We start from the raw sequence: 72089 nt of genomic DNA, 5'->3' as shown, positions 1-72089 counted from the left end.
AACTTCCTTGGAAAAAGCTGGCACTTTTCAAACTACCCAAAGTAGACTCCAGCTGGCTTAAAGTTTACTTATAAAGGATTAAGTAATTAAAATGAAGGGTGATATTTCCAAATGCTCTGTTATGCACCCAATTCCAACTTCCATACTTTCGGGGTGTGATAGTGGAATTGAGGAATGCATGACACTCCTTTATGGATGAACATTATAAAAAACACAGAACCTTTGGCTCACGAGCTTCAGCTTGTTAGTGAATTCTCAACTGTGTGAGGTGGTTCTTTTTACGGAATTGGTAGGTAGTTTTGTGATCTGTAGATGTTAAATCAGTCATATTGGGAGCTAATATTGGCCTGGTGGCTTCTCTATTGCAAAGGATCCTTGGGACTGGATAAAAGACCTAGGCTTTCAAGATGAACACAGGTCTGGAACACTGGTAGAGTAAAAGGAGTGTTGGGGTAGTTTCAGGGGGAAGGTGACCAGAAATGTAGGGGTTATGTGCCTCCTTTCTCTACCTTCTCTGATGCAAAGAACCTCCTACCACTGTAGGTTAATATTAGATGGTGGTTGTTGGTTAACATTGGGAAACCCAGCCAGATAGGTGGGGTATAAATAAATTATTTGTTTATTTGTTATTCACTTGCCATGGCTAACAGTCAGAACTCATGGAAAATGTAGTCCAAACTACCTTGAAAGCATCTGGTTCTGGATGGCTGCTTCAAAATATGCACTTCCTGCCCTCACTCCAGAGCTCTCATCACACCGTGATGTGAACCACACAAGCTCTAGTGATTTGCTCCAATAAAAGCAGGCTTCCCATTCACTTCAATGGAAGGGGTAGTACCACACACATTCCTTTGTATGAACTGAGCCTTTCCTCCAGTGATATGAACAATGGTACTTTGCATAGTGGGGAAGTTGAGAAACTCCATATACATTTTGGAGCTCTCACACTCATGTAAACCAGCCAAGGTGCTATTATTATTACTACTACAGTATTATTATTATTATTATTATTATTATTATTATTATTGACCTGGCCTTCACACTAAGGTTCCAGGGCATGTTACAACTATTTAAAATGCAGCTTAAAACAGTTTAAAAACTTACAATTAAAAAAATGCAGTGACCAAGAATAGGTGAGCTCTGAAAAAAATACTGTATTTTTCTGTCTATAAGACACCCCCATGTATAAGACGCCCCCTATTTTTGGGGACTCCGATTTAAGAAAATGGGGGAAGATTTATCCGTGTATAAGACACCACCAAATTTTGGACATTATTTTTCGGGGGGGAGGGATCTAGTCTTATACATGGAAAAATACGGTGCATCTCAGGTGTCAAAGGCCAGGGTAAAGAGGTGCTAGGCCAAGATAAATTGCTCCAGAACTGTCTGTTGGGTTCCTCATTGTTTAACGGTTGCATCTGGCACACCCAGTGAATTTCATGCTATAATTAGATGATATAACTGTCTCATGAACTCTGTGCAATTGACCTCACCTCTGTATTGTTTTTGCAGTAACCCTGTTTTTGTTGAATGATGTGGGCACAGATCCAGTTTATATTGCAGTCCATAAGTTACGCTCGCTTATTGCTTGATGGCTCCAAATGAATAACTGACATCAACAGAAGTAATTAAGTGATTTTCCTTTTTAAACACAGTAGGCACTTTGCACTCAGATACAGAATTTATTTCCACGATGAACCATTTCCTACCAGTATATCGATTTTTTTAAATTCTTTGGTTAACTTTGTGAGCTTGTGTTTATAATGTGTCATTTGGGATTCAGCCATTAGTTTACATTTTTTGTCCTTTGCCTGAAAATGCAGCATCCCTTTCTCTCGAAAACCTTCTGTTGTATTTATACGAAATTTGATGACTTTCCATCCCTACTGTGATATTCTATTGGTTGTGCATATAATTCTTTTATTTTATTATCTTTGTTGTTTTTGTTTAGTCATGTCTGACTCTTCGTGACCCCGTGGACCAGAGCACGCCGGGCACTGTGCATATAATTGTTTTATTTTATTGTCTTAGATTACATAAAGAAAAAGGCAACAATAGCAGCTGCTGTCCATAATGACCAAAGCAGTCAGAGACTGACAGATACAATCAATGTTTTCCTGTGTCTTGTAGGCAGATCTTTGTCTATGGTTTATACAAGGATTTAGGGCATGGCCTATATTGGTAAGAGTGTTAAATTAAGACCAAAGAGACATAAGATCTCATCTCCACTTGCTGATGAATTCCACAGGTGACACTGGGCCAGTTAAAATGTGGCAGCCTAGCATACTTCATCAGGATATTGTGAAGAGAAGAAGAAGAAGAAGAAGAAGAAGAAGAAGAAGAAGAAGAAGAAGAAGAAGAAGAAGAAGAAGAAGAAGAAAAAGAAGAAGAAGAAGAAGTTTGCACTTGATATCCACAACAACAACAACAACAATGAAGTTTGGACTTGATATCCTGCCTTTCACTCCCTTTAAGGAGTCTCAAAGCAGCTAACAATCTCCTTTCCCTTCCTCCCCCACAACAAACACTCAGTGAGGTGAATGAGGCTGAGAGACTTCAAAGAAATGTGACTAGCCCAAGGTCACTCAGCAGCTGCATGTGGAGGAGCGGGGACATGAACCCGGTTCACCAGATTATGAGTCCACCGCTCTTAACCACTACATTGTAAGCCACCTCAATATAAGGCAGATTCCAATGTTGTTATGACCTTCGTGCCTGTTTAGAGTTGTCAGGGGAGCCAGTCATGGATCCTGCACATCTCATCTGTTCTCGAGCTACCTTTGCATTGCAATATTATTGAGCCAGGAACCTGTCTTTTTGGTTACCCTAAGCCTATGAGCATCCTATACAATGTACATTGAAGGCCCTGTTTAAATAATTTTCAATATATTTCTGACATTTCCCACACCAACAACACTTCCTCTAAGCCGTATAAGCTAGTAGCAGTATAGAAGCAACAAATCTTTATTCACTATGACTGTTGTTCTACAGCGGCTAAAAACCGAAACAGAAATCACGCCCGGAACGAGTTATACCATGATTCCATTACATGAAGCAGATTGTTACTTGCAATATTTATTTAGGAATTAGCATGCAGGGGGGTTTTTTGGTCATAGTTTTGAAGCCTTGCTAGCCTGTAGACTCACAGTCTAACAGGCACAACACAAAAGGGGGAAAGAAATGGAGATGAAAGAGGGAAGTAAGCATTGGAACCAGAGCAGGATTTAGGTTTGTTGAGACCCTATACTACTGAAGGTAATGGGGCCTTTTATATGTCCAGCTGTCCTTTGTCAGCAACAAATTGTCACGGTTTTTTGTGTTGAATATATGCTATATGGTACTAATAGGTAACTTATGGACCTAATAGGTATCTAAAGCCGTTTGCACATAACAAAATATGTATTTTATCCAAGTAACTGTTGAACGGAAATACAATTAAGAAGAAGTATATTACTAACTGCGGGAGGCAGTGGAAGACAGGAGTGCCTGGCGTGCTCTGGTCCATGGGGTCACGAAGAGTTGGACACGACTAAACAACTAAACAACAACAACAAAACTGTTGAACGGAAAAACAATTAAGAAGAAGTATATTACTAGTGAAATACAATTCAGAATTTTTGGGGGGGCCCCAAGAGAGTGGGGCCCTAAGCTATAGCTTGTTTAGCTTATACGTAAATCTGGCACTGATTGGAACAGCTTGACCTTCACCGGTCAATGGATGGGGTCAGGTTGGTCTCTCTATTGCCACGAAGTTCTTCCTGGGAGGCTTCCTAGATCACCTGGCTGTACTTTCAGCCCCATGGGTCTCTGCTAATAGGCACTTATAGCCTAGTATCCTTCTTTTCTATGCTATAACCTCTCTGCTATCTATTGTTTACAGATGGATGATCCACCCATGAAGTCGCTTGGGCTCCACTCACGGTTCAAAGCAGCTGGGAATGACTGTTTGACACCAAACTCAAGAAATAGGCTCCATTCCCACCAAACCTCCTTGCAGCTGCAGAGATTTCCCAACGCAGCAACAACTAGCTCTGCCAAAGGCATCGCATTCATTCATACCTTTGAATATATTGCTCTCTTCATGAGTTGGAATAAATATGTCTCTGGCAATCACAGGAACTTTTAGAAGATGAACTTTGAATAGATGTCTTGGCTGATGCAGATGATAACCGAGTGGATGGAAACTACCTACCTACCTACCTTCTCGGTTTCCCCCCTTCCCAGGGCTTTGAGTTTATCTCCACCAGCTCCTCCTGGGAGGATTCCATCAGCCTTGATGCTGCTCAGGAGGCTTCCACACGGAGACCCTGTAAATCTCGGAGAGCTGGAAGCATTTGGGGTCTTGAACTTTATCAGGTTTGAATGTGCGATTGTGAAAGTAAAGAGCAGAGAAGTGACAGCACTCTGTAAATCAAGCCAGGAGGAGATCAGCGCTGTCAGAGGCAGGACTTTGTCAAAGGCAAATGCAGGAGGAAGAAGCTCAATGCAGGAGCCATTATTAATAAGAGAGAGAAAGAGAAGAGAAGAGGGGGATGTACTCTGAAATTTGGAGGGCTTTTCCCCCTACATCCTAGAGAAAAAATGGCTCCTTGCTTTCTGATAGCCTTCACAGATGAAGGTTTTCAGGCAGGGCACATTATCAATTTTACCTGGCGATACCAGGGATTAATGGGACACGGGTGGTGCTGTGGGTTAAACCACAGAGCCTAGGACTTGCCGATCAGAAGGTCGGCAGTTCAAATCCCTGCGACAGGGTGAGCTCCCGTTGCTCGGTCCCTGCTCCTGCCAACCTAGCAGTTTGAAAGCACATCAAAGTGCAAATAGATAAATAGGTACCACTCCGGCGGGAAGGTAAACGGCATTTCCGTGCGCTGCTCTGGTTTGCCAGAAGTGGCTTAGTCATGCTGGCCACATGACCCAGAAGCTGTACGCCGGCTCCCTCGGCCAATAAAGTGAGATGAGCGCCGCAATCCCAGAGTCGGTCACGACTGGACCTAATGGTCAGGGGTCGCTTTACCTTACCAGGGATTAAATCTGGGATCCTCTTCATAGCTGAACTGAGAAATTGCTGTACAGAATGCTGGTCTAAATGTTTTACTCACCAAAGCAACAATGCAACAATTATTTCATGGATCCTAGTGAGCATGAGATTATAGTATCTAATTTAACCTCGTTGTTTTGAGAAGAGGTTTAGAATAAGAATGCTGTTTAAATACTGGTCTTGTTTTTAAAGATGAAGAAAAATCTATGCCTGAGAGGAAACAAACTTCAAGGGGACCTGGCAGGAGAACATTTTAACTGTGTCAGCAACTTACATTAAGTTCCTTCAGAGAACAGATTTATTTTCCTCCATTGTTTTTTTCTCTCTACAGAGATTTAAAAATGCCAGTAGCTTTTGCAGGAGTGTTGCATGGGCAGGAACCATGAGATGTGAGCTTAAATCAACATGCCCCTTTTGTGATGATGGTATCTATAAGGTGCTTTTTTAATAAAATAAAAAGTAAACTTATGCTCCTCTATTGGTTTTGTTTTGGGGGGCTACCTCTAAAACTGTAACATATGAATGAGTCAAAGCTGTGTTTAGAAACAAATGTACTTATACAAGCACACTCTCCCTCTGATGGAATTGGCAGTCTTAATATTCAGGGGACTCTCCCCACCCCTGACTGTCATTTCCACAAGCTATGTTTTATTAAAGATTGACCACTAAGAATACTAACCAATACATTTTCTCTTTGACCGAAGAAACATCTATGACCACAAATGCACTGTAAACCACATTTCTCTAAATAATAATAATAATAATAATAATAATAATAATAATAATAATAATTTACTACTTATACCCCATCCATCTAGCTGGGCCTCCCAAGCCACTCTGGGCGGTTCCCAACAGAATATTTAAAAAACTATAATACAGCAAACATTAAAAACTTCCCTAAACAGGGCTGTTTTCAGATGTCTTCTAAAAGTCTGGTAGTTGTTTATTTCCTTGAGATCTGATGGGAGGGTGTGGATGCCACTACTGCGAAACCCCTCTGCCTGGTTCCCTGTAACCTCACTCCTCGCAGTGAGGGAACCACCAGAAGGCCCTCGGAGCTGGACCTCCGTGTCCTGGCTGAACGATGGGGGTAGAGACGCTCCTTCAGGTATACTGAAGTATCTTATAACTGGGATAGCTTGGGCCAGCTGTTTTAAGAATGCTTTTCAAAGGCATAGCAGAGGGTTTTCTGTTCTTTCAAGTGAGTGACAATTTCTTTCACTTTCTGTGGTGAGTCAAGAACCTCAACATTGCAGGTAAAGGGATTATAATGAAGAGTAAAAGGTTTATTGATCTCAAGAGCATATTTTTGGAGCTGAGACTTCATATCTAGAATGCTCTTCTACAAAATAGATGGTCTGGAAGGACTGGTCTTGATGAGGCTGGATGGCCATCACATCTGAGTTTGTATTGTGGCTTCTTTGACAAAGCATAAAAGCTCTTCAAAGGTCAGATTCATGTGCTTTTCCATATAGCAGCCAGAAAAGATGCACAGGCAGTTAAAACATTCCTTTGTAACAAAAGATAAAAGTTTCTAAACTATTGGTAGAGAAAAGTGTTGGTTTCAGACTCCATCCAGGTCTGAAACAAAAATAGCTGATTAAAGCCATGGTTATAACCATGCAGCTGGAGCAACCGGCTCAGAGCTCCTTACATACTGTATGGAGAGTGGGTCTGTAAGGTACTTTCAAGCCATCACCTTCCAAAATGTCTTTGCTAATCTTTAACACAGAACTAAAGCTCTAAATGACTTCTCAATTCCACCCCCTCTCCCTGGGGAATCCTTGAAATAAGTGTATTTACGTTAAGGCAGCATATGTCTATAAGATAATAAAATGTTATGTTTGTTTTCTATTACACATTATTTGATCTTTCATAGAGCACTCCCTCCAACCTTCCAAATATGTGTGGAAATCACCCAAAAGCACAGAGGGTTGGCGTTTCCTTTACAAGGATGAGATGTCATGTGGTTTCTGGGGTTAACCCACTCATCAAATAAAACTGCAAGACTGAGCCATACTATGATTGAACAAAACAATATTCCAACCACCTGTCTCCTGAGCTGCTTCCAGAGAGCCAGCAAAATAGCTCACCCACCACAATCTACTAATTTTTGTTGTTGCCACCCACTTAAAGAAACCTTGTTTAATTGTAGAGGATGAGTAGTTTGATCAATTCATTCATTCATTAAAGTTGCATAAAGTTGCCCATGTTGAGATTGGGAAAAGGAAAATTATATTCTCTAGCCTCCTCTGTCTGAAGTGCTCTCTGTTTAGCCTAGGCTTTATTTATTTTTTGGAGAGAAATATTGTACATTAACATTCTACCAAAACAACTAAAACAACAACAACAGCCCAGCACCACCATTGGTGATTCTCTTTCAGAGCAGTGATTTTCAAATTGTTCCATGGAACCTTGTGGAACCTCACATGTTTATTGGGATCCTCAAGGAGAGTGGATCAAGCAAACTGGATGAAATTTCCTCCAAGACAGTCCCACAAAAAGAACAATAAGAATAAAAAAAAAACGACTTCTAAAATGAAAAGGAGGGGGGAGCATAGAACACCAATCCAAAGTAAAACAACATTGGATACAGAATGAAAAACTCACATTAAGACATTCCACAAAACTAGGTGAAAAGGAGCACTTTGGCATGTCACCAAAATGTATACCTCTGGGCGGCACATGGAAGAGAGACGTTCCTGCATTGCAGGGGGTTGGACTAGACGCGGTCCATTCCAACTCTACAATTCTATGCTTCTATGATTCTTCGTATAACAACGTCATGTCAAAATGATATGCCACACTTTACAGCAGCTCTTTCCATTAGTTATCGCTGCTGCAGTGAGTGACATTCTGGATGAGAATGCTAATATTTTGCCATTCCATTCGTGACAGCTCTTGTCAAAATATGGTCCAGCGTGGAGTAGCTAAACAAGAAATGCATCTCACGGAAGTCAAGAGCCAAATCCCCATTTATTTATTGGCAGGCAATTACATCATGGTGACAGTCCATGCCCACAAGATTGCCAAATTCAGCAATAAAGATAAAGATGACATCAGCAGCATTGTTCCTAAAATGTGATTCACCGCAGATTCCAAATAACAACACCAGCTTCTCTCGTTGAGGGGGGGGGGACTCAAAGCATGCTGGGAGTAAGATGTCCCCTCTGGGTAAGATAACCAGAATAGCAAGTTGCATCAGGAGCCAGGGAGGCTAACCTGTGGGGAATGAGACTCATAATGTTACATCTGTTTGTCAAAACCAGTATCCCATTGACCTCAAAAGGGCTGATTCACAGCTAGAGATGATAACAAAACTTCCCCAGTCAGTCACATGCAGACTGCATCACATGCAGTCTCCATTTTGTCACGTGCTGCGTTTGGGGGTGGGAAAAGGACAATAGAAACCAAAAGGTGTGGAGCCAAGTTGCTTAGTGCCATGGGTGCTGATCTTGGAGCCACCAGACTGCAGCAGTGAGGAGAGACTGCACTGGCTGTGATGCTGCCGTAATACGTCACAGTGTGTGGAATCACACTGGCATCACTGTATGTCACTTGAGGTGTCACAGTACCTCCAAAGTGATGTGGGTGGTGTAAATGGCTCCCCCCCTTTCTTTAGCCTGGCAGCAACCATGTGAGATAGGTTAGGCCAAGAAATAGCAATTGAGCCAAGGTCAATACCAACACCTTGAATTGTGCTTGGAAACATACTGGGAGCCAGTGTATATCTTTTAGGACTGGTGTTATATCATCCTGGCAGCCACTCCCAGTCACCAGTCTTACCTGCCACATTCTGGATTAGTTGCATGCATTCTGGGCTTCCTCTTCAGGAATGAAAACCCTGGGAGATCAGGGTTTGCATTGCCATCTGTGTATAGGTCCCCTTCAGACTGATGCTGAACTGCACATGAGCTGGGGCATGGCCAATAGATTTGCTGGCATCTAGAGGGCAAGGCCTAGCAGAGCAGTTCCTTCATTTCTGTGGCAGCTAATCAACTGGTACTTAGCTCTGCATAAACTTACCATACTTAGGATTCTGCTGTATTTGTTTTCACTGACATACCTCTGTTTTTAACCATTTACAGATGTCACTTTTTGAAGCTATCAAGACAAATAACACCATGGTTTTGAGCACAATTGGCATGTTATACATGCATTTTAATGGATGTGTGGACATGACATTGGGCTAGATAGTACTGTTTTGATGGTGGTGCTGCACTGTCCAACAGGCTAGGCTTCATTGGTAATTTGGTCCCTTCAATAATTGTATACTGTGGTGCAGAAAATCAGGCTCGGCTGCACTGCTGCTATGCTCTAAGTGATCAGCTGGTTGCTCCATCACGCAGCCAGATCCATTTTCAGGCTGTGTTGAGGAGTGTGGGAAAAGGTTTACTAATCGCAGGTTGAAATTTGAACTAAAAATGAAAACAAGGCTGGAATAATGCCCTGCACTGCGGATAAGATAAGAAAAGCTAACATTACAGCCATTTCAAACCTATAAAGTTCAATGATTAAAATCACCAACTGCTCTGAGTTTGCGGCACGTTGTGGGATGGAGTGTCCAGGCCAGTCTGTGCTCCTCTCTCACGCAGCCCTGTCAAGGAACTGGCTTGCTTGGAAAGACATGCCACTGAAATGACAGAAGAGCACAAGAAGATTGTGCTGGATCAGGCCAATATCCCATCTATATTCTCACAGTGGCCAACCAGATGTCTTTGGCAAACCTGCAAGCAGGTTTCCTCTTGTGTTTTCCGGCAACTGGTGTTCAGAAGCTTTCCTTTCTCCATCTGCGGTTCCGGTCAACTGGAAAGATGTCTCACCCAAGGAATAGGCACATTACTGTTGTTGTACATGTTGCAGAGCCACATCAAAGTTGCTGCAGTGCCCACAGGGCATGCTGGCAGGCACTTCCCCTCTCTCCAGTCTCTTCCTATAAGCTTACTACTGTGCACCGATGCAGGAGGCCAGAGCTATGCATTTTATATTTATTTCCTGCATAGATGCCCCACCCAAAGGGCTTGGGGTTGGTACCCAGGGTCCTTTGCTTCCCAACTCATTCTATCTTCACAACAGTCCTGTGAGGTAGGTTGCACGACAAGGTCCCCAACTATGTGGCCAAATAGGGATTTTTTAATGCAGAGCTCCCCAGTTCCAAGCTGACTCCCTAATCAGAATACATCATGCCGCACATCTTCTGTGTCACTTCAGAAGTGAGACAATTATAATGCAAGAAAGCACAGTGTGTGGCCCACCAAGCGAAACACTGTGCCATATACAGCTATGGCACTTTTTCTTTCTTTCAGGGTGGCTGCTAGGTTGCATTTAGCTTGATGGGTCACATATTGTACAGACATGTTGTAGTGTGGAGACACATGAAGAGGAGCAGGAGTGGGAACTTTCAACTGTAAGTCAGGTCGTTGGGAATGACAGTCTGCGTGTAGGAAACCATGTCATGTCTGAAGGTTTTATGTTTTGATTTTATTCTGTGAACTGCCCTGAGACCTCCGGGTATAGGGCGGTATATAAATTCAATAATATTAATAAAACACACAGAAAGGATCAATCATTAAGATGACTACTTATTAGGTGTATTGCCTGTAGTATCAGAGGCAGTGTGTTTCTGAATACTAGTTGTTCAGGAGCACAAATGGAGAGCACAGGAGCCAACTCCTAGGGGCTGTGGTCCCTTCACCCTCTCCCCAATAAATATTTGAATGGGTCAGGACCCCCCCCCCAAAGTTGATAGACATCACCATTCAAATGGTGTGTGTGCCCCACATCATGTGGTTGATTATACGGGCCAGGGCTTATCTGCCCCATCCCCAATATTTTATTCAAGTTGGCACCCCTGGTGAAGAGAGTACTGTTGAGTTTATGAACTGCCATTGTGATAACAGGGTGCTGGATTAGATGGGCTAAGTTCTAATGTAGGGTTTGGATTCAGAAGACCTAAGAACCTATCTTTATTTCAGGGTGAGCTCCCGCTGCTCAGTCCCAGCTCCTGCCAACCTAGCAGTTCAAAAACATGTCAGAGTGCAAGTAGATAAATAGGTACTGCTCCGGTGGGAAGGTAAACGGCACTTCCATGCACTGCTCTGGTTCGCCAGAAGCGGCTTAGTCATGCTGGCCACATGACCCAGAAGCTGTACACCGGCTCCCTCAACCAATAAAGTGAGATGAGCGCCGCAACCCCAGAGTTGGTCATGACTGGACCAAATGGTCAGGGGTCCTTTACCTTTACATTTGCAGGGAAACCAAAATGCTTGTTTACAAAGCCATCGTACTACCAACCTTACTATATGCTTGTGAAACATGGACCACTTATAAATGCCATCTCCAACTCCTTGAAAGATTCCATCAACGGTGTCTCTGAAAAATTTTACACATCACTTTGGGAAGACAGGCAAACTAATGCCAGTGTACTGGAAAAAGCAAAGATCACCAGTGTCAAAGCAATGATTCTTTAACAGCATCAACTTGGTTGGACTGGTCATGTTGTGTGGATGCCTGATTGTCATTTTCCAAAGCAACTACTCTATTCCATACTTAAAAATGGAAAGCGTAATGCTGGTGGTCAACAAAAGAGTTAAAGACTCTCTCAAAGCAAATCTAAAACAATGTAGAATAAACACTGACAACTGGGAAACACTGGCCTGCGAGTGCTCCAATTGGAGAACAGCCTTTACCAAAGGTGTCATGGGCTTTGCTAAGAGGAAGGCACATTTGACAAATCCTCACCATGATCAACTCCCACCCAGAAACCTATGTCTCCACTGTGGAAGGATGTGCGGATCCAGAATTGGCCTCCAAAGTCACTTATGGACTCATTGTTAAAACCGTGTTCATGGAACACTCTCTTACTTGAGTGATCACCAAAAAGAAGAAGCTGAAGCTCTTGTCTTGGAATATACACTCAGCAGTAAAGCAACAATTTGAGAGGACTTTCAAGTCGTCGTCCCTCCTCCCTCTCTCTCCCTGTGTGTGTGGATTTACTTCCCAGAGTTTAAAGGACAGGTTTTTTAAAATGAAGGTAGCCTAGACAAAATATTTTCCGAATGTATCTTTTTCCTTTGAATGCATTTCTTGATTTGCTGTCTGGGGGAGAGTGGGACTCCTCGCATCCATTGGGTGGCCTTGATAACCCTGCCTTGGCAAGGAGTGCGGATAAGAGGAGGGGGAGGGGAAGCCCAGCCCAGAGCCTGGCTCTCTCCGTCAGGTCCGCTCTTATCAGCCTGCTCGGAGCTGAGCAGCAATTTATTAAGCACAGCGTGTTACATAAACACAGCTTGAAAAGAATGCGCGTCTCCCCTTTGATAGCTACCAAAGTGACCTTTCGTTCTCTACTTAATGCATAGGCCCAGCCTGGAGACACGTTGCCCACGGATCCCAGGGACTTGGCACCGCGCCCTGATCCTAAACGCCGCGCCCAGGTTCCTGGGGCGCATTTCAGTCTCACGGGCTTCCGAGGATAGAGAGATGCGCATCGCAGAGCAATCCAAGGCCGGATATCACCCGAGGCACACACACACGACTCCTCTCCAGCGCAAAAGGGTTACACATATTTAAACATTACTAAAATTACAGGGAGTTAGAATTTTAGCTCTTTTGTGCACTTCCAATAATTTGTTCGGTTTCTTTCTTTTTCTTTTTTTAAAATAAATTCTGTATTCAGGACCCCAGCAATAAAAGTAAGGTGAAGATGAGGATGATAAATTTTAAGGTGTCTCAATTATCGTTTTAACGAGTTTTTATTATATAATGTATTATATAATGATATTTTTAAATGTTGTGAACCGACTAGAATCCCAACTTGAGAGAAAGGTGGGATATAAATGCATAAAAATAAAGATGGTTATTGTGAAAATAGATAATTTATAAATGTAATAATGGTTTAGTTATTACAGTAACAGCAATAATGTGTTGATAAAAGCAATAGGAGGCTGACACGGTGCAACATCTCAGATGCATTATAGAAGCCCCACCCCCACCCTGAATTTATCCCATAGTTCAGTCGTAGGAATTTAGCAGCCTAAGGAAATGTCAGTCGCCTTTTCTTGACCGGGATCCCAACCGCCAACACCTCTTTGAAAGTAAACGCTGTTGAATTAGATGGGATTTGCCCAGTGGGGCGGGGGTGCACTGGGACCCATGCAACTCACGGGGGCTCCTGACACTCGGCAGAAGGACAAACTATGGGACCTCTATGGGAGCTCTCCAGTGTAGAATAAAACAATATGGGGCTTTCGCATTGTAAATTTACAAGCGGATCCCCAAGCCGGATTACACCAAAAAAAACAAACGTTAAAACTATCTTCTCGCCAGAATTACCAGACATTCTTGATACGTATGCTGCTAAAATAAGTCTGCAACCTGTATTTATTTATTTTTAAGAGAGAGGGAGAGAGCCATTAAATTTAGCGAATCCCAGGAAACACGCTTAGCTTCGAGCTGTGAAGTCTGCGTGCAGATTTAACTTGGGGCGGGTCCCCATTTGACAAGGACAATGCTGTGTGGAGCTGGTTGCCGCCCAAGAGATAAATCCAATGTGTGAACAAACGGTCACGTAAACTCTCCTGAATGAATCGGTACCAGCGATCAAAGGAGATTTAGGAATAAGATGTGCAAGGATATGTGAGGACAGCGGATCCCCCACCTCTACCGTTTATGTGCCGCCGGATCCCAGGCAGATTTGGGTCCCTGGACAATGCATTCAGCGGATCTTACTCCCAAGCTGTGTGTAAAGTTGTGTGGCAAGCTAAAGTAAGAGAAATGCTTATTTTAAACAGAAAAGAACAGAACAGTGTTTTTAGTACTGGATCGAATAACAGCTTAATATGCTGTAGTTAGCCTTATCTGGTGGAGTTGTGCAACTGGAATCCAGCAAATGAAAGCTACAAATTTATTTATTCTAAAAGCAAAAACACAGCTAACTCTCTTCTCTCTTCTAGCCTAGCCAAAGGCTGCCATTCTTTGCTCCTTTACTTGGGCGTAAGCTCCTCTGAACTCCATGGAACTTAACGCCGCAGGCCGATACATAGCCGTGATAAATTCACGCCTGGCCTCGCCTGAGCCTTTTAAATTCGTGACCGAGACAATCCTGATTGTAATCTTCAGAGAAACTTTATGTTCCTCTTCCGGGCTCAGCTTGCTCAGGACAGCTGATGGGTAAAATCCAGCTCTTCTTGTTTCTCTGAAGTCACATGAGGGATCCGGGTTACAGCTATTCTGTTCCGCGGTCAACAATTGGTGGTGTGTGAATGCATTGGATCCAGAATAACACCACAATCCTGTGCATGTCTACTGAACTGTGTGCTGTTTACTCCCAGGTGAGCGTGCAAAGGAGTACAACAGAAATTACTTGCATTTGGTTCCACTTTGAAGTAAAAAAAAACTAAAAAAAAAACTTACATGAGTCATCATGATTAACTTCAGGTTCAATTCACTGGGATCTGAAAGTGTCAATAACTCACAGAGTAAACATCTAAGTTACTTATCTGCACTTAGGTTCTATTAAGTATGTTTTGACCTTAGACTGGACCAACCCAACCAATGCAGGTAGCATCAGAGTTTCCTTTGTGCCAGGGCGCTGTCCTCAATTCTAATCATAAGCTAGAAAGTGTCCCTGAACATAAGAAAAGTGTTTTTTACTGAACAGTGGATAACTATCAATTCCCAAACGCCCGTTATCGGGGCGGAGGTACCATGGACAGAGATTTCCGGCTTGAAATGAGTAGTTCTGGGCATGTACAAAGTACCTAAACGCATTTGCATTTGAACACGCGCACACGGGGGAGTGGGGTGTCCTTTGTCAGGGTCCAATTTGCAAGTCTTCGCTTTCCAGGAAAAAAAGCACATCTAAGTCTGAATCCCAGCGTACCGTACTAAGTTATATAGACAAACAAGGGCTGTATGATCGACCATATTCCTCCAGAAATGTTATTAAAAAAATGTTTTCACACAAACCACTGAAAAGCTCATTTGAGCTTCTCATTGCTATTTGCACAAAGCAGCGGTATTGTGGATTTTTCGAATAGTAAAAACGTCACTGTGATGAAAGTGGATTAAATGTTTTCCAGATCTGTTTGTGCGTGCGTGTGTGTACAGAATCAGTACTATTGTGAAAATCCTAAACGTCCTGTCACATTGAGACTAAGCATGCGACGTGTAAACTGAACCCGCTTCCATTTCGGTAGGGCTAAGCCATTTTAAAGAAAATGAATAAAATAAAAGCTGTCCCTGTGAGCAATCCGGTGCCTGGCACCTTCGCTCGTCTCTTTAAGCGAGAAAGGTAGAGAGAAAGGGGTGTCGTTGGCAAGGATAAGGGAGCTAAAGGTGTCATGAAATATTACGAGTCTCGTACCCTTTGAAGATTCCACAGATTTCTTGTGACAAATGAGAAAGTCAACTTTAGCCTACGGAACTTTGCGGCAGAATAAATCGGACAGTCTTTAAAGCTCCCTCGAATAAGCTGCGCGCTTGTCCTAAGTGACGCGTCTACCCATCCAAAAAACATGCGGTTGTTCCGTTCTGCCCTTGGTCCCGCTTTTCACGTACTTGCGACGCCACTTCTAGACCTGAAAAGCAAACAAGGCTGCAGTGCAAGGACGACTCCTCCGTCCTCCCCCTCGAAGTCTTTGCTGCGAATGAGGGTTTCAAACGCAGACTTGGGGGGGGGGGCTGCCTGCCTGCCAGCCTGCGCGCCTTAGCCAAAATAAACCCCCGTAGAAAGCACCACTGAGGAGCAACCGAAGGAAGAGACTCCCCTCCTCCCTGCCTGCTCGACGGGGCGACGGCATGACATCGCCTGGTGAAGCAAGAGGAGCGCCGCTGGAGCCCTGATAGGCAACTGGCAGCCCCCGAGCTACATCTGGCCCAAGCATGACTGTCAGTTGGCCCGTGGTGCAGGGGCCATTCCCTGCTAGCAGATGAGGCACGTGGGGAGGGCGGCATTTGGAGTCCTAGCCCCAACTAACTAGTTCGGTAAAGGGAGGGAGGCAGGCAGGGGTGCCAACTTGAATAAAATATTGTGGGGGCAAGGTAAGCCCTGCTCCGCGTAATCGATCACATGACACAGTGCACACACACACACCATTTGAATAGGAATGTCCATCAACTTTGGGGGGGGTTCAAATATTTTTTGTGGGTGCCCCCCTAAGCCCCCACGGCCCCTAAGAGTTAGTTTCTATGGAGAGAGCCAGGATTTGTTTTAGGGGAGCAGGCTTTATGTTGGGGGGGCAGAACCGAGTTATCCGCAACGCAATTGGTCAGTTAAGCATTTTTATTTATTTACTTGATTTGGTCTTTGCTTCTCATTCCCGTCCAGAGACATCTGCCAGGCGTTCTCTCTTTCCTACTATATGCCAGCCTCTGCACATTTACTTATTTGTTTATTGCATTCAAATTCCACCCTTCCCTCCAGGGCGTACCAATGGTTTTCCCCCTTCCTCCTTTAACCCCCACCCCACAACAACCCTGTGAGGTAGGTTGAGTTTAGGGGCAGTGACTGTAGCCTACGGAGGCTTTCCCTTTGGGTCTGGAAGGAGAGACAGGACCGCCCCGCTTGGCTCTGCTGGATAGTGCAACAAGTATGCGAGTCTGATTTCTCAGGGCTCTTCATCAGGTAGGCGAAGAGTGCTGTGAAACCGGGAAGCTGGCCCGCACCGCAGCCAAGATTGATAACGGCGACAGCCCTTCCACCACCTTTAAAGAGCGTCGACTGGAGAACCAGTTGTTTGGGGGTTGGGTTTTTTTGGGGTCTATTCATCATAACTGCATCATAACTCCTGGGTTCTAGCCCAACGTGGGGCAAAAGATCATTGCATTTCAGGGTCCGACTCGATTACCCTCGTGGTACAATTCTATGATTCTATGGCAGACAAGTGCACAAGGGCGTACACGTGTGTGTGTTTAGGGTCGTTGTAATTTGCAACCTTAACGGTACACAGTCCCATCCTGCAGACACTCCTTAGAAGAAACTAGTATGTTTCATTGCCTGGCTGGTTTTTGCGTTTTGCAAATCGCTTAGAAGCCTATTCCGACATTAAGAGGTATATTAAAAAATTAACAACCACCCCCACTGGAACTAAGAACACAAATCGTGTTTAACATCACCTTCAGCCTCTCTCAGATCTGCCCCCGAACCAAAAGACTTCTCTCTCCCCGTCATCTCGCTCTTTCTCTTTTCCCCCTTGCCTTCTTTATACTATTCCGCCTTCTGGATTCCACCTCCGGGCTTGCTTGACTTCTCCCGAGAGCCGAGAACATACCGAGGGCAAAGGCGGGCCCTGCCAGTTTCTCCCATTGTCTTTCAGCTGAGCGAGGCTGCAGGCAGGAGGAGCCGCCTCAGTCCAGAGGGAGGCAGAGATGGGGGGGCGCATAAGGCCCCCTGTTCCACAGGCAAAAGTTGCTTATCTCGGAGCCCTTTGGAGAAAGAGGGGGCGGGGCGCAGCTCAGCGGCCAGGGAAAAAGTTTGGGAGACTAGCGGCTCACAAGTCAGGTCACCTTTGAGAAATCAGAGCTCTACGGAGCCGGCGCTCCTAGCCCTGGCACGGCGGGGACGGGGGTGTCCCCAAATCGCCCAGGCGCTCTTTGGAATAGCTCCCAGCTCCTGGAGTGGATCCTTCATTCAAGTCTCCACAATCGCACACACAAAACCCTGAAGCTCGCACTTTTGGGTGCAAAAGCTCCTTTCCTAGCTTCCGAGAATGGTGAAGAAGAACGGGTTCATCGTCATAGAGTTTTCATTTGTTTTTCGCAAGCAACAGTCCAGCAACTCACACAGCCTGCGGGGAGGGCGGTTTGCGGGCGGAGGGGGGGTTGTCATGTGCGCTTTCCATAAAGCGTAACTTCGCCTAGGAAGTTGGATCCCGGGGGCTTTGGCAGAGCACAGAGCTGTGGGACTGTGAGCGTGTTTTGCAGCCGACCTGTCCCCGAGGCTTGCTTTGCGCAAAACTAGACGAAGGGCGAAAGCCAGCCTTCCCCGAGCAACGCTTTTCGGATCCCAGCGCCTGTGGATCTCTGCACAGCCGTGCACAGAAATGCGTGCTTTTGGATCATTTTGAAACTCGGTTGTTAACAAACGCAACCTTCTCCATGCATGTATGCACGAAGATGACAAAAACAGATTCGATCCATTTTTCATTTCAGGTATCTCAACTCCCGCTTCCCTTCCAGGGAGGCTGTGAAGTCGAATCACCTGTTTTATCTGTTTCTACGTCTAAGTCATTAAGTGTCATTTTCTTCTGTCATCTCCTGCAGGAAACGGCTATATTTTCTTTTTCTTTTTTTCTTCACCCACTCACTCCGTTGCAATTAGATGTTTAACCGAAATAAACTAAGGCTGTTTTCAAGAAAATGTGTTAAGTGACACATTTGCTCTCTCGCTCTCTCACACGCACTGCAGGAGTCAGACGCGAACACCGAGGCACATACATAAAATGACTTGTGTGTGTGTAATGAGCACACGCGTAAACAATAAATAAATGTATATATATGGATCCATACAGTACACAGTGTATTCTGACCAGCACACTCAAAGATTATTAAATAAAAAAAACATTCATAGCAATATAAATAGGTAGTGGCGGGGTCTCCCTCTTTCCTTGTATAGAAAAGACCGATGAGAAATTGAGGCATCTGCGCCCAGGAGGGGCGCCGGGAAACGCAGCCCGCTTCGCCGAGGCCACGAAATTGTTTTCCGACAGATACAATTCAAAAATCCACTGAGAGAGAGCCGAGCCCGCTCCTGGGCGCAAATGCCTCGGTTTCTGGACCGACTGATGATGACAGATACCTAGTTGATAACCTCCGAGGGAAGAAGTTATTTTAATTTCCAGTCACTTTCCTGTTAAGTACCATATCGGTGTGTATGCAGTTAAGATAAGAGAGCCAAAGGCCCAGGAGAGGGAGCGAGTGGAGGAGAGGAAAGGCAGAGAGCGGCGGGCAGGGAAGGCCGAAGGAAAGAACCGAGGTCCAGACGGGAGATCTGGCCCGGCCGGGAGACCCTGGATCTCCGCAGATTTGGTCCAGGGCAAAGAGACCTGGGTTTAGCTGCCTGGGAGGGATCAGAAGCGAAAAAAGCGGGGGGGGGGAGGCCGCTTTAACTTCAAAATAAAAGAAAACACATTTTCTGTACTGATTCCTTCACAGGAATCTTCGCAGAACTAGAGGAGCGAAGAGGAAAACGAAGAAACAAAATAAAGGAAGAAATATAAACCTTACCCATGACTCAATTTAAAATCAGAGGAGGAAAATGGTTTGTGTATTTATTTATTCATTCATTTATTTACTAGGAAAAGGATGTGATACCCTGAAGCCATAGAATAAGAGGAAACATAAAGGGGAAAGATGGAAGGGATGACATTGCGCGTGAATTCCCGAGGCAATTTTGGGAGCCGCGCGTTTTGCCGGAGGGATTTTTCCTGCGCTCGACTTTTCCCGATCCTGTCCCAGCCTCCCCTCGCCTCCTTCCCTAGCACCTCATTGGCTTACAAGGGGAGGGAGGGGAGGGCTGGCTTGGCCTCTCCTCCCCTGCGCCGGCTTGTCTTCCTGGGCGCGCGGGGGGGGGGGCTGGCTGGCTCTGGGACGGGCACCCCCGCCAAGCCACCCCCACCCAATCAGCTGGCCACCCCCACCCAATCAGCTAGCCACCCCCACCCAATCAGCTAGCCACCCCCACCGTCCCTCTTTCCCTGCCCCCACTCTCCTCGCTGTTTGCTCAGAGCTCCCTGACTCCAATCAGGACTTGCTGGCTGCACTTTTCCGGCCGCGCGGAGAGAGGCGCCTCCTTTCGCTCGGCTCTTTATACGTGCAGCAGCAGCAGCAGCCCCCGCCGCCGCCGCGCAGCCCCGCTCGCCTCGCCTCTCCGCCTTGGCAGCTTTGCCGCCTGCAGAGACACACCCGATAAGGACCCTCGTAGAGCCGCCGCCGCCGCCGCCGCCACAAAGGTGCGACTGGGGAACTTGGAGCGGGAGGGGGGTCCCTGGACTTCTCCAGGGCCCGGCGAGGCCCGCAGCCCGGGCAGTCAGCATCCTCTTCTCGGGGTCTCCTTAATCTGCCCCGTCGGCCTCTGATCGCTGACATCTCGGCTCCCCCTACTCTGAGAACCGCCCCCCTTTTGCGCCTTTCGCGGGAGAATTTGGGCACCTCTTGCCTCTGGGGCCGGAGGGCGGGCGAGGCTTTGCATGCTCTGGGCGCGCGACTGCGGCGGCACTGGGACGCTCCCCAGATCAATAGCCCGGAGCCTGGATCGTGGGGAGGGCTGGAATAAGGCCGAGACGGCAAGCAGGGCTCGGGGCTTCCACTGGCCTGCGGACGAGGCCCCCTTCCCAAGATGCACCGGCGGGTGCCCCTCGGCAGGCCGCGGCGAGTCGGAGAGGAGGCGCATGAACCGTAGCTTAGACTGGCACCAACATCCTCCTTCTCCTCCTCCCTTGGCAGTTTTAATCCTCGAGGGTGGGGGGCAACGCACACAGCCAACCCCGACCCTCCTGCCCTGGGACCCCCAAGAAGGGAGGGTGTCACTGACCACCCCTGACTTTCCTGCCCTTGCGCCCTTGGGCACCTTTTCCCCGCCGCCCCCCTTCGCTTGCATTGCGAATTGTTTTCATTCTGGAGCCACTCCAGTGACTCATTGGCTGAAACCAAGGAGTGGGGCAGGGCGGCGAGCGGGCTGTTGGTGGGCGGGGGTGGCTGGTCCTTGCTGAGGCGGCCCGCAGCCCCCGCCCCCTCTGGCTTTTGTCACTCGCTCTGCCTGTAAGCAAAAGGCAGCCCGGGCGGAGCGAGCGGACCCGGCGGGCAGGCTAAGCGCTGCGGTTGCTGTTCTGGGGGCAGGCGCTACGCCGGAGGGTCTACCGATCCTGGAAGACGCTGAGGTGGGACCAGGCGAGGAGTAGCCTGCTGAGATCTTCCCACCCACCCCAGGCCCGCTTGCTTGCTTTGCTTTCCTTTTGACGCGACGCAGGCGCTGCGCTTTCCTGCTGCGTCCCCGCGGAGCTCAAAGAGCTGCGTTGCGCTGCCCGCGCGGCTGACTCCTCGGGCTCGGCTCCGTTTTGCAGGTGGGAAAGCCGAGGCTGGGAAGGAGGAAAGAGGGCCGAATTGTCCAGCGGCTCCGTGGCAGGGATGGGATTGGGGGAACCCAAGGAGGAGGAAATGCCTCGCTTCTTGTGCTTCTTGTCCGCGAAAGATCCGGACAGGAGGACTGCGCAGCAGCCGGTGTGGGAGCGGAGAGCCGCGCACTCTCGACAGGCCTCGTTTTATTTGGGGTCAGTGGCTAGCTACGGCGGGCGGTTTAAAAACCCTTTCCTGTAGCTTCGGTTGTGAGGGTCGCGGTTCCTTAGTAGTGAGTGGCTAGCACTCTGCACGTACCCAGAGGCACTCTTCGCCAACAACGTGCTTCTTAAGTTGCAAGACTGAACTCGGGTGGCCCCGTCTACCTCTGGCTTTTGCTAACGGGCTTTCCCCCTCTTCTCTTCCTCCCTAGCTTCGAAGCAGGAGCTGCCGCCGCCGCCGCGAGGCCGAGGGAGAATTGCTGAGCGCCTCGGGGTTGGATGGCCCTGGCTGAGAGTGGCTGGTGCCTGCTGAAGCGCTGCGGCCCCGACGACTTGCCCTACTCGTTGGCACCGCGGGAGCTGCCCTGCCCTTCGCCGTCGCCCTCCTCGTCCTCGGGCTGCTCCCCTGGCGGCAGCGGTAGCGGCAGCGGCGGCGGCCGGACCTTCAAGCAGGAGCCGGGCGGAGCGCTGCAGACCTCGCAGCCGCTGGGCCTCCCCGACGGCCGGCCCTTTCTGGGCCCCTTCGTCTCCTTGGCCGCGGCGCCGTCCGGCCTTTCCAGCTGGGAGGACGTGCTGCTTTTCGCGGACCTGGATCAGGCCAACAAGCTCATCTGGTCCAGCCGCACTTCGGCCAAGCTGAGCCCGGATCCCTCGCAGCCGCTACCGCAGCAGCAGCCGCCGCCCGTCGAGGATATGTACCACCACCCGCACGCGCATCACCATCCGCACCACCAGGGCCTGCAGCCGGGCCCCTACGACGGCTCGTCCCCGGGCACGGGCGGCGCAGGCGGCGGCTTCGTGCCTTCCTCGGCAGGATCGCCCGTCTACGTGCCTACCACCCGCGTGAGCTCCATGCTGCCTTACCTGCCCAGCACCCCGGGGCCCGGGCAGGCCGGTGGGCCGGCGGCGTGGCCCCCGCAAGCGGGCCCAGAAAGCCCCCCCGCGCCCTACGGCGCCACGGGGGGCGGGTGCGCCCACCCGGCGTCGGGCCGCTTCAGCTACCCGGCCAGCAGCTCGCCGGCGAGCAACGGCGCCGCCCGGGAGTCGGCCGCCTACAGCCCCCGCGAGCAGTTCCGGCCCTTGAACGGATCCTATTACGCGCCCTACGTGGGCTCCCAGTTCACCAGCCCGGGCTGGGGAAGCCCCTTCGACAACTCCATGCTGCACTGCCTGCCCAACCGGGCCGGGCCCCTCGCCATGCGGCCTTCCAGCGCAGGTAAGGCGGGAAGCAGGGGGTGGCAGTCCAAAATTGGGGGGGGGGGAGAGGCAGGACAGGGAACGCAGGACACGGGAAAGGCGAAGCGTCCTATCCGAATTAACAAGCGGCAGAAGTTTTGCATGGAAAAGGTGTTCTGGGTCAGCAAGAATCCTAGGAAAATTAAGCAAACTGAGCGTGGGTAGACTCTTAACTCTAAAAGGTGCTGCTGTGTTTTAAAATGTGATGCTGATGATTTATGCTTTTTATTGGAACATGAACAGACGTTTCTAGTGTTCTTGGCTTGACAAATGAGAGGCACATTTTCTGCCCAGAAATCGCCACAAGCACCCAGTTCCTAATCACTTCTGCACTGTCTTTGGGTCCACTGCGCTCCTTTGCGCATGATGCGGGAAAGGACCCCGAAAGTGCAAAAGAGGAGAAAGGGGGATCAAAAGCTGGACCCGTTGGCCGTGGCAGTTGTGCGCGGCCAGCACAAGGCAGAAAGACGGGCGCTTTATCTTCTCTCCCCGTAACCTTCTCCAAGTGTCCTCTTAAATGTTGCTGGGATTCTGGCTGTTGGATTCGGGATTCGGGAAGGATTTGTTGGGAGGCAAGGGTCAGGCTTTCAGCTGCTCCTGACCGGAGGCTTGGAAGGACCGGTTCCTACTCTGGGAATAAAGAGGGCGCATCCATTCAAATATTAATCATAGTCTGCCTCTAAGCGATGTACAGGAGACCCAATACAGAAAGACAAAATGAGTTAAAGCTAGACATAGTTGTAGTTCGTATTGGACATATAGATATACACAGATAGAGGCTGATGGATGTAGAGGTTTCCGTGTAAATGCCTGGTTCCCCACCCCACCCCCTTCCCCACTGCCCCAATGAACGGGGTTGGATGGTGGCCCTGTTTATCCATTGAGTAGGAAATGGATGATGGAAAAGGGGTTGCACGTGCGCGCGCGTGTGTCCAGATTCAGGAACTCTGAATAAATGAGTGCACCTTCCCCTTCGCCATCGAAACTATAGGGATGACATCTCTTTGAAAGCAGACGGTCCAAGACAAATTCAGGATTCAAATATTATGGTTGTTATTTGTGTAGATAATGGGAAACGCTCATTACGAAACCCCGGTGGAGGGAAGGTCTTGGGCGAGGAGATTTGGAGAGCTGCAATGGCAGGCAGGGAAAGGGTTAAACGCCCCCCTTCCCGGAAGGAGCCTTCAGGCTACCATCACGCGCCCTAGCGCCGACCTAACCTGCAGTTTGGGGCTAAGGAGATAGTAGGAAACTGAGGCTTTGAGCAGCGTGACCTCACCTCGTGAGCGCCGCTTTGTCGTGCTGGGTGCTGGGTTGAGAAGTTTGGAAAGGGAAAGAGATTTCCTTCCTCGGGGCTGAAATCTAAGGGTGGCGCTGGGAAAGATGGCCTCCCTTTTCTCGCCCGCAGCTGGAAAGAAACCTGTGAACAGAGGCGCCCCGGGGAGTTCGCCTGAGAAGGGGTGGCATTAAAATGCTATAGGGCTTTTCCGGGGAGGGAAGCAGGCAGCCTCCTTAAACGTACCTTTAGAATCCTTTGGCTTTCGAACGAAGATCTTTAAAGGCCATAAAACATATTAAAATGTGTGAAGTGTGGGTGTTCAAATAATTGTCCGCTAAGTTTGCTTAGTCCTAACGTGCCTGTTCAGGTTTGAATGTTCAGCACAAATTCAGTGAATATACAGGATAAATAGCAATTGGATAACTTTTAAGTGAAATGTTGTTTATCCCAAATTGGTGGGGCAAATGTAGAATTTCAGCTGCTTTTTAAGATACAGCTAGTAGTGGCCACAATTCGCTCGTGAGAATTGCAAGGTTTCTGGGGTCTTCATTTCTATATGTGAAAATCAGACCCACCTAAGGAGTAAAAAAACCCCCACTGTTTTACTCTGTGGTGGTTATTATTCACAAAATTTAACTCCTCTCCTACTGATCTTCCTAAATAAAATAATGGCATAAATAAATATCTGGTTGTCATATTTTTCTTTAAAAAGAATAAAGCAATTAGAATTCCCCCAATTAAGATTCCCCCCTTGAAATAGAGATTCCCATTTGGAAGCAGTCAGTAAAATCAATCCAAGTAGGTTCCTTTAAAAGTGATTTGTCTTAATCCTTTGATCAAATGGTTGGGAAAGGACCCTGATTAGAAATGTCTGGGTGTCAGATATATTTTTAAACCAAACTTTTGGACAGGATATTTTGGACTTCGTTCTAGTAATCTACTTTTTAAAACAAGGTCTTCCAATTTCATACAAAACATCTGTATTTAGTCCACAACATTTACCACCACCCACCTATCTGCTTCACCTGTGTGAAAGCCTCACCTTTTGCGTTTCCTAGTGATAGAGAATTAGCACAAGGCCTCCCACCCTGACTTGGTTAGTCCAGGGTAAATGGGTAAAATGTATCTAGTATATTGGCTAATAATATAATTCCTTTTGGGTTTAGCCACAAAAAAAGAGGACACTGCATAAGAATGTAGCAAGTCCCTGGGTTGAACAGAACTTTAATGGGATGGTTGAAAGAGAAGGTATCACTTCATTATACCTTTTTCAGATAACATCTTTTTTTTTTTTTTAAGTAGATTTAGGAGCCGCAAAGCCATCCCATATATCCATTTAGTTGGAAGTTAGGTGTTTCATTTTAATATAGCTTGGGGACCTTGTGTTGTGGGAAATGATTGATAATTTAATTAAACTAATATTAAGCAATGCGTTGGAAGATATTTTGGACCTTAACTGGCCATTTCTATAATCGTAATTTCATTTATTGAGAAATATATTTTGGACCAGTTGAGATCTCTTAAGGAACTGGACCCTTTTTTGCTTCTCCTAGTGACGTCTTTTACTTACTTACTTAAAGAGATAGCATTTATTCCCCCACCTTTAAACTGTAGTTAGCAAGACCTACTGTAAAAAGAAAAGGGGGAAAAAAGATGGCTGCCTGTATATCTGAAATGCCACATACATGCTGACATATGTGCCAAAAGACAAGTCACAAACAGCTGGGGACCCTTGCAGAGCTGCCAAACACTTGGCAACTGCCTTCCACCATCTCACATCAGACTTCTCAAATTTGGTTTTGTCAAATGGACCTTTATTGGGTGAGGGTGGAGGAGAGAGATGGCTGTCACATAGCGCCAGGCATTAAGCAAGGCAAGGATAAATGTGCAGGGCTGGGCGACTGGTTTTTCTTTAAAGGGTCCAATATTTTAACTTCTACAAAGTACTGGCTGCTGGATCAGGCTGAAGACCCATCTGGTCCAGCAATCCTGGTCTTTCAGAAGCCAACCCAATGGTTCTGGGAAGCCTAGTAGAAGGACCTGAGCTCGCTTGCAACAGCTGCGATTCCCAACAGCTGGTATAATATACCTACAGTCGTACTGCCTTGATTGCCATGTAATGGCTTTCTTTTAAATCTCTTAATAACCCCGGCCGGAATTTAAATAAAGGGGAGGGACACCTTTAAAAAAATAAAATTAAATCTAAAACCGAATCGCTCGGGTTCTTTTCACATGAAATCCTAGAACGCCGACCCCGCCCCTGCCCCCTGTTGAGAACAATGGAGCAAGCCCAAAGCGCCCTGATAAGATAGAAACCTTTGAAAACTGGCTTTATTATAGTTTTTCTCAACGCTTAGCATCGATGTTCTCCTGGCGAGGTGTGAAAAAATAGCTTAAAGGGAGAGACGGAGATATCTGTCCGCCACCAATTTCTCCACCCTCCCCTTGCTCTTGAGGGAGTGAAAATGTGCTCATTGTATTAAACCACAATAGGCTGCGCAATTGCTGCCGTTGTTGTTTTTTCTCCTGCAGACAAAAAACCCGGGATCGTCACCCCCGGGCCTTTCTTTGCAAAACCCAACTCGAGGAAGTTAACCTAAGCAAGGGCCTGCTTGGCTGCAAGATTGTGCCTTCAAACGGCTGGGAATGATTGAATCAGTTTCAAGGTTGGGCGCCCCAAAGCCCGTTGCTCTATTATCCCTTCGATTTGACTAGGAACCGGTTTTATTTGACTTGGCAAAAAATAGGGGGGGAGTGGGAGGGGAAGAAGAGAGGACTGTGTGTCTTAAATTAGTTCATCTGCATCTAGGGGACGTGTCTCTGCAAAATACAAAAAAACAGGCTGCTAGCTGGTTAAAGTTCAGTGAGTGCTTTTTAGCCCATTGATTGATTGGGTAACCTTTTAAAACAAACATTAGTTTCTCAATACCGCATTGTTGTAAAAAAAAAAAGGCATCCAGGATGATTTTCCAAAATCAATTAGGAGAACTCTGAATGAAATTAAGCATTTTTTTTGCTAAATAATGCAGAAGAATCAAATATTGCATTTTTGAAAAATAATTTATCTAAATTCGCTGAATTCAATACTATTATAAAATCAGAATGGAAAGCTCTGGTGTTGAAAAATAAGTGTTTAAAGATTAATATATTAGCCATTGGTGCTGAATCATTTCAGAAGAAACCCCCACAACTCATCCCAAATTTGTGTCACTAAATTGAAAGCAGGGTTTACTCATTTTTTATATAAAAAAACTTTAAATTTTTGTTTCACTCCTTTTTTTGAATGAAACAAATATTTAAAGGGAGTTGATTTTTTAAAAAAACCAAGTATACCATACTTATAGTTTATTTTAGTGACACAAAGCTTTTTACTACTCTAAATTAAAACTAGTCCATTGCCTCACAGTAAAAATGCTTCCCACCTGTCTATACCCAACTCAGTCTTAACTGTGTGGGACTTTACTGTATCCATGATGTGATATCTAGAAAGATGTTGCTTTTTCAAAAAATCAGAGTTCTCTTTAGAGTCCCTAAAAGCCTTTGTTCCAGTTCTAAATAGACAATGTATTTAGAAATGAATTCAACAAGCGGGGGACCTTACTGAGGAGTTACTGTGTAACTGTTCTCAGAACATTTGAGGAAGTAGGCTGTTGCCTTAGAAAACTCACTGCAAGCAGTTACATTCTGATCCTTCCTACAATGATTCCAATACCAAGGCCAAGGTATTGGGCTCTCCATATGCTACCTTTGTAACTGGTGCAAAACAATAGTTGTAGGCAATATATTATCAGTAAGTGTCCCTGGATCTAATCTTAACTGAGCCATGGAGTCACTGGGTGGTCTTGCACTAATTATGTCTCTCACTTAACCTCTTCTACTCCTTGGTCAGTAATATTGACACAGTCGTAACCTACCTAACTCAGGTCTAAGTGAAGATCCTTGGGGAAATGTGTAAATGTTGCTTAGCCAGTATTGATGGTAAAAAATAAAGATTGTCCCAAGTTCTGTTGGACAAGTTACATTTTGATGCTTATGGCGGGGGGCGGGGGGGAGAGATTTGATAGCCACCCTCTGATGCAGATTGAGGGAGTCCTCATTGTTTGTGTGTAAAACACTGTAGGAGGGGAGCCTTTGGATCACAGCCAATACATGCATCCTATGTACATTGACTAAAGCTAAGGCCCATTAATCTAAATGGTACTTATAATGCAATCCTATACTTGTATGCTCAGCCCCACAGAGTTCAGCAGGACAATATAAAGTAATTGGGGACGTGGAGGGATGCAAGGGACAGATTTGCTTCTGGGGCCCTGATGCCATTGGTGGTTGGGGCCAGAGGCGAAAGCTGGTAGAGCAATGGCTGTAGTTGTGACCTTTGTTACTTTCTACACATTTGGTGCCCCTGGAGTATACGGTTGCAACCTCACTTACGTAGAAACATGCATAAGATTGCAGCACACAGCTGCAATCCTGCACACACTTACCTTCAAGTGGTTTCAAGGAGAACTGCTGTATAGGATCGTTCATTCCTTGAAATACTTCTATATAGAGTACTCAGAGCTCCATTGGAGGGACACTAAATCACAACAGTTTCTACCACTGTCACTATCCTTGCAGAGTCTGGGAATAAGATGTACTTTGCTTTTCCTGCGCACAGTTTATTTTGGAAACTGTCACTAATACACAAGTACACTGGGAAATTCTTTGTGTAAAGTAAAACTGAATAAAACAGAACGTAAGTCTGAACCTCGTCCACTCACTTCTCAAGGAGAGTGAGTTGGGGGACTGTATTGCCATCCAGCCTAGACATACAGCTGATGCAGACCAAATTTATATTGCAATGCGCATGTCAGTGCTTTTAACCTGCATAAGCTCTGTGCAAAGAAATTTGCTTCCACACACCTTGCTGGATCAATATGTTTATGTAGATTTCCTATATGTTTTACAGTAAATTTCCTGTAACATTTAAAAAAAAATTACTTCCTAAATTTCTGATGAAAGTTCTTTAATAGGGTAGAAAGTTCTATATGAACTGAAAGGCTCCTGTCTCCTCCTCTCCCAGTTTTAGAACAGCTTCCAGTCAATGTAGCAAACACTTGAGTGACTAAGATAGACTAAATGGGCCAACTCAATGCCTGGCAGATTTCTCTGTTACTAAATTGTGCAGGACAAGGGCCAGAATTTTGTTTGGCGGGTGTAGGGGGATTGTGTTGTTGTGTTAAACTTTTGTGTATACACACATTTCTCATGCAAGTCTGCATTCTGTAAATTGCTCTTGCAAGAAAATTAATTTTAGATCAATATTTTTAAAACTTCAGCTATGTCTACAAAGACACTGTTCTGAAAAATTGGTTGAAATAGTTTTAATATAGTTTATTGACTGTTAGTGCTAAATAAGCATAGCTCTTTTTGGAATCTAGGTTATGTCCATAAGCATACCTGCTTGCATGCTAAACACTGAGTTAGCCTGCTTAGATGGGACATACCAGCCTTGATTTTTAAGCCATCTATGGAGCAAGTGAACACAATAAATAGTACTTCACCTTGCAATGACAGCTACAAACATAATGCATATTAATATAGATTCCAGCTTGGGGGGCGTTGAAAGAATGAGGATCTCACAACTAATTAGCTCCAATAATTAATATTAAATTAAGTGCAACCACGAGAGATGCATAAATTGTTACCCGAAATCTGTCCACAGAGTAGATTTTTGATCTGGATTTTAATCATTCTGCTAAATCATTGCTGGTTTATGAAATCCAGAATTCTAACGTACGTTTTAAGAAAACAAATGAGCACAAAATTAATCTGGTTTTTTAATGGGAATAAAGTAAAGAGTGCATTAATTTAAATTTTATAAATGGCTAAATTATTTTTGTGCTGCTAAACAAGATACATGGAAGCAGACCTCACTAAAAACCATTAGGCTTGTTTCCAAATAAACTATTTAGTATACATTTATTTTTGACAGCAGTTTCTCACTATTTAAAACACCAATTTTAATGGATAAAGGTAACCTAGGGTGTTGAATATTACGGGTGGAACTTGGAACCATACTTAACTGCAGCAGACTACTGAAATGTCCTAAAATCTCCCATGTCTGTGTAAAGTGCGTGGTCTAACTGACAACTTTGTTGTGAGGACAACCAGTTAAAGATCTGAAGCATTTATAATTTTTAAAAATAATTTCTTATTTATAAAACCTTTTTTATTATAAAAGAGGAGAGGGACGTCTTATTGTCTCGTGTAAACTCGTTTTCTTCAGGATAAGACACAGCGTGTGTGTGTTGTTTTTTGCATGGGGAGTGATCTCACTGTTTGACTCCAGTGTCCTTGAAGCCGTGGCACGTGAGTCTTGTAGTGCAGAGAGGAATAGATTTCTTCAGGAGCTATTCTAAAACTACAGGCTGACGTTGCACCAGGAATGAGTCCTGGCCTGCTGCGATTTTGCCTGTTCCATTTCTGCTCCTTTCCAAAAGACAAGATCTTTGGGGAAAGGGGGGGGAGGGGGCTGGTGTCTCTCGCCCCGCCAGGATTTCGACTCCCCCACTCTTGTCGTTAAACACGAATCGCAAAGACTCCTTTGACATTTACGAGGTCCCTTTCACTTTCTTGCGTGCCCAAGAGCAGAAACCTGGGGCTGCAAAGCAGGTAAAGGACAAGAGAGGCCGTTGAAACTGTTTCAAGCTATTTGCGCAGGGAGCTCAACGGGGGGAAAGTTACTTCCAGGCTTGCAGTCGTGCCCATTTTCCAGCGGCTTCTCCTAAGGCAATGATCCGGTGACTTTCAACAGTAACCAATTATTTCCCAGTAGGAAAAAGCAGGGACAGCATTTCTCTAGTTCCTCTCGGTAGCAGGGAGATTTTATATGTGGGGGCCGGGTTCTGCTTTCTGGAAACCCTTTGGAGAATTAACCATGGATTCCCAGAAAGACTGAAAAACTGGGATATTGTTTCTTGGGGGTGGGGGGAGGGAGAAGGATCATATATTCCCTAGATACGGACTTAGCTTGCGGTGACTGAACTTTTGCGATAAAATCAGGCTGTGATCAGCAGCAGACATATTTGGCGGGTGCCTAGGGACACTCAGAGGACGGCTTGCTTGCTTTCCCCCAAAGGTGCCATCAATTTACTTGAAATTACCCCTCCCCACCAAAAAAAAATCTGGTGGCATCTTAAAAGGGACAGAGTATTCCTTTGCATATCTATTCACAAGGGAGTCCCATTTAATTCAATGGGGCTAGCTCCCAGGAAAACGGATATTTGATTGTAACCTAAGAGATGTTGTGTGTGTGTGTTTAATGGCATGGACTTCTGTGATTATGAACTCCGGCTGCCAGATTGGTTTTAGCATTTTATTTTTTATTTTATTTTATTTTTGCGGTAACAAAGGAACCCGGCTAGCCCTCTGGAGTTGATCGTTCCAACTCACATCGCAATTCGCATCCACTTCGACCCCATCAATACCTCTCAACTCGCAGCTTAAGTCCAGTTCTGTCCTAGCTCTGTCCTCTGGTCAGAAAAATAGTCGGAAGCGAGCCGACCTTTGCACAGAGGCAAAACCTCCGATCTTTTTCAGAAGCTTCTCAGTATGTCGCCTGCCTGCGCTTTTCCACAGACCCCTTTTAGTTCAGTTCCGCAGGTTTTAGGAGGGGTTTTTTTTTGGGGGGGGGAGTCCCCTGGGATTTGCCAGAAACCTTCAAGGTCCTCTCGAAGTCGAGGCCCGTCCCGTTCTCCAACGAAGTACATGGATTTTTTTTTGGGGGGGGGGCGACTTTAGGCTTTCGCAGCGACTTAATCGTCGCCCCGCCCATTGATTTAAATGGAGTTTCCTTCCCCTTTCCAAAGAAACTGCTTGTGGGGCTGAAGCCCCTTGCAACTCAGCCCCAAAGGCAAATAGTGGGGATTTCGAGGGAGCCTGGAGCAAGCAGCCTGATCCCTAGCATAATTAAATCACCGATTTCCATGGTATTTTATTATAATCAATAACCCGCATTTTTATATAAAAATGCATGTTATGTTTTATTGCACTTGCACATTTATGTTGGACACCGCCTTGATGTTTCACGAGGCGCTCTATAAAGGTTTCTATTAATCCATCAATAAAGGCACGCTCTCCTTGAGGGGGAAGCTGCACTCCCGTGCAAATTACTCCGAATATGTACCCAATTTTGAGAAAAAAATTCCAGCGCATTCAGGGGGGCGAACTCCCCATTAAGTGCATGTATTCTGAGGCTCATTTACGCGGCATTAAGAAGCGCTGAACTCGGAGGGACTGACTTTGTGCAAGTAAGCTTGCCCAAGATCGGGCTGCATGCGGATCCCTGGAAATGAAAAACAAAAACCCTTGTATCTATAGATCTACAGAGAAATGCGCTGGGGAAATTGCGGCTTTTAAAATCGCAACAGGGAATTCCCAGCCCTCGACTTAGGGTCGGGAACACGTTGTCCTCCGTTATAAGCCACACCATTTTTTGGCTTGGATTTCAAGGAAATCCGGAGCGATCGCAGAAATTGAGTTATTAACGTTCCAGGTCGCGATCCCAGCAAGGGACCCTCCGTCTAGATAAGCGGTAAAAACCAAGGAGCGCGCGCGAATTGCGAAGTGACTCCGATTTAAATCTCTTCAGAGAGGAGAAGACAGGGACATATTAAAATAAAAGGTGCTTAAGGGGCAAACCTAAACGCACTTATTCTAGAGTTAGTCCCATGGAGCAAGTGCAGATTTACTTCTGAGTCAAGGCACCACTCGAAAGCATTGCACCGCAAATGCACCGTGTTTCCTGGGCAAGTTCCTGTTGCTTTCCCATTTGGGTCTCCATCCTTACTCGGAAGGAAGCCTATCTGAAATTGCCAAGGCTTACTTAGCATTTTGCGCAGCAGCGTTTGCTGTGAGTACAGCGCAAAAAGTTGCTGAAGCCAGAAAGCACCGCAAAAACCAAAGGCAAAAACCAATTTTGCTGAATTTTTAAAAGCTTGCTTTGGGTGATCTCTTTCCTGAGCCCGCTGTCGCGAGCCGATCCCCGCAGAGGGAAGGGAGACATGCGACCCATTCAAAGCAGTCACGTCGGAAGACGAGATAGTAGCTGGGGAAGAACCGCAAAGGACTGGGGGGGGGGGGAGGGCACGACCGCCTTCCTGCCTGCGGTTCTCCTCGCCTCCAAAGCTGCTGGCTCGAGTTTTCCAGGGAACACCCAGATTCAGCAAATGCTGAATTTGCCTCCCATTTCTTGACCCGAGCGCCTGACTTGGGTGGGAGAGAAGGAGGAAGGGGATTGCAGCATTGCGAAAGAGATACCTGACCTTCCCTCCGGCTGCTGTGGTGACACTCATGACTGCAATCCTCTCTAAATTGGAATTTATTTTTTTTAAGCCCCAATTGAAAGGATCATGTTTTCACAATTTGCTGCGAAGTAAAGGCAGGCTTATTGTTTCTGAATGCAAGCGGGAGAAGTAGGGCGGTAGGATCCATTTATTACTTTCATGATTGAACAGTACCAAGGGCAGGCAAGATCAAGATGGGAGAATACTCTGCAAATTTAGTGTCCAAGTAGATGGTTGATGGGAATGGGAAGAAATGGGAGCCGGTTACATCTAGGCTGTCAGGACTGTTCTCTTGCAGAGACAGACCTCTTAAGTCCCCAACCTAAAACAGCCTCTCAGTAGTTCCAGGCGCAGGAACCAGATCCAAGAACAAGGCCAGATAGAGGGCTACTCTCTCCCCGTGCCTCCTCTGGCAACACAACATCAGGGGTTCATTGATCTCTGCTCATCTTGCATAGTGATATGCACCACATTTCTCCCCCCTCCCACTTCCATCTAAGGCAAACAGGCCAGTCTCTGTGTGAAGGAATAGGGAGATACAAATTTGACACCACCAAGAAGAGAACATTTTGGTCTGCCGGGACTCTCTTGCCACTGATATTAAGGTGGCTGTAAAGGAACGTCAAAGGGAGGCCCCGTAGGGAAACGTGATTCACACCTTAAGTTCAGCTCTGCTCCTTTGGGTCTGATCAAGTCCCAAATGATCACATTTGGACTCCTTGAGGACTTGCAATTCAGTTTCAACCTGGAGCCTCCCTTTAAAATCACCAGCATTTGATTATTTCTGCTTCTTATTTATTACCCCTGCCCCCTTTTCCCTGACATGAGACTCAAGATGGCTTATATATAAAAATGAGAACAGCTAAAACCAGAAAAACCCAATTATTTCTTCAACGCTTGGTGCTAAGTTTTTAAAGGGTTGCTGAGCTTATTCGCTGAGCTTATTCTGCATACATCCCAGCTAAGGGGTTTGTGTGGCTGCATGGGAACTGTATGTACACCACTTTGGGTTCTATAATGGAAGAAAAATGGTGTGTGTGTGTGTGTGTAACCTGTGTTTGTGTGTATATATAAATATACCTGCAACTGAGAATTATAATACTGTACATGGATATGAAAAAGATTCACATCCCTTTAAGTTTGTGCCACTATAAAATTGCTAGTTTTTAAGATGCCGCAGGAAGTCTCTGTTTTTTGCTGTCACAGATGACACTGGGAACTACTTCGGAAAGTGTGCTGCCTTGGGGTTTTAGTGTCATACTTAGATGGGGGGGGGGAGAGAGATCTGGGTTCAAATCCCCTCCCATGAAGCTTTATTTGGTTTATCTTGAACCATTCACTACCTCTTACCCTACTTCACAGGGTTGTTGTGATTGTAAAATGAGCAGGGAGAATAGTTATCTACACATTGCACCTTGGAGAAAAGCAGTCATAAATATTATTAAAGACATTTAATTTGCTGAACTTCATTGGGGGGGGGGGAGTTCCACTGGTTTTAGGCCTCTGAGCAGAATCTGATCCTAACCACTTTACTCAGAAGTTGATTTTATTCAACTCAGCGAGCTTGCAGCCAGACAGCATATGTGTGTTTACTTTTAAGTAAGTCTTGCTATGTTCATTGGTGCTAACTCCCAGGTAAACTTGGATAGGACCACTTCAGCTTCTAAATATATCTAATGTGCACTTTGAATCCTTCTGTGAAGATATGGATTCATTGGGGGTTGCAGGGCCCCACTTGGAAATTTAGTGTGGCTTTTTTTCACTTCGCTGTTTTGACTGTGGTGCTAATCCATGGGGTGCACTCCTTGGCCACTGGATGTGATGGGACTTTGGAGAGGGAGAGCAATCCAGCTGATTATTATTTTTTTGAGGGTGGAGGGGGGCAAGATAACTCCAGAGCAGTCAGCTGAGCCTCTGCATGACTTCCCAGCTAACCCATCCTCTTTGCCCCTCTCCCTACAGAGCTTCTGGAGGATCTCTCTGAGAGCCGGGAATGTGTCAACTGTGGCTCCTACCAGACCCCCCTGTGGAGAAGGGATGGAACTGGTAACTATCTCTGCAATGCTTGTGGGCTGTACACCAAAATGAATGGACTTAGCAGGCCTCTCATCAAGCCTCATAAGAGAGTGGTGAGTATCAGTGAGGTGGGTGAAAGACTGAAGGGTCTTTTTCCTGTCCCCACCCAGATCCATGAATTCATTTACCCTCTCCCCCTCCTACTTAAACATTGCATTTCAATATTTTTCTATCGCAAAACAAGCTGCTTGAAATCAATAGCCCTGTGCAGACCCACGGTATCAGAACTACAACTTCTTGCTTCATTTTAAGAGCTACTTGCTATGTGGAAGGTTTGCACTGACAAACAGATGGCAATTAAAATCCGAAAAATCTAAAAGCAGTTACACAGTTAAAAAGGTTCTGAAAGAAGTTATACTGTACTTTAAACTTTTGCACTGCAAACAAACGTCTTACAAAAATCAAAGGCTTGGGTTTTGGATTTTCGTGCAGTTCTGCCATTCATTGAAACATGACCTAAATTAGGCTGTTTTATAGAAGTAGCCAACTTGAACTTGGATTTAGCAATGAAATGAAATGATTAAAACACGGCACTCACAGGGGGTGCAATCACACATACATTCTTTTAAATTTTAACTCAGTGAGTTTTATTTCTGGGGAAGATATATGCAGTAAGATGTACTACAAATCTTAAACGCATGGGGCAAGTTCCAAAAGCCTATGTGGACTTTAGATATGTTTTTCTCAACATTACCGTGCAACTGAGGCCAGTTGTTTAACGAAAAAATGAAGGAATCCTCACTAACCATATAGTGAGATTTAAGACTGGGATGCAATTAAATATTGCCAGTGCTAGGAAATTAATGGAGCTGCTTGAATCCAATCTTCATTTCTCAGGATTTTATTATTATCCTAACTGAGGATGGGAAATAGTCTAATTGTAGTTTTGGTATATAGACAGTTGTTATCTGTTTGGTTCTGGTAAAAGGAACCCCCCTGGCTACCTTAAGCATTTTTTGCCAGATCATAAGGACTATGAGCAGGTCCTGTGTTTCAGAAACAAAATTGTGATCCTCACAACTGTCTAATAAGCCTTGAGATTTTTAGGACTGGATTTTCAGGAATTCAAAGTATGTCAGTGCGCACTAGGAGTAGAAACCACTAATTCTCCAGAATTAAGCAATTCATAAAATATGTTCCCCAAACATTCCTGACAAGTTTCTACTTTGTCATCATTTAAGTTTGACCCAGGAAACAAATATATCCCAAATGCTACCATTCTTCATAGAGATATTATAGCAAAATAAAAGCAATTCAGGAGTAAGATAATCTGCAGGAGTGATTTTTCACTCCATGAGAATGGCTGGTAAATAATAATCACTGTAAGGTTAATGAGCAGAGGTGTTGGGAAGTAAGGGAGTCTAGAATTTTCTGTTGCTTTCAATCAATCAAAATCAATCAATCATTCAATTTGTCACTTTCCTTTGTGGAAGTATGTGTGTGTGTGTGAATTAATGGGAAAACTCCTTTAACTGCCTTCTACCTGAGAGTTCATCCTGCTACTCCATCCCACAAAATTTCTCTCACCCAGGAGGGTGAGACTTGGCCCAGAATTGACCTCTGGGTAGAGGGACTAGTACACTAAAGCCTCACTCTTTGATGTGACCATTTTAGGGAAGGCTTTGGGCTAAGAGGCCACTTTCCACCTTTCCCCCTCACCTTTCCTAGTTCAGGGCTAGTTTCTGCTGCTGGGGGGGGGTGTTTCTTGGTGTCAGAAGGAAGTACGCATGTGTCAGTTATGGCCAGAGCCAAGTCTGAAGGCTGGGGGATGGGGTCATTTCCTAGCACAAACCCTGCCAGAATTTTTCTTGAAAGGCTGAAGGTTCTGAGACTGCCGTCTTTCCTCTTTGGGGCTCTCAGTGTCTAATTTATACACACACTCCCTTTGTTGTTTATACACACACTCCCTTACCCCCCCTCAATCTCTCTCCCTGTTAAATAAAAGCCAATAAATTGAGTGAATCAAATGACTGAAGGGATTGATTGATTGATTGATTGATTGATTGAATTAGCAGAAGTTTTATACTGCTTGATTGTAATAAAACGCTAGAGTAGGTTACAAAACAAAATGTTGCTGTGATCAGTAAAATTCTGCTCACAGCACATATTTAAACACATTCAAAAGATAGTTAAAATCAACAATAAGCCCCAAAGACATGTGTTTTAATTTCATTTTCTACATTTCCTGGTAGACTTGCCTAAACAAAAAATGTTTTAAGCAGGCTCTGTAAAGAGTTTAAGGAGGGCCCCTGCCTGAGGTCCGTAGGAAGGGAGTTCCAAAGTGTTTAAGGACCAGACATGGCTCATTTGGAGCCAGCCTTTCGTGAGGGAGGGAAGTGTGTGTACACAGCACAGCCTGTCCTGTCCTCCCCAAGCAAGGCAGCTGCCCTCATGTACACTATCCTTGCTTCATGTTGAAGTAAGATTCTCCTGTCAGTCCCGTTGGCCTTTGTGTATGGAGCTGAGGGAGCTCCATCTTGTTGTCTCAAACAGCAAAATGCATGCTCTGGCTCTGCTTATAGCCAAGCTGATATTTAAAGAGGGTGTGAAAAATTGCCTCCAACAGAGTAAGATGAGATTTGGGGCGGACGGACTAGCAATGGTGTAGTCCAAAAATTCAGTGTTACACTAAAAATATATAAATGTACTCATGCTTCCCAGAGAGTAGTAGTGCATAGCACAATAACCAGTTAATTAGAATCTGAGAACAGTGAACTCATAAGAGGGTATTGTAGCAGTTAGGATGTTGGCATTTGGCTGGGAGTGAGGTGATTTGGGTTCACACAAACCCTTTAGTCTGACGCCTAATGACCTGGAAGTAAAACCCAGTAAGCGTCAACAGAAGCAACCTTTGACTTTTAAATAGAAATGCACACGTGTAAACTCACTAGGATGAACTAGGGACCCTATCAAAGGAAAGAAATTCCAGCCTCTGAGGATTTCCCTCTTTCTCAGATGGCTTTTAAGGGTTATTCAGTTACCCTGGATTGTAGACGGTGCCATTGCTTCACCAACTTCCACTCCACTCCAGCTACCACTCAACTACCACTAGGTAACCAGAGAGAGATCTTTGGGGTACAGTATTAGTATTCTCTTACCTGTTAGATGCTTTCCCCATGGAAGTTTACCTGGCATCTACAATCAGATAAAGAACATTTTTTAAAAATCCCCATAATTTGAAACCTCATTTAGCCAATGACTGTTTTACACTACAAAAAACTGACTGTTACCCACTACGCGGGTAGCGCTGTGGGTAAAACCTCAGCACCTAGGGCTTGCCGATCGTATGGTCAGCAGTTCGAATCCCCACGCCAGGGTGAGCTCCCGCCTTTCAGTCCCAGCTCTTGCCCACCTAGCAGTTCGAAAGCACCCCTAAGTGCAAGTAGATAAATAGGTACCGCTTTATAGCGGGAAGGTAAACGGCGTTTCCGTGCGCTGCGATGGTGCCGGCTCACCAGAGCAGCTTTGTCACGCTGGCCACGTGACCCGGAAGTGTCTCCGGACAGCGCTGGCCCCCGGCCCCTTAAGTGAGATGGGCGCACAACCCTAGAGTCGGACATGACTGGCCTGTACGGGCAGGGGTACCTTTACCTTTTACCTATTATTATTTCCAGCTAGTTTTTGTATTTTCATGTTATTTTACATGAATGTTATGTAAATAGTCCAGAAAAATACATTTGGTAGGCAAGATAAAAAAAAAATTATAGCTAACTAATAACTAACAGAAAGACTTTTCAAATTTTCCTCTCTTGCACCTAGAATATACTGTATTCATTCTCTTCCCATATTAAATAATGTGCTATTAGAGATTTTTGCTTTTTTACTATTGCATTTTACTTAATCAATACTCTTCTTACTTAGGCTATGTCATCTCATCCAACCATTACAGATTTTGAACTGCATTTCGTTTATGTTGTAATCCTGATTACCATAAATTTAATCAATGCTAATCTTATTTAGGCTGCGTTAAGATGACACAATCTTTTCAAAGGCAAACAAACAAAACCTGCCAAGGTAGACAATGAGCTTTTAAAAGTCACACTTTCCTCACCTGATTACCATCTATTCAATGGTGCCCTCATGGACAAAGGGATTTTCAAAGTTAGTAAGGGGAGGAGTTTTGTAACTGGTTATCTGCCTAATTTCATCAAGTAGCGCATAATCTAATTAGGAGGAAGAAAGTCTTCCTGTGCCTCCCTAATGCCCACATTACAGGAATAAAAAATACCTATATATATATATATATATATATATATATATATATATTAAGAAAACATGACTATACTGTAGCGCATTTCATGGAAATAATTTGTACATTTCTTTTAATAGCTTCCAATATTATCTAATTTATATGAACTTTAATGATGTGCCCTACAACTGCCACCTCTAAATGATGATCATTGTTGAGAAACATTGGTCAATTTGCTCCTGAGCCATTGGAACAAATGAGAATCCTGGAACCATAAAAACTAGAAATATACATTTTCCAGAATGAGTGCTGAGAATCTAATATTATCATTAAAGGTAAAGGTAAAGGTACCCCTGCCCGTACGGGCCAGTCTTGACAGACTCGGGTTGTGCGCCCATCTCACTTAAGAGGCCAGGGGCCAGCGGTGTCCGGAGACACTTCCGGGTCACGTGGCCAGCGTGACATCACTGCTCTGGCGAGCCAGAGCCACACACGGAAACGCCGTTTACCTTCCCGCTGGTAAGCAGTCCCTATTTATCTACTTGCACCCGGAGGTGCTTTCGAACTGCTAGGTTGGCAGGAGCAGGGACCGAGCAATGGGAGCTCACCCCGTCATGGGGATTCGAACCACCGACCTTTCGATCGGCAAGTCCTAGGCACTGAGGCTTTAACCCACAGCGCCACCTGCGTCCCCAATATTATCATTAGAATAACACAATTAGTAATAAAATCATTTTATGTAATAATCATAAAATTCTGTGGTCCCCCCTACTGTTTCTATCTGTTAAAAGTTGCTTAAGAATGCATTTTCATATACAAGTGACAAAAGATAAAGAAACAGTAATATTCTAAACAGATTTTGACTATGGTTTTTTTTTTTATGTGTCAGTTGTCTCAGTAAAGCCAATGGTTAAAAAAATTCCTAGCAAACTATGGCAAATTTTGCAGAAAGAAGGGTGAGTGGAACCTGAACAAATTCATTTTTCCCAGGGTGTCATCATTTACAATCTTGGATGAGAAAAATACATATTTCTGTAATGGATTCTTCCCCCACCCCCTGCAAATCTGTTAGTTTGTAAATCTATAGTCAGTGAGTCTGTGTTTTTGTAATGTTTGAGTACTTGTGCAAAACAGCAGATTTATGATGTAGCTGAAATTCTTGCCCATGATTAATGGAAAAGAGATCACTTGTTACAGGAAATTTTATAACCCCTTCACCTTCATTTCACATGTTTATGGGAGCAGCTTTACTTATGATCTATGGTCTGTGGTTGTAAAGCTCTTTGTTGTGTGATTATTTCTGATGTAGAGTTGCTTCATCTTGGCTCCAAACTCCACTGAACAGTGCCATAAATGACTTGTTTATAATATAGGCTGTTCTGCTATACTTGAGTTTACTGACACCCCCTTCCAAAAAACAACAATTAAAGCCCACTTCTGCAAAGTATTTAATTCTTCCACGTAGCTCTTTGCATGAATTACTGGAAGATGATTAATATATTCAGATGCTCCCCAAACACTTGTTTTTGTGGGGGGAGGGGGAGCTGGAAGAAGCGGCAGAAACTGAAACTATAATGGTTCAGGAGGAGGGAAGCAAGACGTTTTAGTTTTGTTCCTTGGTGGGAACAGAGACATAAAAGTAAGTGGCTAGCCAATTTACCGGAGAGCTGAGGGGAGAGATGGGAGTTTGAAAAGCGTACAGGAAAATTGCCTAAAACAGTGCTTTTCAACCAGGGTGCTGTAGCACCTTGGGGTGCCTTAAGTAATGGTCAGTGGTGCTGTGGGCAACACTGGTCTTTGTCCCTCTTTCCTCCCTTCCTCCTCTGATGCCCTCTTGCGTCTCTGCCCCCCCAAGGCTTGCACAGCTGTTTGTTGCAGTAGCGCTTGCTACAAGCTCCCCAGGTGAATGGTGCCTCTGGGGTTGGCCAGGGGGTGCTTCCTAGGCCCCTGTGGGGCAGTGAGAGAAGGCACCTCTCTTTGGGGCAGGGAGGGCAGCTCAGAGAAGGAAGGGGAATAAAAGATCAGGGTAAGTTCAAATTGAAAGCCAGGCAAAATAGTTCTGTCTTACAGGCCCTGTGGAAGGAAGTTAAATCCTGCAGGGCCCTGGTCTCATGGGACAGAGCATTCCACCAGGTTGGAGCCATCACTGAGAAGGCCCTGGCCTTGGTGGAGGATAATCTGACTTCCTTAGGGCCTGGGACCTCTAAACTATGATTATTCATGGACCTTAAGGTCCTCTGCGGGGCATACCAGGAGAGGCGGTCCCGTAAATACGAGGGCCCTAAGCCACAAAGGGCTTTAAAGGTCAAAACCAGCACCTTAAACCTGACCCGATACTCCACCGGGAGCCAGTACAACTGTTAAAGCACTGGCTGAATATGCTCCCATGGCAGGGACCCTGTGAGGAGCCTCGCTGCAGCATTCTGCACCCACTGGAGTGTCCGGGCCAGTTTCAGGGCCAGTTTCAAGAACATACAATTGTCAAGCCAGGAGGTGACCGGCGTATGAAGCACTTTGGCCAGATCGGGGCAGGAAAGGTAAGGGACCAACTGCTTAATGCGGCTTAATGGTTTGTTTGTTTGTTTGTTTGTTTGCCTGTGTCTGTTTTTCTCTCTCTCTATTTATTTTGAAGCCAGTTTTGTTGTCTATATGCAATCCTGCTACTGCTTATGTGCAGAAGAGCTCTCTCCACATGTCTTTGTATTGATTTGGCATTTCCTTGTGCTTGCCTCTTAGCCTTCTTCGAGAAGAATGGGTTTGTCTTGCGCCAACTGTCACACTACGACCACCACCCTCTGGCGCAGGAATGCAGAAGGAGAGCCCGTATGCAATGCCTGTGGCCTGTACATGAAACTTCATGGGGTGAGCAGCTACTTCGTATGATCAGGAGCTATTTCAGTCCTTGCTTGATGCATGCTTAATGGCCATCCAAGCACACCATTCCTGAGATGGAACACGCATTTAGTTTCACAGGAGACCCAAGTCCAACTCTGCTAGGAGGGTGAAAGGGGATTGGGGTGGGGAGAAGAGCGCCTCTTATCCCTCCCATTTTTATTTTTATTTTGCATGTATGCAATTGTGCTTAGCTACTAAATGATAGGGGATGTCAATAGAGAAATCCACGGCCCCACATCATGTCGCAGTCCATCATTTAATGTTCCAGTAAATAGTAATTTAAACAGAAATCAGAAGTCACTGATTGCTGCTTCTGACAGGTCTTGGGTATTATTTATTGGTTTAGTAGTTGGGAGATTTATGAATCACTTAATCAAAAAGTGGTTTCAGTAGTGTACAGATATAATTGTAGATGAAGCACAACTAAAAATCCACAGAACAATTAGAAAACACAAATATACATAAAATGATTAAAACAAAGTTAACATCAGTTACACATTTAAAACAAATATAGCCAATGAAATTATGTGTTGGGATAGGTTTGCCAAAACAAAAAAAAAGTTTTCATTAGGCATCTAAAACAAGATAGCGAGGATTCCTGCCTATTGTCAAGAGTCAGGAATTCCAAAGCACAGGTTCTGCCGCATTAAAATATCAACTTCTTTGCAAATGTGGAACAGACATTATGTGGCACTTGTAAAAGTGCAAATTCTATTTCGGAGAAAGGGAACAGTCTTCACTTTGAAGGAATAGTTTGCTCCAGTGGTTCCCAATGAGTGGTCCATCTGCCCTAGGAGGTCCGCATAACCCACTCAGGGTGTCTGTGGCACCATGCACATAACAAAAACTATGATAGAGATATCAAAGTTTTCAAAAGTAGGGGTTCCATTGCTTGGCTTTTGAAAAACAGGGGCTCTGCAGAACGTAGCAAATTGGGAACCACTGGTTTACTCCACATGTAAAACATTCTAGCCACATAGAAGTTCTTCAATAGTGCAGACAATCGAGAGAAATGAATGCAAGTTTGCAGGGAAAGGCTTTTGATAAGAGAGGCTGCACGTTTGATGGGAAAGGCCCACCTATTTAAAAGATGGATGAGAAATGGTTGGACTGAGTCTAGCACTGTTCCCATTCTACCATCTTCTTAAGGATGCTGAATATGGATAAGGTTTATAGGCCTAAAAGATCCCACACATATATGCACGATGCAGCGCTATATCTGCACAGAGTACAATGTCCATTACAGAATCGAGTGTCACTGTTTGCCAGCCAAATAAAAAAAACCAAAAACCATACCCTATGACCGCTCCTCTGTGTACCTATGGGGTGTAGAACTGGAGAAAGAAAAATAGTTAAATTTTACATGAATACTGGTTACATAATGAATCAAACATCATGACCTAATGCCATTATTTTCGCTGTAATTTTGCTTATAGTAGGATGTCTCTAATGTATCCAAAGAGAAAACAAATTTCAGATTTTTTTTAAATTTTGGGGGTATTGCATTTTAGGTGCCCCGACCCCTTGCTATGAAGAAAGAGGGAATTCAAACCAGGAAACGAAAACCAAAGAACTTGGCTAAGACAAAGTCATGCTCGGGTAAATATAATGAAAGAGTTTGTGGAGGGGCAGAGATTTGTCCATCTGGAGAACTCAGAGTTCTAACTTGGGTGCTCCCGTTGCAGGTAATAATAGCAATAATGCCGTTCCTATGACTCCAACTTCCACGTCTTCTACGAACTCAGATGACTGCCGAAAAAATGCTTCCCCTAGCACACAAACCACAGCCTCAGGGGTAAGTGACAAAATAGTATCCATGCTTGCAAGCGAGTAGATTTCTGTGGCGCATGTTATCTCCATTTTTATCTTATCTAGTAGAACAGTAATCTAAATAAACTTTTCAGTTAGGGAGCAGATACTGGACGGGGAATATCTGAGGAAATTACCTATAAACGCAAACACAATGTAAAACTAAAGTACTTCACAAACATCTTTATTAAGTTACAAGATTTATCTCTTATTTATACTGTGTCGTATCCTATCTTATATTGTACCGTGTTGTACAATAGGCGTTGGCCCTGATCCAGGCTGGGGTGATCCACGGACTAAAACAGGTTTCCGCTTTTTAAAAGCTGTATATTCTAAAATCCTTCATGATCAGCAGTCATAGCAGGGAGTTGGGTTGGATACACAGATATTAGCAGAAAGCACAGTACTGAAGCTCTACTTGTAGACCATCTCCCCGCTAACAGGTCCAGTCTAGGAAATGCTACCTTTTCTGATGGTGGTGTATTTGGTAGGGAGGTAAATGGGTGGAAGATAGGTACTTTTACTTCCAATGTATATTTTATTTCAGCATTAAGTACTGTAAATACCTTGTTGATTAGGTTAATTAAGTGAATATAATCCACCTTTGTGAGATAATGATGGAGAGCCATTAATGCACAACTCACTTTATACAAGCGTTATGTCAGGGCTGTCAATCATTTAAATTAGAATTGGGTGACTGGTTGAACATCTTCCTTTTCCACTGAGTAGCCAATTAGGTTGTTATTCTATGCATGCTACTTGGAAGTAAGTCCTGCTTACTTCTGAGTAGACATGCACCAACTTGATTTTACATTTTGATACAGTTGCATATCGCTGACATCTCAATATGTATGGCTTTTTGAAACATTGCTCCAGATTGCATGTCATAATAAGCCATAGTGAATGGGGAAAATATAGGCTCTCCGAGCAACAGTTTAGCTAGCTGATGATTTATGCAATTTCCAGCCGGAGGCTGTGTAGCACCTACACTGGGCCAGACCCAAAAGGGGGTTGAGGCACAAGCAGCCGTTTCCTATGGAAAATGAGAAATATTTTCTTAGCAGTGCCACTCGCTTTACCCTTCCATTTTCTCCATAGACTTTTTAAAAAAAGAAAAAAAAGCCCAACAAAGTTTGTTTATAAAGCTCTCCAACCTCCTTTATCTGTACTGGCTGTGCAAAATGCAAAAAGAACTCTGTAATCCCAGCAGAAGAATGCAAATAATGTCAAGACTCAGTTGGATGCACAGCTGAACTGCAAGCCTTGCTTTACAGCTATTCAGAGCCTCAAACTTCAAAATGCAGTTGCACCCCCCCCCAAAAAAAAAAACACTACACACATCCAACTGCAGAATGCATGGACATTTTGAGCAAATTTGCAAATAACTCAAGTCTACCTCTGTTGGGACATTTCCCCATTGGCTTTGATTTTCCTTCAGAAAGCACAGTTGCAATTGACCATTCTGCAGAACATCAGAACTCTTTTCCCTCTCCGCCTTTTCCTGCTGATGGGCAGGAGGAGAACCCAAGGAACCAGATGAAATCCAGTTGTGGGCCATATCCGGCCCAGGGGTTCATCACCCTTGATCTAGGGGGAAAGGGGCACATTTCCTAAGTACGAAGTATTGCTGTTTGTGTGCTGGAATTTGGGCTCTATCCCCATAACAGAAGCGCGACTCTGAGAGGAGATATTGGGCAGCGTGCATTAGATGTATATCCATTGCACATTCAACTGTATATGTCTTCCAGCCATGTCCTTTACTTGGAAATCGCTTCAATATGGCTTCCTTTTAGTTAAATAAGCTCCATAGCTATTTGTCTTGGTTTCAGTGTCTCTTGTTCTCTGACCCAATTCCTTTTATTTGCTTCACTGCTCAAATATGCAGTTACATTGTGAAAGAGAAAACATATCCTCCTGCAACTGTTATTATGTATGGGTGGACATTTACTACACTGCTGCTAGCTTGGCCTTGAACTAGTTGGCCTTCTAGTTGCGCTTCGTAAAAAGCAGGGCAGTATAAGAGGTGTTTTTCCTCCCCACAAATCCGTAACAGGACAAGCCAATGTGTGCTAACTTGGAATTATGTTGCACTGAGTTCCAATGAGTTTACTCCTAAGCACATTGACTAGGAGGTGAGCCCACCTCACCCCCATCCCTGATTTACTTAGAGGCTTTTGGTCCTTTATTCAGCACAGGAATACTAGTGTCCAACTGGAATTTGCTGGAGAAAACACACGATGTATAGAGGAGAGGTGCATATCTCCAAACATGTACTAGGGAGACATGGATATTCACAACATGTTCCTGAGGACTAGATTATGTCCTTCATATTTATCACACCAAATACCAACCAAACATAGATATGTCCTTAGTTGTGCATCAAGCAGATTGCCTTGTTTGGGCATTCCCAGCACCAATAGGGGTTTGGATTTGATGACCTTTTAAGTCCCTTCCAGCTGTTTAATTCTAGGGCTGCATGCACACCACACAATTGACTTTCCCCAAGGAATCCTAAGAACTGTAGTTTGTTAGCTATTGGCAATTGCAGTTCTTTTGGGGGGCGGGGTTTAAACTACAGCTCCTGGAATTCTTTTGGGGAAGCCTGGGCTTTAAATGTGTTTTAAATGTATGCTGTGCATGCAGTCAAAGTGCAAAGCATGCTATTTTTGAACATTTAGGGCAAGCTTGTGGTTTACAATACACCAACAACATAACAAATACATCCACCAGCAGTTCAGGCCCCCTAGAAAGACTTAACTTTGCCGAATTACAAAAAAACCACAGCTGCACTGAAACACATTTGTGGAGTTGTGAAACACTTGCTGAGGATTGGAGGTGGTGGCGGAGCTGTCAAGGTCCTGGAAAATAATGGAAAGAATGAATGATCGTCAATGCTGGTGAATGGCTTTTACAATGGCAGATAGATAGAGATAGATAGATAGATGATGTAGATAGATAGATAGATAGATAGATAGATAGATAGATAGATAGATAGATAGATATAGATAGATATAGATGATAGATAGATGATAGATATAGATAGATAGATAGAGATAGATAGAGATAGATAGATGATAGAAGATAGAAGATAGATAGATAGATAGATAGATAGATAGATAGATAGATAGATAGATAGAGATAGATATAGATAGATAGATAGATAGATAGATAGATAGATAGATAGATAGAGATAGATTAGATAGATAGATAGATGATAGAAGATAGAAGATAGATAGATAGATAGATAGATAGATAGATAGATAGAGATAGATTAGATAGATAGATAGATAGATAGATAGATAGATAGATAGATAGAGATAGATTAGATAGATAGATGATAGATATAGATAGATAGATGATAGATAGATAGATAGATGATAGATAGATAGATGATAGATAGATAGATAGATAGATGATAGGTGTGTGTGTGTGTGTGTGTGTGTGTGTGTGTGTGTGTGTGTAGTGGTAGATGAAGATAAGAATAGTGACCAGGATGAAGAGCATGAGAAATGTTTGTCAGAGCAGTAAGAAACACAGCTGTAAAGTTGTTTGTTTGTTTGCTTGCTTGCTTGTTTCTGGGACTAAAGCCATTGCTACGTGCTTTGATTTCTGCAGGAAACACACAGAACTGGGATGGTAAGAGATGTGTGGGCACAATGTTAAACATCCAGACGCTCCTGTTGGAAAATCTGATTTGTCTAGATTTCCCAGATACATGTACACATTGTTTAAAGGCGCATGTACATATGACTATTGCTTTTGCACTTTTACTCATCTGCTTCAAGAAACCCTACTGTATGTAGCACTAGGATTTCCCACAGCAATCATTAACCGGTAGCTTATTGACCTAACCCCCAGTATTTGCTAATACAAACCACGTGAAAATGAGATGATTCAGTCCTACCTATCATGCCCCTGATTGGACTGTAGAAACGGAAGGGACCCGTTTCATAGAAATGTGTGCGTGCTTGAATTATTGCTTTCCCAGGGCTCACAGTTCACACCCGTAAATGGCTTGCTATAGTGACTGGTTCATATTGCCTCATGGTAAGGCTGTTTTGTGATTGTAGATGTTGGCCACACATGGAGGATGGAGTTAGTTACACATCCTGGACTTGCTCCTGATGTTGGTCCTCCTGCCTAACTCCACCTCTGATGTCTGTGCACCTGGCCAGATCTGTTGCCTTGACTTCCATATGTTCCATAAGTTCTGAATGGGGGACTTCCTGAAGGAGCCTGGGGCGATCAGGGCTGCTCATTGTAGGGAGCAGTCTATGTGAGTACCACTGGCTCTCCCTTCAAATCTTTACTGAATGGAGGTCAGAAGGTGAGAGAGCTGGTTTGGTGCACTGATGTTGGCAGGAACCAAGGCCGCACTTCACTCCTCACACCTGAGCTAAGGACATTGAGGCAGTGGGGATGGGAGACATTCAGCTAGTGTGCCTGTCTCTCATCCCAATATCCTCCACAGGATGGATGTAGGGATAGAGAAGAAGGGTGTCATGTTAAAAATGCTGCAGATGATAACCCACCACAAAGCCACAATACTAGTACTTCATGATTCTCCGAATACACTTGCTAGTTAAGTGATTGCAGTAATATTTCATTTCTGCAACTTTCCATACTTCTTATCTCTGGCAGCATAGAAAATTCCAAATTGGCACAAAAGAATATGAAGACTTTTTAGAAGACTTTTCAGTTCACAAAAAGGGAATTAATCAATTAGAGAAAACACATTCCTTTGCTTGTGCAGAAATGATTCATTTGTCTTTTCTAGACAACGGTGCCAAATGATTCCAAGCAATGTAGAGATTTGGTATAATTCATGTTGTCAGCAATAGTTTTTAGCCCGGATTCATTTTAATTCCCTTGGAAGGTAGAAATTTCAGGGCTGCAACCCACTTCCTTCCCTATGTATCCAAGAGGCAGGTTAGTTGGCCTTTTACTTCCTCATTGACAACACCTGACAATACACTCTTTGTCATTTGTAGTTTTGCCCCATGTTCACTGGGCTCCAGTCATTTCCATATGTGATCATATGTGGATGTTGGACTATAAGCACTCCTGTCTAAGCCACTTTCGCTGTCCCCCAAAGCCACATTTTAAACACATTCTGTACTAGGCTTCCTCAACCCTGGCCCTCCAGATGTTTTGAGACTACAATTCCCATCATCCCTGACCACTGGTCCTGCTAGCTAGGGATCATGGGAGTTGTAGGCCAAAAACACCTGGAGGGCTGAGGTTGAGGAAGCCTGTTGTATACCTATTTCTTGTGCATCTGTCTTCCATATGCTTGTTACCAAATGATTATACAGCTGCAATCAAAATAATTCAACCCCCATTGCAAATCAGGTTTATTATCAAAATTTACAGGCTTTCACCTGTTTGCAATGAGCAAAAAATAGCTTGACAAAAGTGGTTTCCCCAAATTCAGCTGAAATTGCAACTTATACTGGTTTCTCCAGTCTCACTATTATTCAACCCCTTCATGGCAAGCATATTTAGAACTTAGTAGAACAACTTTTTGCTGCTATGACCTGCTGCAAAAGAGATGCATAACCAGACTGCAGCTTCCAGCAGCATTCCTGAGGAATCTTGGCCCATTTCTCATGAGCAACTGCTTCCAGTTCAGTAATATTCTTGGGTTTGCATGCTGCAACCACCTTCTCAAACCCCAGCAGATATTTTCTATGAGGTTCAATATAGCCACACCCTTAGAATGCTTAGAATGATTACTAGCATGTACCGTATTTTCCCGTGTATAAGACTAGGCTTTTTTCCTAAAAAATAATGTCCAAAATTTGGGAGCGTCTTATACACAAATAGATCTTTCCCCATTTTCTTAAATCAGAGTCCCCCAAAATAGGGGGCGTCTTATACATTCTATATTTATCTTCCACCAAGATATGTCTCTTGTAATAATGCCACATCAGCTTTTAAGTTTTTATTTTATTTTATAGAGTACCCGTTTCCTTTGCTAGAAGAACCTAAGCTCTTAACACACCATGCAACAAATTTTAAAGTCATAATAAATCTATTAAAGTAAGTATAATATATATATATATATATGTCATCCATAAGGATAGGACACATTACTATTCTCCATCTCAAAATCTCCTAATGCCCAGGCATATAATACAACTACTAAAATCCATATTACTCATAAATAAAAAGGCAATATATTGGTGGCTATGTTATTAGAGCACATTCCAGGCATTAAAAGTACAATGCTAGGAACCACAATATCCTTATAATATAGATATCTATAAAAGAAAACCATACCAAGCAAACATATTAAGCATATAATTTGTGTAAACTGACACATCACATCTGTAAAAACTTGAAAGGTCATTTCCCCCCCCCCAAAAAAAAAGGTGGGAGGGAGAGAGAGAGAAGGTGTGTAAAGAAAGAGTAAAAAAAGTGCATATTGGAAAAGGGAAATGAACCTAAAAAATTAAAATCACTATAACTTCCATATTAGATGGCATATCTCACCTGCCTCCAGCTCTCTTCTCCCATTTATATTTATACCACAAAAATTAGAACACATCTGAACCTAGTAATGAATTTAAAATATGAATACAAATAAATCCATGTATTATTGTGGATATAGAATAATATGGGACTGTGCCTCTGCTTGTTCCCCACTTGTTTTCAAAAAAACAAACCAGTGTTAACAAGGGACTCTGCTACATTGGCAAAGAAAAACGCTTTACATGCGTTGTTTATGCATTCTAACACTGTGACACCAGATGGTGCTGTGGAGTTCCGTTTTTGCTTACCCGATTTCTCATACAAAGTTTGCAACACATTTAACTGAAACGCTTCTATGCCGTGTCTTTGAGAAGAAATAGCAGCTATGGGTACAACACAGAAGCAAATACCAAAAGGTTAACACAACAGAGCCTTTCCAAACTCCCTTCTTGCTGTAGTTAAACTTTGTTTTGAACCACCGTCATTGCCACTCACGTCTCCCTAACCTGGTGCCCTCTAGGTGTTTTGAACTACAACTCACAGCAGCCATGGGAGATGTAGTCTACAGAGCGCCAGGCTGGGTAAGGCCACACTAGGTGCATAATTCATTACAGCAGCCTGCCTCTCCTTTCCCACTCCTGTTTCTTATCTCTTGTCCCAAGGCCAGCTTCTGGAATTCACACTGATATTATGTTTTGAATACCCACCGCCAGTTGTTATGTAGCCCAGACTCATTTTCTGTCATGCACAACCACACTCTGAGCTATGCACTGCGCCAGTGATAAAACCACTCACATGTTTTCTTGGGCCTAAAATAGGGTTTGATGTTGAATTGTGCTTTTAAAAAAAGCAGGAGGGAGGGAGGAAGGAAGGAAGCTTGAGGCTCATGCAGTATGGTTATAAAACAGATCTTAGCAATTTGGAACACCTTGCTATAATTCGTTATTGTGAAAAGAAAATCAAAAAGATTGGGATGACTGCAGCTTTTTAGGGATTCTTTTTTAGCGACTACCCCTGGGGATCAGTGCAGAAGCTGCAGCTAGGGCAAAGTGCCCCCTGGAGTGGCTGGGGCAACCCATCAAATGGGCAGGGTACCAGTTGTTGTTGTTGTTGTTGTTGTTGTTAGAATGCTCATTGGAGCATCTGACTGAACATTTTGTTTGTTAGTCTGTATAGTTAATTAACAACATTCACATTAACAATAGAACAGATATAAATACAATTTAAGGCCTTTACTAATAAGAACTGGTATAAAATTCACCACTTAAACAGGCTTTTTGAGAGTAAACATATTCAATAGGTGCTGTAAAGAGAGGAACGATTGTGTCTGTCTGATCTATAATGGGATGGGAGAAGGAGGGGGATTCTGAAGATTAGGTGCCACCACATTAGAAGTCTGATTCCTACATCATAGGGAACAGACTTCCTGATGAAAGGGTATCTACAGGGCACCTTCTCCTGCAGAGTACTGTGCTTGACTGTGTACATAAGGTACACCAGTGCTGAAGGAATTGCACTGCTTGCCTATTCACTGCCAAGCCAAGTTTAAGGATTTGTTGTCTACTGATAAGAGCCCATATGGCTTAGGATCAGGCTATCTAAGAGAGTGGCTCCTCCTTTATAGAACATCCCATTAACTGAGATTGTCCTCATTGGCCCCATCTAGTTACACTGTTCCTAGTGGAGATACATCTAATGGCCGCTCGAAGAAGGGCTTTCTCTGTGGTAGCCCCCCACAACTGTGAAATGACCTTCCTTTAGAAATATTCCAGGCACATATGCTGCTGTTGCTTCACTAGTTGGTGAAAAGCTTCATACATATGTCCTTCATGCCAGCTTTACTGACCATTTTGAGTTATGTTTTTTGCCTGGTTCGCATATTATGCTAAGCTAAACTATTGCTTAGCCGAAGAAACCTTGGTTATAGCTCACCTTTAGTGAGGAGGGAGCTTAACTGTGAGCCCTATTTCAGACAATACTTTGGTTTAGTTCACCACATCAAGTCAATGAAAAATACCAGGGGGAGCAAAGCAGTTGTGAGTTCCTCTCCAGGAATACATATACAGTCCTGCTAAGCTATGGTTTGGTTTAGTGTGGCTTACTGCTATTTTATTGTACTGGTGTTATGTGGGGGGGGGGGCTTTGGGGCCTTCTGTGTCCTGATCTAACCCAAAGACACTGAACTGATTCACTTCATGCATGTTTCACACCACTCCTTCAAACTGAATGATGTTCTCATCACTTCTCAGCTGAATGGGTGGATGGGTAGTAATTCCTGTGATTGTGTCAGCAGTCCCCCAGCCTGGGCAGGCAGATTTGCTTTTCCTTGATAAATATGTGCTACTTTACAGCTTTTGCTCCCTCCTTTCTTTCCTTCTGCTGCAGGCGGTTTCTTCAGTGATGTCCGGCCGGGGAGAGAATGCCAGCAGTCCCGAGAGTAGCACACTCAAATATTCCGGCCAGGAAGGGCTGTATCCAGGCGTCAGCTTGACCTCCACTGCAGAAGTCACGGCCTCTGTGAGACAGGATTCTTCCTGGTGTGCCTTGGCTCTAGCATAAAGTGGCGATGAGTCAGTGGTGCTGGATCCATGCACTGGGCATCAGCCAGCCAGCAACACTTGTGTTTTTTGTTTTTGTTTGTTTTTTGTCCCAAGAAGCGGTGACTATGATGACAAGGACATTCCTTGCCAGTCATTTTTGTGCCTTGATTCTAGTGTGTGTGCGTGAGAAGGGGGGGTGTTTTTTTCCTTCTCATGGTCTCTGCTTGATTGCCCAGGTCCTCAGCTATGCAAGACAATCAAAGGAGTCCAAACCACTTCTCTTAGCTCAACAAGGAGTGCCCATCTGCACTGTTGCTACATCTTCACCACAACCACCAGTGCTGCCTCATGTATTTGTGGATTGTGTATTTTTTCCCCCATTCCCACTCGACCAACATCCAAGATCTGATTGGTGTTGATATTATTGTAAGACAAAGTAGGCAAAGCTTGCATTATAGAGCAACACAGAAGAGCTAAGCAACAAGTGAGCATATATTGAGGCAATCTCCTCTTGCAGATCAATGTTTCAGCTAGTGCCTTCCACTCACGACACGCCCCCATTTCTGAGTAGCTTTTCCGAAGCAGACTTCCAATACAGCCTAATGAAGGAAAGAAACGCATTTTGGTACCCCCCCTTCTCCCTTTAGAACTGGCTATTGAGAACTTTCGTTTAAAACATTTGCATTGTTGTTTTTAATATATACTGTGATGGAGGAGGACAGAGCGTCTATGTTGTGGCTGAACTGTATGTAGTCAGTCAGAATCTGTAAACAGGGTAGCATTCAGATTGTTTTCTCCCCCTTCCATATATACAATAATTTTGTTTTTTATATAAAAAGTGCAATTTGTCTTGCAGCAATCAGTGTTAAATCATCAGCATAAGATTTAACAACAGTTTTTATATGAATGAATGGAATGAATGTAAACATTTTAACTTAATGGTACGTAAATAATTTAAAAGAAAAAAGTTAACTAGGCATCCTTTTGTTGCAAGTTTTTTGTTTTTTTACTGTAACAGAAAACATTCTTCTGTGTTTCTGATTTATAAAGTACAAGTTTCAAGAACAAACGTTTTCTCAGGAAAAGAAATTGACCCTACCTATCTATCTGGACATGAGCTTTTATATACAGAGTCATCCCCACTATCTTGCCATGGAATAAAGTATGTGCTAGAAGATTTATCAGTTGCAGTGAAACTTTACTACCTAATGGATAAAGTATGTAAATACTCCAACAAGATATTTAGGCATCTTTAAAATACTGGATGCAATCTGTATAATGTACCTGACCCATAGCTAGGTTGGTTTACATTTTTTTTAAAAGGGATGTCATGTGAAACGTTTTCACCAGAGGTTTAATAATAAAAAGGTTATGTGTTTTTCTCTCTTTGTACAATGTGATTTCTCTTAAGTGTATCATACAATAGAGAGGTGTTCTCAAGGAGCAGCTACATACAAGTTTGGAAAGGAATCAAAAGAATATTCTTACTTCCACCATTCATGCACACAAATAATCCTATCTCATCTCATTTATCCCTAGCCAGCAATGCCAATGTTAGGATGGTTTTTGAACCAGTATAAGCTATACCAGAGGCTCTAAACCTGCAACACTCCACACATTGCTCCAGTCATCAGTGACCAATGCATTTGCTGGGAATGATGAGAATTGGAGGGCCAAAAAGAGATCTGGAGGGCCACAGGTTCTTGCAGAATCATAGAATTGTAGACCTGGAAAGGACATCAACTAGTCATCTAGTCCAACTCTCTGTTTTGCAGGAATCTTTTGCCCAATGTGAGCCTCGAACCCACAACCCTAAGATTAAGAGTCTCATTCCCTACACTCAGGGAGACAGTCAATGACATCTACCAGCTGAGATATCCCAGGTCATACTTTGGTTTTGAAGGGCAGGTTTCACCTTTTGACCCAGTATACCTGTTGTGTCAACTTCCCTTGCATGGATGTTTTTGGAGCTGATGGTTTTGGACTCCCATCAGCTGCAACCAGTGCGACCAATGGCCAGGGATAATGGGAATTGCAGTCCAGCAGCATCTGCAGTGGCTGATGGTTCCCCATTGCTGTCCGAAAGGATGCAAGGAAACCTGCTTATTCTAGACTGCAATACAAAACCCCGCTGAAAATAATGAAACTTGGGTAGGGTCACACACCTTTTTTCTCATTGACATCTTCAGTGAATGTAATATCCAGCCTGTTGGCAGGACAAAAGTCTTTAGGGGCTTTTAAAAAGCTTGTTCTAATCTTTAGATTCACAGCATTTTTATCTCCCCCCTTCACTTTTTATAGCACATTTCTAATTATCGTAATTTTACACATAATGTACAACATGGTACTTTTGATCATGAAGACAGACTGAAAAGCCAACATGGTAATAGAAGTAACTTCACAGTTAACCTGATCTTAAAGCTCATGATTTTGAAATTGTGGATTAGTTGTACTCAGGTTTTTTAAAAGACTCAACCAGTAGGTGGTGACTATTCAAACCTCCATTTTGGATTTCAAAATCAAGCACAAATAAAATGACATGACTTCTAGTACTCCCACTGGTTACACAAGGGATCAATCAAAATGTTAGGTAGCACACCAGCCATCTATTCAGTACTTCAGACAGAAGTGCCATGTCTACAACCCCACATACTGGATGCTAGGAGGTATGTTGCCTACCTGATGTGGTGATCTGTGGTGCACAGATCCTAGCCAAAAGGGTGAGCAATAATGGGGATTCTGATGCTGTACATAAATGACCCTTCTTGACATGACTGTAAATATGGCTATCTGAAATGTCTTGCTTGCTTTTCAGCCTTAATGCCTATGTATGGTTGCGGGAGGAGGGGATTTCCACAACTAAAATGTGTGTGTGGTGAACTGGTTGTCATGTGCATAGGGTTGCCATGAGCACAAATTGCCTGAATGCCCATGATGAGAAAAATCAACACCCAGCTTGATGGTAGGTTATGTAGACAATGTGTTGAACTACCTACACAGGGAGAAAGTCTGCATGAATTGTCAGAATGCACCCAACCCCACTAATCATCTATGTTAGCCTTTCGAATATGTCAAGGAAGGGGGAAATCTTTTGAGGGGGGGCGAAGCATTGCTTTCTACACAGAATATAGGTCTTTGTGTTTCTATTTCTTCAGTGTCACCATGTGTAGAAGCTGAATTCTGGGGCTGGAGTCTCAGTAAAGCAGTTGATTGACTCATTAATTTCCTTAACAGATGCACTTTTTGATCTGTATCAAAGGGCAAATATGTGTAATAACAGGGAGTAATGAAATGACCTGTAAGCAAAAAAGGGGCTGATGCAATTATGGAATATTTTCTCCTTGTCACTCTCTTTTGCTGACTCCGTGGAAAACAATATTTCAAACATGTATAGCATTGTCCTTAACATCTCTGAAATGCTTTTGAGATGGAGTCCATTGACCTGTTAATCTGAGATTGTTAGTGACTTTTAGTCACCTAGTCTGTTCTTGGCAATTTACCATTTGTCAGATGACCTGTCAACAATGTATTAACATGTGGACATTCCTTCTATGGAGTCAGGCCATTGGTCCAACTTGCCTAGTAAGTAACCAAGGTTCAGATGGCGACGTTTCTATATGCAAAAGCTCCCTGCAGATCTCCCACACTAGGCATAGGGTTGGGACTGAGTGACCACAGGAACATTGAGGTGGGGAGTGTGCACACACTAGTGCCTCTCTTCCTGTTTTTAAACTGTTGTGTGTTCAGGTGAAAACCCAAACATGTCTTCTTTCTGTCAGGCATCTTAATATTTTTGCATGGCTCCTGATTGTGTGGCACCAGCAAAATACAATGCAAATTTGCATATGACAGAAAGAGACTGGAAAAAGCTAGGCCATTGTATGTGGCCTTCCCACTGTCTGAATCTTTCCTGCTTCCTAGCAAAACTGGGTTCATCCTCCCACTTCCATATTAGACAACTGTTCACCTTGAGCCATTTCTCTCTTACCTTTACAATAGTATCTTAGGCCACACGGGTTGGGTAGCCCATGTAATGGATCATTATTAACCCTCTCTTAATATTTCTGTAATGGCATTTCAAGCTGCAAAAGCCACTCTACCCTTAAACCATTTTAATCTTCCATAAATACCTCAATTGCAACTCTGGTGTGGTTACTGCCAGCTGTTTGGAAGAAGCACACTCATATTTGGTTCTTATTGATGACTGCCTAATTTTCCAGAGTGAGCAAGGTTGTCACAGCCAATTCAATCCTATCTGCAGCACATAATGGTAAAGGTCCCAGGTGTAGTAGTGTGAGCACTGTCCGTGTACGTGCATGTAAGATACGGGTTCATATGCATGTGTATATAGACACACTAGCAGATCTAGTAACATGCTCTACAAAACCAGTTTCTTTCGAAGATTGATGGTGTCTTTGCAAAAACTTGTTTTGTTATACATTTCAGAAGTATTACAGAGGAAAAAGCAAAAGCGATAAGCCTTCAAAGTGCTTTGGTCAGGGTGGACATCTGTCATGATTCTCTTTCCTTTTTTCAACTTTTAGAAGCTGGGTTTATTTATTTATTTTACATTTTCCATCCACATGCATATGGTACTTTCCTTCTGGACAGTGTTGTCTTAACAGCCCTATAAAAACAGCATGAACATGAGTGGAAGCAATTTCTTGACATGCCACCTTTCTTCAATCTGTCAATGTATCAGTACAAGGAAAATTGCAGTCTCTCTTAGATTCTAGGCTATGGTACCATTCAAGACAAAGATAATGAGCAGGACATGATAATAAGAAGCAATGAGAGGGGGGAGGCAGGACCCACTCCCACTCCCATTGCTCTGTCCCAGTTTATGCCAACCTAGCAGTTCGAAAGCACACTACTTACTGCAAGTAGATAAAGAGGTACTGCTGCAACGGGAAGGTAAATGGCGTTTCTGTGAGCTCTGGCTTCTGTCACTGTGTTCCATTGCACCCGAAGCGGTTTAGTCATGCTGGCCATATGACCCAGAAAGTTGTCTGTGGACAAACGCCGGCTCCCTTGGCCTGAAGCGAGATGAGTGCTGCACCCCACAGTCACCTTTGACTGGACTTAACCATCCATAGGTCCTTTACCTTTAACTATTAGATATGTGGCAGAAGATCAGTGAAATTCAGAAGATCAGTGAAATAAGCAGGCTTATTTTTAACAGTTTGGTCAAATTTATTTTCTTCCAAATGAGTCAAGCAGATCATGAGTCATTTCAGATCTAGTTTCTTTTCTTTAATTGACGACATGCAGCAGCTTCCAGTTGAATTCAGAGTAACCACCTGCATGTCTTCCCAGCTCAATAGCTCAAAAGGAACTTGCTGGGAATCTCACAGGGATTACTGGAATCCTGAACAGATATGAACATGTTGGGTCACAACATTGAACTGTAAGAATGAGAAAGAATTTGGTGGTGCCGTTGATGAATGTACGAATTGGGTCAAAAAGGTTTGCTAAAAGTAAAATTTATTTTTAGTGAGTTGGGAAAGGCAACTAGGAGTGCGTTTATCAAAACTGTAGATGGTCACCAAATGAAGAGGTATCAGGAATGTAAAGAATAAAAAAAAAGTTATGTCATTGCAGGAGTGACTTTGCAAAGGAGGTTCCTCTCTGTCTTCCTGCTTGCCCCCTGGACACCCTCCTTCCATCTACTTGCTCTACAGGTTCCCCCAATCCTTGGGAGCAGATTTGAAGTAGGGGGGGGCACATGGGGAGGAGAGGTTTTGTTGCATGATCAGAAGTCATTTTTTCCATGCAATGATTGCTGGGATTCAAGCTAATGAATTAATTATCTCAGAAAGTGGAAATGAAATAAGGGCAAAGTTATCTACATTTATGAAGAAACCTGGATGCAGTTTTTACTATTGACATTTCTAGGCTGTCCTTTATCTGAGCAGGCGTGGCCAAACTTGGCCTTCCAGCTGTTTTGGGACTACAACTCCCATCATCCCTAGCTAACAGGACCAGTGGTCAGGGATGATGGGTATTGTAGTCCCAAAACAGCTGGAGGGCCAAGTTTGGTCATGCCTGACCTATGGAATTCTAGGTTGGTGAACATACAAAGTTTGTCAATGGAATCTCTTTCATCACAGTTAGCTAGGGGGAGATGAGATGCGGCTAGTTCTTATCAAGTTTTTTTTGAGAAAATGGTGAAACAGATGAGATATGGATGAGATATGCTGATGAGTCCTATCATGGGCTTACTGCTAGGTTTCAAGAAAGCAAACTCAAATCTGAAGTAACCTAATGTGTGAAGAAAGCCGTAGGCTCAGAAACTGGAAAATCGTACCCTCAAAGAGCAACAAAACCCTCAGCAATTTCACTCGCTCATTAGGTTGCAGCCAACACGATACAATTCAAGTCCATAATATTCTCAACATTTTCAGCTGATTTTTATCTTACCAGTCCTTCTGAAAATAATGCAAAGTAGTCTTTCTTAGCGTTGCTCTGAGATAGCATAAGTGGTGTGATATAAGGACTTTAAAACAACAATTCTTACCTTTTCCACTTGCCCTCCACCCCCAAATGCAAACAAAACATAAATTCTGTTGGGAAGCAGCAGGGCAAAGGTCTCTGGAGTCGTGTTTATTGCACAATGTTGGCCCAATAAAAGTGTACTTTGCCCAGGATTGACCAAAGCGCAAGTCAGACCCACGCGCTACATTTAAAGTCCTCCTCCCTTTTATTAGGATTTCTGATTTATTGGCCTGATTTGGTATGGAGTTTGGGCTTTATGGTGGGACACTGTACTACAACGCAGAAACTAAGGGGGCTAGCAGGGAGTGGTGGGAGAGCATGAAACTATAATTACAGAATGACAGGGTGAGCTTTATAGTTAAAGAATGTTGTGTTCTCTGCTAAAACCATGCAAAATTTGTTTCTCATAAAAGTGAAATAATTCTCCCATCGCTGTACCCAAATTATCAGATGAAAGATGGATTTAAAGGTAAAGGTAAAGGTACCCCTGCCCGTACAGGCCAGTCTTGACAGACTCTGGGGTTGTGCGCCCATCTCACTCAAGAGGCCAGGGGCCAGCGCTGTCCGGAGACACTTCCGGGTCACGTGGCCAGCGTGACATCGCTGCTCTGGCGAGCCAGAGCTGCACACGGAAACGCCATTTACCTTCCCGCTGGTAAGCGGTCCCTATTTATCTACTTGCACCCGGAGGTGCTTTCGAACTGCTAGGTTGGCAGGCGCTGGAACCGAGCAGCGGGAGCGCACCCCGCCGCAGGGATTCGAACCGCCGACCTTTTGATCGGCAAGTCCTAGGCGCTGAGGCTTTAACCCACAGCGCCACCTTCTGAAGCAGTTGGTACTTATATAAGCAAAGCTGTCTCTAGAGCCAGTGTGGTGTACTGGACTAGGACTTGGGTTCAAATCCTCACTGGGTGATATTTGGCCAGTCACTGCCTCTTAGCCTAATCTACCTCACAGAATTATTGTGGGGTTTAAATCAGGAGGGGGCGGGGAAGAATCGTGTCCGCCTACCTTAAACTCAGTATAGACTGCTCTGTGAGATCCTTCCCATTGTCAAATATTGTTGTGACTTTTGCAGCCTTTGACCATATTTTTCAGTTTGTTTCATAGTGCCTTTGATGAGAACATACAAAGAAACTGCATCAAACCAATGGCCTGTCTAGTCCAGTATCCTGTTCTCACAATGGCCCAGTGGCGTAGCGTGGGGGGTGCAGGGGGTCCGGGCGCACCGGGCGCGACATCTGGGGGTTAGGGTTAGGGGGCGCAAATCCACGGGTTAGGGGGCACAAATTACTTGACTTGCCCCGGGTGCTGACAACCCACGCTACGCCACTGCAATGGCCAACCAAATGACCATGGGAAGACAAGATGGACTGTTTCAAGAAGTGGCAGAAAGACATATCTAAGTTTGTCTGGCAGGGCAAAAAGCCCAGAATAAAATTTAAGATTTTAACTGATGCAAAAGATAGAGGGGGTTTTGCCCTGCCGGACTTAAGACTTTATTATGAATCAGCAGCTTTTTGCTGGTTGAAACATTGGTTGCTTCTTGAAGACACAGACATTTTGGATTTGGAAGGGTATGACAATAACTTTGGTTGGCATGCATATTTATGGTATGACAAGGCAAAGGTGCATAAAAGATTTAAAAACCATATTGTTAGGAAAGCATTATACAATGTTTGGACTCGATACAAAGATTTGTTGGAAAGTAAAACTCCCAGGTGGTTGTCACCAATGGAAGCTAAGGCGGTGAAAAAACTTAATATGGACTCTAAATGGCCAAAATATTGTGAAATTCTAGAACAAGATGGTGAAAAGGTTAAACTTCAGAGTTATGAGAAATTAAAGTTCAAAGTTCGAGATTGGTTGCATTACCATCAGATAAATGAGACATTTAAGCAGGACAGGAAAATAGGATTTCAGAAGGAGAGGTCAAAATTAGAAACAGAATTGTTAGAACCCAATACAAAAAATTTGTCAAGAATGTATAACTTGCTGTTGAAATGGAATACACAGGATGAAATGGTGAAATCAGCTATGATTAAATGGGCACAAGACATCGGTCATGACATTATGTTTGCTGACTGGGAACAGTTATGGACCACTGGTGTTAAATTTACGGCATGTAATGCCTTAAAAGAAAACATAATGAAAATGATCTACAGGTGGTACATGACCCCAGTCAAGCTTGCAAAAATTTATCATTTGCCCAATAACAAATGTTGGAAATGCAATGAGACTGAAGGTACTTTTTATCACCTTTGGTGGACCTGCCCGAGGGTTAAAGCCTTTTGGGAAATGATCTATAATGAAATTAAGAAAGTCCTTAAGTGGACCTTTCCTAAGAAACCTGAGGCTTTTCTCCTGGGCATGGTTGGCCAATTGGTGCCAAAGAAGGATAGGACCTTTTTTATGTACGCTACCACAGCAGCAAGAATTCTTCTGGCAAAGTATTGGAAGATGCAAGAACTACCTACTCTGGAAGAATGGCAGACAAAGGTGATGGACTTTATGGGACTGGCAGAGATGACCGGCAGAATCCGCGACCAGGGGAAAGAAACAGTGGAAGAGGACTGGAAGAAATTCAAAATATATCTTAAAAATTGTTGTAAAATTGAGGAATGTTAAGATGTCAAGGGGTAAGAAGTAGAGAATTACAGCTGTAACTAACAAGTTTATGGAAACGTAATGAAAGGGAACTAATAGATAAACTGACTAAAGGGTTGCTAAAGAATTCCAAAATAAGGATGCAGCGAAAGGGAGGTATGGGGAAGTCGGAGGAAAGAAGGTTTATGAATATAAGATTATGAAATTATACATTTTTAAATGTTTTGTATGTTCTTGTCTTGTGTTTTGTTTGCTTTTATTATGTGTTTGAAAAATGAATAAAAATTATTTTTAAAAAAAACCAAATGACCATGGGAAACCAGGGAGCACAACATGAGGACAAGAGCCCTCTTTTCTCCTGTATTTTCCAGCAACTGATATTCAGAAGCATTGCTGCCCCCAACTGTGGAGGTAGAACATACCTATCATACCTAGTCAGCGGTGTAGCGTGGGTTGTCAGCACCCGGGGCAAGGCAAGTAATTTGCGCCCCCTAACCCCTAACCTGCCGCCGCTGCCAGATTCTTCTTGCTGCTGCCTGGTCTGGTCTGGTGTGGTTCTCTCCCGTGCTCAGCGCTGCGCTGGGTGGCCGCTGCACTGTCCCTCCCCCAGATAGTCCCTCGCTCTCTCTCCGCACTGCACGCCTGGCACCCACCCCCTCCACAGTGGGCGGTGACCCGGCGGCTCGGATCGGATTCGCACAGCTAGCACTGCAGTGAGAGAGTGTGAGTGAGCCAGGTAGGGGCATAGAGCTGCGGGTGCGAGCGCGCGCCCCCCAGATGTTGCACCCGGTGCGACCAGCCCCCCCTGCACCCCCCACGCTACGCCACCATGCCTAGTAGCCATTGATAGGCCCACACATCCATTAATTCGTCTAATCCTATTTTAAAACAATCAGAGTTGGTGGCCATAACTGTGTCCTGGGGGAACGAGTTCCATAGTTTAACTAGGTGCTGTCCTGTCTTTTATCTGTCCTTAATCTTCCAACCTTCAGCGTCATTGGATGCCTGCAAGTTCTAGTGTCATGAAAGACGGAGAAAATCTTTTCTCTATCCCCTTTCTCCATGCCATACATAATTTTATAACTTGGTAACTTGTTATAGTTCATTGTAATTAAACCTGTAAACCATATTGGTCTTGATTTTTCCAATTTCCACTTTTAATTGCTTAAGGTAACCTTTAGGGTTACATTTACATTTTGTGTTTACTTTTTGTGATTGTTCAACGTTCAGGCAAGCTTGCTAGGCTGCACAGCAAGAAATATCCGTTAATCTGGAAACATAATTAATTATGGGAGTGGAAATGGCAGGTTCTCCCAGTCCCTGAAATGGATCTGCTGGAGAGGGTGGAGCAGAAGGCTGGACTCTGCCACTTAAATTGTTGCTTAGAGCCTTTCCATGCCAGTAGGGAATACACAGCAAGAGCAGCTCTTAATTATGTCTACAACTAAGGAAGCAAGCAATGCTTAGCATAATGCCTGTTGAGGAATTCACTGCAAGGAAATGAGTTTCTTTCCAACCAGAAACACACTTTCCCACAACCTAGTCTAGAAGTGGGGGATTGAATCAGTGACTTCAGCTCCGGATGTGGCACCAAATGGGCCAGATGTTTCTGGGATATATTCTAGGAAGTGAGTGGTGGAATGATGTGAACATGCCCTTGGTTTATCCCATAAATGAGGATTAAAACTGTTGTCTTCACATATTCTGTATTTTCAGAAGAGTTTGAAATATGTTTTTGGAGTTAAATTTAACAAAACCGGTGTTTTTTAAAAAATGTTTTCTCTTCCTTTTATTTTTTGGACACTCAAATTACAATTCCGTTCTTCATGTTTTGAAACTATTTACTGCTTGTAGGCTTAAAAGAAAGGCAGTAGGTGCTTGTAACTGACAAATGCTTTCTTTGGTTGTACATGTACGCTTTCTCGTAATTAAGAAAGGAAGCCAGACTTCCTTCTTCTCAAGCCGTGCCAGACATAAAGTCTCACATTGCCAGACTCTTGCAGTCTTCAGTATTCCTGTTACGTCTCTTCTCATAGATCCATATCTCGATAATCTGGGGATGAGAAGATAAAGGTAAGGGAGCTTCACCCATAGAAACATCCATCCACTGTGAAGTACTGCTTAGGCCCTGAAGCTATTTCCCAAAAGATCAGTATGCTGATTTTTTAACATTTGCATTCCACATGGGACTGTGCCAATCTCCATGCTCAGTGCCTACGACTGGCACACCAGTGTGGATGGCACAGCAACAGCTGCTTCAAAACAGGGATGGTAGTTAACACCTCTTTCCTACCCTAGTTAATAGGTCTTCCCTGGAGATACTGTAAGATGCTACTCACACCTCTTCCAACCCCTCCTCATGTCTGGTTTGGCATATCTTCTGCTGCTGGGAGTAACATATGGAAGTACTCTGAAACCACCAGCTGTCCAGGATCCATTTTGATTTGTTTGTGGTGATGGGCTGGCTTTTAAAAGTTGCTCGTGGGATACATGCATATAAGAACAGTTATATCAGAACGGAATATAAACATATGGATCAAAAGCAGGGATGAGCAACCTATGGCCCTCCAGAAAGAGTTGAGGGATGATGGTTCCTTAAACCCATGACTATTTGACACGCTGGCTTGTGAGTTGTGGCGACCTGGGGTCTAAGAACATCTGGAGGGTCACAGGTTTCCCCACATTTATGTTCCATGTAGGGACGCAGGTGGCGCTGTGGGTTAAACCACAGAGCCCAGGACTTGCCGATCAGAAGGTCGGCGGTTTGAATCCCCGCGAGGGGGTGAGCTCCCATTGCTCGGTCTCTGCTCCTGCCAACCTAGCAGTTTGAAAGCATGTCAAAATGCAAGTAGATAAATAGGTACTGCTCCGGCGGGAAGATAACCAGCGTTTCTGTGCGCTGCTCTGGTTCGCCAGAAGCGACTTAGTCATGCTGGCCAGATGACCCGGAAGCTGTACGCTGGCTCCCTCGGCCAATAAAGCAAGATGAGCGCCGCAACCCCAGAGTCAGCCATGACTGGACCTAATGGTCAGGGGTCCCTTTACCCTTTATGTTCCATGAGCATAAAAGAGTTACAAGAGAATTGGTCAGTGTGTCATAGCTCTCTTCCCTTTTTTGCAGACAACATAACATTAACGTTAAATACCTGTGATGAAATCTTCTGACCTGTAGTTTAACCCAGTTGTTCTCAGAATATTTTACTAGGATCATGTGCAAACAGAATCCAGCTTCAAGCTAACCATGCTGATCTTGGACCCAGCAGTCTGGTGACTTTGGGAGTTACAGGATGTGGAGTGTGGCAGGGATTCGTTTTTTCAGTTGTTACATTTATATTCCACTATTCCCTTCAAGGGGCTCAGGGCAATGCATACCCTTCTCCCCATCCCATTTTATCCTCACAACTCTGTGAGGGAAGTAGCTATAATTACAAAACCATTCAGCTTTCCTGCTTTCCCGAACCTCTCCAAGAGTTGAGCAGCCATGCAGCTGCCACCACATCCCCTTCCCTGCGGCCATTCCCCTAATTCCCTAAGAACAGCAAATAGGGAGCAGCTCAGGTTTAACTGAGGCAGAGCAATAGTGAAGCCAGCAGGAAGCATCTCTACAAAGAAGGCAACTTGGAGTTGCCACATGGCATCCAGAGATCTATACTTAGGTTTATTGATCCAGCAAGAGCTCCAACAGAAACAATTTCTCCAAGCCATTCCCTTAGACCCTTTGTATCCTCTCTCACCTGCTGCGCAACACACCTGGAGACTTGTTCATTGCAATAACAGCAGGGCAGGTTCAGGTGGATTATACAATGGATGGGGAAATGACAGAACAAACCACACCTGCTTTGTCACGCCCCCCCCCCCCTTACTGGGGACTTTCAAGGTATCAAGTCAATGTTCAGGCTGCAATCTGGCTATTCTCTGAACATTCTCTAGGCCACAGAGGCTCCAAAAGAATTTTGCAGTTGTGCAAATTACCGTAACTGAGCTGTGAGAACCTAGCCTCAAGGAACTCATGCAGAAGTGGAGTTTTCAGTCTTTAGTGTTCCCATGCATACTGGGCCGTTTTCTCCCCCCCTGGTTGTGTACAAAATAACTCTTTGCTGTCCTTTCCTTCCTTTGTCCTTCACCACTGTGAGATCACCAATAGATTCTTTCAACAAACCTCCATATACAGTACTGGGTTCCATCCATAAGAGGAAGGAAGTTACTAATGCAGAGTTTGGCCCCAAACCTTTCTTTAGCCTTACTCAATTCAAAAAACATGCATCTCCTTTCACTTGTATTATTCCCTGTGCAGGTAACCAGTTGAACCCTATTCGTGATGGGGATAGGGGATTGACATTATGCCCCTTCACTTTTCTGTCTCGAGACATAAATCACTTGTCAGAAGCATTCTTTAAAAAAAAAAATCTATTTATGATTAATTACTTCTCCCATCATCTTATTTTTGATTCCCCCCCCAACCTGATCTTTCCATCCTGCCATGATAGGTGTGGTAATGCATGTCGCAGTATCTGCCACTGCAATTCTTGTTATACCTGTCCTATCTATTCCATATGCCCACAGGATAGGGTGACATGCTCCATCAGGCTCTTCCCTCAACCTTATTCGACTCAACTAACAGCAGCCATTCCATCAGGCTGCTGAAGGAGAGACGGGACTGGAAAGCTTTTCCATTGCCAGAAAAATTTCGCTCCTCTCCTAGAAATCTTTCCATTCAAACTGGTCATTATAAGAACTCTAAGAACTAGTGCCCAAGTTTGCTTTTTTTCCCTTCCTCCCACCCAGTCAGTTTTCCTTTTGTGCTATATCCTTTAGATTTTAAGATAGGGGTTTATCGCTCATTAGTACAAGATGCTCTGGAAGCCTTATTCTGTTGAAGAGTAGGATAAAAATGTTCTGGATATATACCGTCCTTTTTCCATGTATAAGACAAGGTTTTTTATTATAAATTTATGTTTAAAAATGTGGGCTCGTCTTATACACGGATAGTGCATTGGGGGGACATGGGATTGGTTGCTGCCCTGAGCCAGAGATTGTCAGTGGCTATTGGACGTGTTATTGATGGCTGCGGCAAAGGCAATCGTTGATTGGCTGTTGCTACGGGAATTGGGCGTGCGCTTTGGGTGAGGGGACAGATGATAGGTTGATGTTGCGACACATGTGAGTGGCATCATAGGTCAGGCGGGTGAGTGATTTGCGGCAAACCATATATATATATATATATATATATATATATATATATATATATTTGCTTTCGTAGATTTTCACGGGTACAGGAATGCAGGTTTTGGTGTCCTCGGGTGTCTTCCCGTGTAAAAGTTGGGGTGTCTAGGCGACGTTTCGACGAGGTCTCACTCGTCATCTTCAGGCTGGTGCTTTCGGCTTCTTGTTACTGGAACAGAGCTCTGTTCCAGTAACAAGAAGCCGAAAGCACCAGCCTGAAGATGACGAGTGAGACCTCGTCGAAACGTCGCCTAGACACCCCAACTTTTACACGGGAAGACACCCGAGGACACCAAAACCTGCATATATATATATATATATATATTCAAATTCCTACCAGATTGAAGCAGTTCAGCTGCTCAAGCAAGTAACAGAACTAGTCACTGATTCAAACAGAGAAAGATGAATGCTTGAACACTGTAGGGCATTTAAAGATAATCTTAACATCTATCTCAGAGTGTACTGTATTTTTCATTATGTTTTTTCATAACTTTTGGATCTCTTTTGCTACTTGAGGTTCAGACCATTTTGAGAGGTCAAATGGGAAGGGTGTCTCCAAGCCACATCAGAGGGGCCATCCCTCCGCCTCAGGGATAGGCTCTCAGGGGAAATGAAAGGCCCCGCAGCTGTGGAGGTACGCAGAACAGGACCCAACCTGGAGAATGTAAAGAGGTGGGGTTGATAGAGGGACAGGCAAGTTCTGAGGCATGTGGTTCCCAGGAGAGCTTGAAAGGTAAGCATCAGCACCTCAGGTTGGGCCTTGAAACTGACTGACAGCCAACAAAGCCATTGCAGAATTGACTGAATGTCTCCCTGTCTCCTGATATCCATCAGGAGACAAGTGGCAACATTATGAACTAGTTGGAGCATGTTTCCTCAGTGATGAGTAAACGATCCCATTCTAGCAAAATATTTGGAAGCATATACAAGACCATATGTCTGAACATAAAGCACAACTTTTTTCTACAACTTCCCGCTTGCATCAGTCTAATGCAAAAATGGCTGCATCCCTCTGAATTCCAGTAGCTGGGGATCACAACTGGAGGAGGACCGCTATTGCACCTAGTTCCTTCTTGCAGATTGTCATTGACATCATGATAAGAACTTGATGCTGGACAGTGATGGACCTTTGGTCTGATCCAACAGGGCTGTGCTAATGTTCTTGTGGTTGACCACCTCAGTCTGATAGGATCAGGGTTGCTGGGGTAGGCCCTGCACTGATGGATCCTTTGTGCATAAAGTTTGTGCATGTACAACTTAGTTTACATGTAGGCTCTGCACACAAAGGAACAATCAACGTATGATGGTCAGGGTGGAGGCCAACCATGGCAGTCTCTAATTAAATATAGGTAAATATATAACAGTAATTAACAAAGTACAGAAAAGCAGAGGCGTCTAATGGAAGGAATTATGCCATTTGTTCCTAGTGATGTTACAGTGCTGTCCAATAAATGCTAGTGACAATCATGCAACCACAAGGATCACAACGAAAGCATTTGCCTCAGCAAAGGGATGAGAGGTTAAATTTTGTTTTCCTAGCTAAAACTTCTTGCAGTGGTAATGTGGGAGAAATTCAGAATAAGAATACAGCCTTATCTAGACTGGTGTAGCAACTAAGTAGTATAAATGCACTGTGCTGAGCTCCTGCCCTCCGCAACCAGAAATGATTGAATTTTGGTAGCGTCTTTTAAAAAACTATGTTAGTCCTTTAAAAGGGTGAGGTTCTTTAATATAGCTGTCATAGTGAAAGGAAACAGAGATAAAATATTTATTAGGAGATTAAAATCCCTTAATTTATTACGGTGTTCTCATTTTCTGGTGTGCACATCGTTCCACCTCCTGCTTAACACTCCCGTTTATCCCTTTAATCATGTTATTGCAACATTGAAAGTGTTGTTTAAGCCATATTTTAAAGTTACATGTCTACCATTAGTTTTCCAGATGAGTTCCCAAGGTCCTCAGTTTGACTGGTACCCTGATCCTAAACATTTCCTTCCTTGTGTCTGCTTGTTAAGTGTGGCAACAACAACAGGAAACAAGCAAACAAACAAACAAACAAAGGGGAGACTGTGAAAATGCAATGTCTGACGCAATATTTGCACTCAGTCACAATGTCCGTGTGTTCACAATGTGGGTCAGTGTGTCTTCTTATGACGCCTTTGGAATATTACTGAAGTGACATGCTAACACTATCCTCTTGCATTTATTGCTACCTTATATATTCAGCATACATGCAAAACATGGGGTGTTAGGGGAGGGGTAGTAAGCTAAAAAAAATATGGTGATGGTAAAGGACCGCTGGACAGTTAAGTCCAGTCAAATTCGACTATGGGGTGTGGCACAAATCTCCGCTTTCAGGTTGAGAGAGCCGACATTTGTTCACAGACAGCTTTTCCGGGTCATGCGGCCAGCATGACTAAACCGCTTCTGGTGCATGGAACGCCGTGATGAGTGCCAGAGCACACACAGATGCCGTTTACCTTCCCACCACAGTGCTACCTGTTTACTTCCATTGGTATGCTTTTGAACTGCTAGGTTGGCAGGAGCTGGGACAAAGCAATGGGAGCTCACTCTGTTGCACGGATTCGAACTGCCGACCTTACAATCAGCAAGCCCAACAGGCTCAGTGGTTTAGATCACAGTGCCATTCGTGTCCCCTGGAGGGGTAGTAGCTCTGGTGGGGAACACCTTGTGCTCCTTATGGGGGTAGTTTGTCCAGCCAGTGTGGTGTAGTGGTTAAGAGCAGTGGACTCGTAATCTGGTGAACCGGGTTCGCGTCTCCGCTCCTCCACATGCAGCTGTTGGGTGACCTTGGGCTAGTCACTCTTCTTTGAAGTCTCTCAGCCTCTCACCTCACAGAGTGTTTGTTGTGGGGGAGGAAGGGAAAGGAGAATGTTAGCCACTTTGAGACTCCTTCGGGTAGTGATAAAGCGGGATATCAAATCCAAACTCCTCTTCTTCACCTTTGGTGCACTCAGCTCTCACCTGTGGCTCCTAGAAGTTGTCAGCATGTGACAGTGGCAACACACTGAGCTATGATAGCCATCTTCAAATGCGGTCTGTCACATGAAAGAGGGAGCAAGCTTGTTTTCTCCTGCTCTGGAGGGTAGGACTAATACCAATGGCTTCAAGTTACAAGGAAGGAGATTCTGACACATCTGACGGTGAGCTGTTTGACAGTGGAGCAGTCTTCCTTGGGAGGCTGCAGACTCTCCTTCCTGGGATATTTTAAAGGAGAGGTTGGCCTGCCATCTCTTATGGATGCTTTAATTTAGATTCCTGCTTTGCAGTGGGTTGGACTAGATGATCCTGGGGGCCCTTTCCAACTCTGTGATATAATGAAATGCACTGGATTTGAATGAAAGGAGACAATTCCTTCCCTGATTCACAGCATTTTACAGGCAGTTTCAGAGCAAACCATGTGATGCTTTCATGCATGATTCATCTTAAAGGCACTTGTGGCTACAGACGGCTAGGTTACTATAGTGCTCTGGGGAAAAAAGCAGTACAGCATTGTCTAATATAGTCCATGGCATGTTTTTTTCAATACAAGCCTGGCATTTATTTCTAGTAACAAATGACTGTGATCCTGATTTCAGACTTTCTTGCATGCCGTGTAGTGATATAAACTAGAGCAACATAGATCAGACATATGACTCTTGTTCTACCTGGTTCCACAACCAGGTCAAAAATTGTGCTGAAGTTGAAAAACAAGTGAATATTGTACTGGGGCCTTGCTATACCTCTCCCTTCCCCCCTCCATATCTTCTCTCCCCAGCCAGCCACCCCTAATTCCTTTGCATGTTACAATATCTCACTTAATCTTTGTTGTTTCTGTTTATTTTAAAATGAAATGAAATAAAATTGTGCTGAATTCAGTACTGAAAGTTCCTTGACAGTGAAGTACCTGGAGGATGGGTTGAATATTTGGCACAGCTGATTGAATGTCCATGGGTGCTAAAATGGGTTGGAAGGAGACTTTCTAGAGCCGATGGGATTGGTGGCAGCTACAGAATGACCTGCACAGAAAGCAGCTAGGGACATCATGAAGGGACATCATACCTGTTTTGCAGGCAGAAGGTCCCATATTCAGTCCCTGGCATGTCCAAGCAGAGCTGGAAATGTCCCCTGTGTGAAATCCTGGAGAGCAGCTGCCACTCAGTGTAGACATTATTGAGATAGATGGACCAATGGTCTGACTTAGCAGCTTCCTAAGTTCCAGAGATCTGCAGAAAACCCCCACAAATAAATAACAGTTGGTTATTGCCTCTATCAGGAATGACTTCAATTAATTGAGAGCAGCCAAGTCTGTGGTAAAACATACAGGGTGTGACCCAGCTGAGTTAACCACTTTTAGGCCTTGTTGATTTGAACGAGACAAAGTAAAGTGATTGCTTAAATCTGCCATCAATATCAATGGGCTGTTAAAAACTTCAGCTGGAGTGTGCTCATACTGTATTTGCTAACTAGAGCTCCACCTGGTGGCTAAATGCTTACTGATTTGGCACTAACACAGCTGGACACCAGTTTTACAGCCACACATCTTCAAGGTTTGTGGAGCTGTGGGCATGCACCACAATGCAAACAACTTTTCAGTGCAGAAGGCTCACAATCACATCAGAAATGCT

The 72089-nt window shown here is 44.2% G+C and overlaps 1 protein-coding gene across 4 annotated transcripts; it reads left to right on the top strand.

The window, feature by feature from the left end:
- The first annotated feature begins 18966 nt into the window (after nt 1-18966).
- Nucleotides 18967-54518, top strand: GATA6 (GATA binding protein 6). Of its 4 annotated transcripts, XM_083748262.1 has the most exons (9): nt 18967-19298; nt 19765-19989; nt 21525-22528; nt 35116-35282; nt 41812-41955; nt 42155-42280; nt 43825-43912; nt 43999-44108; nt 52982-54518. In XM_083748262.1, exons 3-9 carry the CDS (start codon nt 21592-21594, stop codon nt 53153-53155), a joined length of 1746 nt encoding a protein of 581 aa, XP_083604388.1. In that variant the 5' UTR covers nt 18967-19298; nt 19765-19989; nt 21525-21591; the 3' UTR covers nt 53156-54518. The 4 variants fall into 4 exon arrangements, with proteins under 4 accessions (XP_083604388.1, XP_083604391.1, XP_083604390.1 ...); XM_083748265.1 differs by lacking the exon at nt 41812-41955 and having other exon boundaries at nt 18972-19298; XM_083748264.1 differs by lacking the exons at nt 18967-19298; nt 19765-19989 and adding an exon at nt 20779-20916.
- Nucleotides 54519-72089: the final 17571 nt, after the last annotated feature.

Source organism: Podarcis gaigeae, assembly GCF_964106915.1.
Source record: "Podarcis gaigeae genome assembly, chromosome: 7".
Classification (NCBI taxonomy): Eukaryota; Metazoa; Chordata; class Lepidosauria; order Squamata; family Lacertidae; genus Podarcis; species Podarcis gaigeae.
This window is presented reverse-complemented; position numbering and strand designations above follow the sequence as displayed.

What these genes read in the sequence shown, in the direction of transcription:
- GATA6 (XM_083748262.1), top strand. Translation starts at nt 21,592, where the DNA reads ATGGCCCTGGCTGAGAGTGGCTGGTGCCTGCTGAAGCGCTGCGGCCCC. An exon ending in GCCAGATCGGGGCAGGAAAG is followed by an intron (nt 41,956 to 42,154) that starts GTAAGGGACCAA and finishes CTTGCCTCTTAG; the next exon opens with CCTTCTTCGAGAAGAATGGG. An exon ending in TGTACATGAAACTTCATGGG is followed by an intron (nt 42,281 to 43,824) that starts GTGAGCAGCTAC and finishes ATTGCATTTTAG; the next exon opens with GTGCCCCGACCCCTTGCTAT.